The sequence below is a fragment of the Dipodomys merriami genome, unplaced genomic scaffold (assembly GCF_024711535.1).
Source record: "Dipodomys merriami isolate MVZ:Mamm:240054 unplaced genomic scaffold, mDipMer1.0.p SCAF_9, whole genome shotgun sequence".
Taxonomy (NCBI): Eukaryota; Metazoa; Chordata; class Mammalia; order Rodentia; family Heteromyidae; genus Dipodomys; species Dipodomys merriami.
The window spans coordinates 45,788,384-45,860,472 of record NW_027206512.1 but is presented as its reverse complement, the minus strand read 5'-3'; positions in this window follow the sequence as shown (position 1 = coordinate 45,860,472).

Sequence of the window (72,089 nt, the reverse complement as noted above, 5' to 3'; positions counted from 1 at the left end):
GATTTCGGCCTCCTCAGTATCTAGGATTACAGGCATAAGCCACTGGCACCCACTGGAGAAATACATATTTTTAATTAGGTGAATTAGTGATGCCAAAGATACTCCTCAAGCAATGGTGATATTAGCAGACTATAGCCACCTCCATAAAGATGGTATCACATGCTCTCTTCCATCATTGGATCTGAAAGTTCCTGTCAATTAGACAAATAGTTTGTTTTTAATGTATTATTTTAAGAGGAATAATTTATGAAAGATTAATTAGCCTTACCTTAAAAAGATTGTAAGCTTTGGTTTCTTTGGGTTCATGGAAGAAATTGTGGGAGTATTACAGCGCCTTTGTACTAATGGCTGCATAAATAAATAAATATCACATGCTTTTATTAAAGTCTGGTAGAGTTTTCAAAAGGATAGCCAACCCGCAACATTAAGTAAGGCATTTCTTTTTCTTCCTGAAATTTTACATGCATAGCCAGAAATGAGACAAACTAACTCTTAGAATAGCTGACAGGATTTTTATACCTAAGGGTCCTAAATCAATTTGGACTGAGGAGAAATGTGAGCTACAACTAACTCATGTAGTTCAACACCATTTTTGACATGAATTACTTGGCTGACAAGGGGTCAATTGAATTTATTCCAGCTGAATGAGTATGATTCAAGGATATTTACTAAAACTTTTCCTGGGATAAGTTGTAAAGTTTTTTTAATATAAACATATCTTTTGGTTAATTGTATCTCTTCAAAACATGTAATCTGATTATTGAAAATGGAGAATTAGAACTGATAGTAGCTAATTCACTTAGGATAATACACTGGAAGAAATGATTAAATAACAGAATTTGATGAACAGCAATGTAATAAAATGAATGCCCCAACATGACACTAAAGATAAGCAGAAAAAAATTAACCATGTTTCATGGTTAATAAGGAAATATTGCAATAAAGGACATTTTAATTAAAAATCAGTACTTTCTCCTTTGTCCCAGACAATTAGAATACTTTATAATGAGCTTTCCTATGTTTTTTTAAATTTTTATTTTCTTGTAAAGATGCTGTACAGAGAGGTTACAGTTAAATCAGAAGGTAATGAGTATGTTTCTTGTCGGGCATTGTTACCCCTTCCTTTGTTGTTTTAAATTGAAAAGAGATAAGTTATATTGTAAATAATCTGACATTAACTGTTATTTGAAAAAAAGTATTATTTGAAAAAATATATTTCAAAATACTAGAAGTAAATCACAATGAGAAACAAAGGTTTAAAAGTTTTAAGTGGAAACTTTGTACATAACACCACCTAGAATTCTCCAAAACTCTAAGCCTTTTCTCAAATATAAAAGAAATACTAAGGAAGGTCAAATATAGGCACACCAATTGAACTCCTTGGCAATTATCATATGGAATTAAGTTGATTGTCTAACTGACTCATTAAACATTTCTAATTATTCTGACAAATTTAAAAGTGTTAGACTAGCTAGTATCAGAAGACTGGAGGAAGTAAAGACATTTTCATAAATAGAAATGAATGATTAATTAAAACTGCAGAAAAATATAGAAGTGATACGCATATAAATGAGAAACTGAAAGAACTCCAGATCACCTGCAAGGTAAAAGTGGTCCTATAATATTCAACTTTCCATAGTAACATATGCACATTTTGCTATAAAGACAAAATATGACAAACAATGACACCTTTATAATATTGGATACCTTGCCCAAGTTAGGGTTAAGCAAATCTTTTATTTTATTTATTTTATTGTGAAGATGTTATGCAGAGGGGTTACAGTTACATGAGTAAGGCAATGAGTACATTCCTTGTTGATCATTGTTACCCCTTCCATTCCTGTTGTCCCACTATCCCTTCCCTCCCCCATCCTCCACGCTCCTATCCCCTCACCTCCCAACCACCCAAACTTGTAAAGTTCGTTTCCAATATATGCATACAGATTCACTCAAATTGTGAAATTGCTTAGAAAGGCAAAGTCAACGTTCAACAAAATAAGCACCAGAAAGCAGATACTTGAAGGGGATTCAGTGGGGTGAATGGGGTTAGGGTAGATGAGTGAAGAAGAGAAGAAGTTGAGAATGTAGTCAAGAATTCAATGTATATTCTACAAACTAAGAAAAGTGAGGGACGGTAATTGTATGGGAGAAGGATGGGTGAGAATGTTGAAACGAGTAAAATTGATCAAGATGCATTATATGCATAAACTGCTTTCTTAAATTGCAATACCTTTATACAAATACTTAATGATAACTTAAAAATAAGATAAAAGAAAAATACTTTGTACAAAGCTTTATATTTAGTATCAAAGAAAACATATTTAAACTCACTTATGTTTAAATCATAGTCTTTAAATGTCCTAGTGCCTAGTTTTTTAGCTATATTATTTCCAAATAAATTAAGACATTTGGAGAGTATTCAGAGCACAGAAATTTACATGATTAGTGAAGTCAACACAATGCCCACAGTTAAATTTGTATTCCTTGGAAAGAAAATTAGAAAAGAAAACATTTGCAAATATTTGAAGAGTGTGAAGGGAAAGAAGAAACAGTTGTTTAACATAGATAACAAGATTATAATAAGAAAGACAAAAATATCAAAAAGAAAAATGTTTTATTACCCAAAAATATAATTTCAAGAAGAGAGAGCAATAAGATATTTCTATTTAGTAGCTTTCATTTCATTAGTCTAATTGGTAAAATTACAATTGATTCATACTTTCAAGATTTATGAGAATTATAGTAATAACACAACTTGAACAGAAACAATTTGGCAAGTACTGTTTTAGCTCATTTAATTATATGGTTCTATGAGCTAATTTTATTGTCCTCCTTTTATACATGAAGAAACTGAGAGAAACAGAGGGTCAATGAGAATAACATTAACAATTCCTTTGTATTGTTTTGTTATAAATATGAGCAATATTGCATGATTTAGATATGTCTAATAATCAACCAAATAGACATAGTAATTCATGCAATACGTGGTTACTATTTGAGCTTTTATTAATACTTAGACAAGGTAATTAAACCACAGGATAATTTCAAAATTAATATTTTTATTTGATAGTTTTTTTATAATTAGATTATACACATGTGCTCATAACTAATTGGTTTTATAACTCACAAATTAATAATGAGTGCTATCATGTTTTGTTCTTTAAGTATCTATATAATTGACATTTATGAAACAAGTCATCAGTTAAAATAATCAATAATATTTACTCTATCTTAGGATCAGATTTGGGCTAGGCCTTGGCAATCAAAAAATCAAAATTCTTAATCTTACACTCTTATGTAACATGCAGAATGCCATATGCCACAGGATCTATGCAAGAGTGAAATATAAAACTGTTGATCTCGGGCTGGGAAGGTAGCTCAGTGGTAGAGCACTTGCCTTGCATGCTTGAGGCCCTGGGTTTGATTCCTTAGCACCACATAAGCAGAAAAAAAAAAGTCGGAAGTGGCGCTGTGCCTCCAGTGGTAGAGCTCTAGCCTTGAGCTGAGGGACAGTGCCCAGGCCCAGAGTTCAGGCCCCACGACCGGACCCAAAAAACAAAAACAAAAACAAAACTGTTGATCTCAGGGCTGGGAAGATAGCTCAGTGGTACAGTGCTTGCCTTGCATGCATGAAACCCTGGGTTCAATTCCTCAGCACCACATAAACAGAAAAAGCCGGAAGTGGTGCTGTGGCTCAAGTGGTAGAGCGCCTTGAGCTGAAGAGCTCAGGGACAGCGCCCAAGCCTAGAGTTGAGGCCCTACCACTGACAAAAAACAAAATAAAAAAAATTGTTGATCTCATAGAAGTTAAGAATAGAGTAGTGCTGACAAAAAACAGGGTGGAGGAAAACTGAAGCGGTCAAAGAATACAATGTGCTTTTTTTTAAGAGGAGGAATAAGTTCTTTCTGTGACATAGCAGGTGGTGATCATTAACAATATTTCATTTTATATGTAGGAAGCAACAGGGAGTTTGAATATACTCTAAGTAAGAAATGATCAAAGGAAATGATGAATGTTTGAGATGATTGACATGGAAGAGCTCTAATTCTCATCAGGAAATACAAAAAGTTGTTATCTTGAACAATAGAGTATACCAATAGATATTAGATGAACTATACTAAAAGAATTCAAGTGAATTCAAGTATGGAGGTGGACAAGACCCATATCTGCAGGATAGGCTGGCAATGTTGCAATTTTATTCCAGACTCCTATGTAGAAGCCCCAGGAGGAGTTGATGTTTGAATCCACAGACCAAAGGCTATCAGTACTGAACTCAAGGATGAGCTTAACTTTCAACCCAAGCATGAATAAACTCTGCTGCATATTTCTTCTAGTGGAACATCACACAGTGCTATCATGGCCTTTAATCTGACTGGAGGACATGATCCCATTTTTTTAAGACAAAAATGCTTTTCTCAATGACCCAACTTAAGTTTTAAGTTCATTGGAAAACACCCTTACAGAAATATCCAGAATAATTTTTCTATCAAGTATCCACAGGCCCCAGACACTTGAAAATTAACCTTTCATAAAGCCCACGGATTGGGAGAAGATCTTACAAGAAGCCATACAATGCATAAGGGTCGCATATCTAAAATCTACTTGGAACCCAAAATATTAAATCCCCCGACAACAAATCCTCAAAGAAACAACTGCCCAATAAATAAGTGGGCTAACAACTTAAAGAGAAACTTCTCTGAAGGGGAAATAAGAATGGTCAATAGACACATGAAGAAATGCTCAACCTCTCTAGCCTTAAAAGAAATACAAATCAAAACAACAGCTAAATTCCACCTCACCCCAGTTAGAATGGCTATAATCAAGAACTCTAATAACAACAGATACTGGAGGGGATGCGGTCAGAAGGGAACCCTACTGCATTGTTGGTGAGAGTGTAAACTTGTTCAACCACTTTGGAAAGCAGTATGGAGGTTCCTCAAAAGACTCCACATAGAGTTTCCTTATGACCCATCAATCCAAATTTTGGGCATTTATCCAAACAAACACAAACAAGGTCATACTAAGGCTACCAGCCCAACTACGTTTATCTATCGCAGCATTATTTACCATAGCTAAGATATGGAACCAACACAGATGCCCCTCATAGATGAATGGATCAAGAAAATGTGATACACACACACACACACACACACACAAACACACACACACACACACACACACACAATGGAATTCTATGCCTCCATTAGAAAGAATGGCATTGCCCCATTTGTTAGGAAATGCAAACAATTGGAAAAAATTATATTAAATGAAGTAAGCCAGGCCCAAAGAAACATAGGTCCCATAGTTTCCCTTATTTGCAATAACTAGTACATGTGTAGGACAAGCAGAAAAGGCCAAAAGCTATGTACATATGACCAGATAAGATGATGTTAAGCAAAATGAACCCCAAGATAGGGACACAAATATCTTTTTTTTTCTTTCTATTGTTTCTAACATATTTATAATGTACCATGTGATTTTGTTTGTTTCTTTTTATGTTCTTCCCCGTAGTATAACCCGTTTTCACTGTATTTGATGTCAGTGCCCTGAATCTTGTGTATATATATATACACTTCTCTAATTCGGGCAGGATAAGGGGAAAAACAAAATGCTTAAATAAGGATACAGTTTGACCCATTGTAACAATGAGATGTACAAAACACTAGGTTGAAAATGAACTTTACAACTTCAGCATTGGGGGGGGTAGTTGGGGAGGTAGGGTAGGAAGGGATGATAGGGGGAAAACAAAGGAGGAGGCAACAATGCTCAATAGGAAATGTACTCATTATCTTGCTCATGTAACTATACAGCATTTTTACAATAAAAAAACATACAAAAAAAGAGAAACTTAACCTTTCATAAGACAATGCAAATTTGAGAAGAGGTTAGGAATTTTTCTTTTAAAGTGATGTTTAGAGGCCAGGCACCAGTGGCTTATGCCGGTAATTCTACTTACTCAGGAAGCTGAGATCTAAGGATCACTGTTGAAAGCCAGCCCAAGAAGGTACAGTGAGACTCTTCACTTAAAAAAAAATAGCTGTGGCTCAAGTGCTAGAACACAGGTCTTGGGTTAAAAAGTTTAGGAACAGCTTTTAGGTGCTGAATTCAAGAACCAGGTTCACACACAAAAAAATTTAAAGTGGTATTTAGGCTTCTATGTTATGATAAGAACTGAACAAAGCATAGGGCTGTAAGAGAAATTGATGGTGAAGGGGATGAAAGGGTAATCAAGGAAGAGAACAAAAGTTCTCCAGAACTAGAGTTCTGGAGATGAGGAATGAAACACAGAGTACCAGATAGTAGCAAGACTAAGGTCACATTGACCAGGGAACACAGTTTAAATTTAGTGTTGAACAAGCTTCTATATGGTTTTTACTTGTTGACAAGTGAAAAACTGACAAAACACGAAATAAGTGCCCCAAGATTTTCCCCAACTAGTGGCATTATAATGTTTCACCAAATATATACATATGTAGATATGCATATATTGATGTATCAGTAACTGGAAGCCTATAGATATTTGTTGATTATGTAAGACATACCAAGGCCTTCTCAATCCCTGGGAATCCAAGAATGACACACCAACTTTACTGCCAGTAGATCTGAATTCAACTCTAAATACAGAATAAAAGGGAAAAAATAAAAACATAATTTTATTTTATTTGTGTCCCCGAGAGTTTAAACTATCCTATTTGAGATTGTCCTGGGTGATGCATAAGGCTACTAATTCTAGAGAACTGTTAGTGAATTTACTTACTCATGGAGATAAAATGAAGATAGAATTATTAGGAGCTTAAATATATTTTTGCATTTATTATGAGACTTAATGTGCACTGTGTAAAGCAATGACTTTTATGTTGAGACTATGAATAGCTCAATGAGAGAATAGAACATCCTCCAGTGTAAGCCGGAATAAATTTCTATGTAATTTAAACTGTATTACCCCCATAATGAAACGAAACTAATATACCAACAGACTATGAAACTTTAAATACAAAAATTCTAGATTTAAAATGAAGTAGAACCTTACTTTTAATGAAAATGGAATCTGAGTTTAAGAAGATTGTATGTATATACACCCACGTATAATCTTTAGTAGTACAACTAGGGTTTTGAACTCAGGGCCTCATGCTTGCTGGGCATATGCTCTACCATTTGAGTTATACATCCTGACAATTTTTTTGCTTTCAGTTAATTTTGATAAGGTCATAGATTTTTGCTTCTTTTTTTTTTTCTTTTCATCAAGGCTAGCTTTCAGTCATTATGCTCCAACCCATGCCTCTAGCTTGGATTATAGGTATTTATCATTCTCCTCCACCATTTATTGGTTGAAACTTAACAAGTGGGCTGGCCTTGACCCATAATCTGCCTGATCACCACACTGCACGTAGCTGGGATTATAGGGGTGGTTACCAACACCTGCTCTCAAGTTCTTGAAGAACCTGTTTCATACAATTTTTACTCTATTAAAAGAACCTTTCCAAATAACATACAAGCATATAGCTAGAGCTATAGATGTTAATATTTTGTTCTGGCCTCTATACAACATAAATGCTTTCTTTTTGTTTATGGTTACTGTGTCAGCACTTACCTATTTCAATATATCACATATTCACACTTTAAGTTCTTATAAGATCCGAGCTCCAACTTCACATTCATGCTGTCTCCTGAATATTCATACAAATTACCTCTGAAAATACTCTCATTAAAAAAGACCTGAGTAATAGTCCTTGTAAAGCGCTTTAAAAATAGGAACCGTGCATAAATGCTAAGTAGCATTTTTATTAGTGTTAAACGTTAAACAATAGCAGAGGGAGCAATAAATTTAGATTTATGTTGTGGCGGAGGAAGAAAAATATTTTCATAAAGCTCATCAAAGGATAGTAAAAGGAGATTTAAGGAAACAAAGCAAAAAGATGCTACAGCACAGAAAAAAAGTATCAAAGAATATGTCAGAGTGTGTTCTAAGACTAGGCTTTGGTGCCAATCGTAATGATTAAAGTAATGGGGTCCTGAGGAGAAACATTTAAGTCATTTGAAACTAGTGGTCCGATCATGGGAGACCCCAATCAGATCCCTAGTCACCACGTGTTGATAAAGAGAACAATCCAGTATTTCAGATTTGCCCCCAGGAAACAAGGAAACATTTAGCGTTTTTTAAAAATTTATTGTCAAGATGATGTACAGAGGGGTTACAGTTACGTACAGAAGGTAATGAGTACATTTCTTGTCAAATATTGTTACCCTCTCCCTCCTTTTCTCTCTTGTCTCCCTCCCCCCGCCCCCGCCCAGCCCCGTGTTCCCCCTACAGCAGTTGTAAAGTTAATTTGCAACTTGTGTTCATTGGAACATAAGAGCAAGTAAGCAATTTCACTTACCTTACAGAATAACCTTCTCGTAATCTAATAAAAACGGCTTAGGGTTATCATTCTTCTGCCCCAACTCAAAATCAACAACAAACAAACAAACAAAAACATAAAGTGGAACTTAAGGGGATGGGGAGAGATGATGGAAGAGTCGACATGGATCAAGACGCATTGCAATCATGAGGAGACCTGATGAATTGAACTGAAACTCTTTGTACAACTATTTAAAGAGTATTACAATAGATTGAACAAAAACATTTTAAAAAAATGTTGATCTCAAGCAGTTCAACTTTTTAAGTGGACACACTTATACTCAGAGAAGGAGTTTTTTCGGTCCTCACTTTATCCTGAGACAGTACCCTGTAGTGCTGGCCAAGCTCTATGAACTTTGGGAAAGAATCTCCCCTGTAAGTGCAAAGTTGCTGAAATACAACACTGTAGTCAGGACTTCTGATTGTCTCTGGGCCACTGGCCTACCTTGCTCCTAACAGAATGCCAATTGCTTTAGTCACCCAAGAGTTAAGGCAGGTTGATCCCAACCCCGTTGCTGTGGATAATATTTGTGTCTACATTCAAACTTATTGACTATGTCATTAGAAACCAAATACAATACACTCTATCGAACATTTTCAACAACAGTCAGAGCTGCTGTGCTTTGACCTTGAGACCCTTTGCAGGAATAATGAGAAATGATATTCATCACTTACATGTGTTTTTGAAGTTTCAGCAGCTTTTTTAACCTGCTTTCTCACAGGGCCTTTGTCAGGAGGTAAAGGAGAATTTTTCACACGCCAAGGCCTACATATAAAATTTAAATTTTATTTCAGAAGAAAAATGGTCCATATTTTTAGTAAATCAGGATTTTATTTGGGAGGATTCTTTTATTTTTTTTTATTGTAAAGATACTGTACAGTGGGGTTACAGTTACATGAGTAACGTAATGGGTACATTTCCTATCGAGAGTTGTTACCCCCTGCTTTGTTTTTCCCCTACCATCCATTCCCTCAATCAGAATTTTAGAACAAGAATTTACCATGTAAGAAAAATAAATGACTCCTTTGTGATACAGAAAGCACATGATGGAGAACAGGTTTGTTTGGGGAATATTTGTGGGTTTTGCCTTTATTTTTGGCTTCTATTCATAGTTCCCTATTCCCCACAATTTTAGGTCATCATGATCCTCCTCCATTCCCACACTCCCCCCCCCCATAGAAGTCTCTGCATCTTATTCTCATTCTCCAAAGTGTCTACATAAACTCTATTTCTGTCACCTCCAATCCACTCTTCAGATTACATGCTTAACTTTCTCAAGAAAGCCTTTCTTCACATTCCAACATAACAGTTTTAAGTCTCCCTGTTATAGACTTGAGAATCTCTACCGTCTTTCTTTTTCCGGTATCCATCTCTCTATGATTATTTGTAGCTTCATGAACTATATTCCATATTCCTTGCTCAACGGAATATTCCACACACCTACAACAAAACCTAGGACAGAAAACACCCTAGAAATATCTCTAAAATAAATAAAAGAGATTCATTATATCAGAAAAGGGTAGAGAAGTAGACAAATGTTTATAAAATTGAATGTAAAGTGGATGTATGTATGATAAAGGTTTACAAGTACGTGGGTTTTGTACAAGTATAAATAGGGACACTACCTCCAGGGAAGACTATGCCAATAATGCTATTTTTATCTAATAATCCCACCAGTGTAATCCTTCCATTCTTTATCCTGTGATTCCAGACTCTCCTTCAATGGAGATAGAGTTTATGCTATTGTTTTCTTAATTAACTAATTTACATGAGCACAACAGAGAAGTTCACTTATTTTGGTTTTGTTCTTCTATTCTTAATATTTCTTTGCAGTCTCTTGTTTCATGAAGACTCCATTCTGATAGCAGTCAGAAAAAATAAAATTCAAATAAAACTGTCAAATTTTATGTCAAAATTAAAAAATTAGAGGGGGGACCAAGATGGCGACGGGGCAGTAGGGAAACGCCACAGCTCTCTCCAACCAAAAAGAGAGTTCGAGTTCCAACGCTTAATCTCCCCAAGAGACCGACAACAACAAAAAGACGAACACTCAGAGAAAAACCAGAGACGGAGAATAACAAAAAAGAAAGAGGAAAAGAACTTCAAAACAGAAAAAAGCGAAGACCCCTCCCCCAACCTTTACTGGCCGCGCGGCAGCGCGCCAAGCCGCCGGCCAGCCGGCCCGGCGGGGGCTGTGGGAGCCCCAGAGAAACAGCAGAGACACAGGGGGCCACTTTCAGAACATCAGGTACTGGTTTGCAGAACAGCAGATCGCCAGGAACAGAGAAACCTACCAGCCGGGAGTCTCCACGAGGATCCCATCCCCACCCCTCACTCTCCACCCGAGCAGAGAGGCTCCATCCCGCCAAAGCCGCTCGGCATCAGCAGAGTGACAAAAGGACCAGCGGCAGACCACCCGGCCCGCCTGATCGCGATCGCAACGATCCAGCACTCTCCACCCGAGCAGAGAGGTTCCATCCCGCCAAAGCGGCTCGGCGCGACAAAGGGTCCTGTCTGCAGACCACCCGCCCGCCCGATCACGATCGCAACAACCCGGCGGGGTCACTTGGGCCCCAGAGGTACCGAGAAGAAGCTGCCTGAGCGTGGACACTCTTGACCCAACAGCTTCGACAGAGGCAGAGACAGAAAAGAATCACACAGAGCCACCACCGCCCAACCCAGCCCGGATTGCAACAACAACTGACGACCTACACCACACAGAAACAACCAGCTCCAGGGTGAGTACCCCACAGGGGAAGTGTATCCCTCAAGGGAGACCAGAGCTGGAGGGAATCCCCAGACCCTGACCTAGACTCCCTACCCCAGCACCCGGACCACAGGACCCACTAAAACTGGGAACTGTTTGAGAGCTCCACCAGCCCGTGGAGCACACTCAGCTGGCCAGGCTAGAGCAAGAGCAACCCTGGAAGGGAGCTTAAATGCCCAAGCCAGGAACAGCGCCCCTGGGTCAAGACTACCAACAGTAGAAAAAATTTGAACTTTGTCCCCCAGGCTGTATAACCTAGGGGGTATACACATCAGCACAGGCCTAACAAGCGCGCTCCAGGCTGGGGCCGGAACCAAGCCCGGGGATCCGGCGCCTGAACAACACAACCAACTCCTCCCAATTGAAGTAAAAAGCTGAGCATACGCCTCAACAGAGGGGAGAAAACAAGGAAACAACACTCCCCCGGGAAGCACGCCTGTGACAACAAAAGACCTGGAGGCCCAGGACAAGAGAAGCCCAAACCCCACCAAAACTCCACCCATATACCCTAGACTGGGAATTGGGCAACACAGGCTGCCAGCACCTGATAGTAAGCAGGAGCTCAGACTGTTAAGGTGGCTCAGCAATAGAGTGATAGTCTTGGATGTATGAGGCCCTGCATCTGATTCCTCAGCATCACAAAAGCAAAAAGGGTCAGAAGTGGTGCTGTGGCTCAAACGGTAGGGTGCCAGCCTTGAGCTGAAAAGCTGAGGGACAGCACCCAAACCTAGAGTTCAAGCCCACAACCAGCCCAAAACAAATAAACAAAAACACATCAGGAGCCCATAGCAGACTCCAGCATTTGGGAGAGTGCATCCAGAGCATCTGTTCTTCACAAGAGCACCCGTAGGAGCAAACACAAGCAGTCTAGGCTGCTCAACCCTTCCAAAGGCGGGAACTGTCAGCAATCTACAGCAGAGAGCTGAGAATCCTAAGTCAGAATAGCAGCTGGAAATAGGCTCCCAACAGAACCCAGATCAGGCACAGACTCTCTCTACCAATATAGAATCAGCAACCAAGCAAAGACAGACACACCAAAACAAAATTGAAGAGCAGTCTCCTGAACCTCCATGCGAAAATCACAGAGAAAAATCACAAGGTTTACTACCACCCAGGACAGCAAGCTCACCTCAAAAGCCAGCAGCCACACAGGGGAGAGCCCCAGTGGGAGCAAAGCAGGAATGGAAGACAAAGGCTACTTCCAAGGGTTGCTGGAGGCAATGACTCAAGAAATAAAGCGAGAAATTTATCAGAAATTGAAAGAGCACAAGGATGAACTATCCAAAGAGATACAGGGTATCAAACAAGAGATGCATGCAAAAATAGAAGCTGCACAAACCTCAATAAGAAGTGAGATAAACGCCAAATTAGAGGTAATGCATACCTCATTGAGAGGTGAGATCAGTACTCTGAGAACCAACATTGAATCCATAAAGGGATCCATTTCCTCCATGCAAACCACAATAGAAGCCACTGTCAACAGAGTGAATGAAATGGAAGGTCGAGTGTCAGATACAGAAGACAGAATACACCAACTGGACCAAAAAGTGACAGATATGGAAAAATTACTCAAATTAAACCAAAGGGATATTCAAGAACAAGCAGAGAATGCTAAAAAATTTAACCTTCGCATAATTGGAGTGGACGAAGGTGAGGAACTCCAGAGCAAGGGAATGCAACACCTATTTAACAAGATAATCAATGAAAATTTTCCCCACCTCAAAAACGACCATCTTAACTACATCACAAAAGCTTATCGAACACCCAACAAGCAAGACCCCAGGAGAAACACTTCTAGACACATTATAGTAAAAATGATAGATCTGAATAATAAGGAAACAATCCTGCATGCAGCAAAAATGAAGAAGGAGCTATACTACAATGGGAAAAAAATAAGAATTACTGCAGATCTCTCCACACAAACAATGAATGCAAGAAAAGCCTGGGAAAGCACCATACGAGCCCTGAGAGCCAATAACTGCCAACCCAGACTGATCTACCCGGCAAAGCTAGCATTCACATTTGATGGAGAACTGAAAACTTTTAATAGCAAAGAAAAACTAAATGAATACATAAACATTAAGCCAGCATTACAAAGAATTCTAAGAGGGGGGACACAACCTGAAGAAAGCAGCCAGGAACTGGGGCCTGCCCCAAACAGGCATTACTCAAAGTCTAGCTGAGCAAGCACAGGAGGAAAGGAAAAAAGAAAAACTTAGGAAAACGGAATGGCAGGGACAACAATGCATCTCTCTATACTTTCTCTTAATATAAATGGGCTGAATTCGCCAATTAAAAGAAAACGAACTGAGGACTGGATAAGAAAACAAGACCCATCCATCTGTTGCCTTCAGGAGACCCACCTCTCAGCCAAACATACAAACAAACTCAGAGTGAAGGGGTGGAAAAGGATCTACCAATCAAACGCCCCCAGTAAGAAAGCAGGTGTAGCTATCCTGATATCTGACAAAATAAACTTTTCATTAAAATCAGTACAGAAAGACAAGGACGGACACTACATATTAATAAAGGGAACAATCCAAGAGGAGGATATAACCATCATCAACTTATATGCCCCAAATATTGGTGCACCCAGATATGTCAAACAAATGCTCTCAAACTTACAGAATAAAATAGATCCCAATACGATAATACTAGGAGACTTTAACACACCACTCTCACCAAAGGACAGGTCTACCAACCAGAGGATTGGCAAAGAAGCTACCGAATTAAGAGAGGCCATACTGCAAGCGGAATTAACTGACATCTACCGAGTATTTCACCCTAAAACAACACAGTACACATTCTTCTCAGGAGCTCATGGAACTTTCTCCAAAATAGACCATATCATAGTTCATGCAAGGAACTTAAGCAAATACAAAGGGATCGACATAATCCCCTGTATCCTATCTGACCACAGTGGAATCAAGCTAGCTCTCAATAACAAAGCATACCGCAGAAATTTCTCCAATACATGGAAATTGAACAGCACACTCCTTAACAATGCCTGGATAACAGAAGAGATCAGAGAAGAAATAAAGCATTTCCTACAACTCAATGAAAATGAAAACACCTCACAAAGAAACTTGTGGGACACAGCAAAAGCAGTCCTGAGGGGCAAATTTATTGCCCTCAGTGCCCACATCAAGAGAATGGAGACAGACCAAGTAAATAATCTCATGTTGCAATTAAAACAGCTAGAAAAACAGGAAAAAATGGAACCTAAAGCTACTAGACGAAGCCAGATAACCAAATTAAAAGCAGAGATTAACCAATTAGAAAATCAGAAAACCATAACCAAAATAAACCAAACAAAAAGCTGGTTCTTTGAAAAAATAAACAAAATTGATGGCCCATTGGCTAGATTAATTAAAAAAAGAAGAGAGGAAACCCATATTAATAGGATTAGGGATGCCACGGGAAACATCACCACACGTACCCAAGATATCCAAACAATTCTAACAGACTACTTTCAAAAGCTATACTCTCTAAAGGAAGAAAATCGGGCAGAAATGGATGCATTTTTAGAGAAATACAAGTTGCCCAAACTGAGCAAAGAAGAAGTTAACCAATTAAATAAGCCAATATCCTATAATGAGATACAGGAAGCTATCAAAAGTCTTCCAACAAAAAAAAGCCCAGGACCAGATGGATTCACAGCAGAATTCTATAAGACCTTTAAACAAGAACTAATACCCATACTCCTCAAGCTCTTCAGAGAAACAGAGAAGGAAGGAGCTATCCCAAACTCATTCTACGAAGCCAATATCACGCTCATCCCCAAACCAGGCAAAGACCCAACCAAAAAGGAGAATTACAGGCCAATCTCCTTGATGAACACAGATGCAAAGATCCTTAACAAGATTCTAGCTAACAGAATCCAGAAACACATAAAAAAAATAATTCACTATGACCAGGTAGGCTTCATCCCAGAGACACAGGGATGGTTTAACATACGTAAGTCAATAAATGTAATCCAACATATCAACAGAGCCAAGGTCAAGAATCACATGATTATCGCTACAGATGCAGAAAAGGCCTTTGACAAAATTCAACATTCATTCATGCTAAAAGCTCTGGAGAAAATAGGAATAGAAGGAACATTTCTAAAAACAATAAAAGCCATTTATGACAGACCAATAGCCAATATTATACTTAATGGGGAAAAGCTACAACCAATTCTCCTAAAATCAGGAACAAGGCAAGGATGCCCACTGTCTCCACTCCTCTTCAATATAGTCCTAGAACCCTTAGCCAGGGCAATAAGGCAAGAAAAAGACATTAAAGGGATCCGCATAGGGAAAGAAGAAGTTAAACTATCCCTTTTTGCAGACGACATGATACTATACCTCCACGATCCCAAAAACTCCATCCCCAAACTCTTAGAAATCATAAATCACTTTGGCAAAATAGCAGGATACAAAATAAACCCACAAAAATCAGTTGCCTTCCTATACACTGATAATGTACAGGAAGAGAGGGAAATAAAGGGAGCAACCCCATTCACAATAACCTCCCGAAAAATAAAATATTTAGGAATTAACCTAACCAAAGATGTAAAAGAACTATTTAATGAGAACTATAAAAAGTTAAAGAAAGAAATTGCAGAAGACACTAGGAAATGGAAAGACCTCCCATGCTCCTGGATAGGCCGACTTAATATAGTAAAGATGGTAATACTTCCAAAACTAATATACAAATTCAACGCAATTCCTATTAAAATCCCAATGACGTACATCACTGAAATACAGAAAACAGTCCAAAAATTCATATGGAACAACAAAAGACCTAGAATAGCCAAAACAATTCTAGGGGATAAAGACAATATGGGAGGGCTATCCATGCCGAACTTCAAACTCTACTACAGAGCTATAATAACAAAGACAGCATGGTACTGGCACAAAAACAGACCCGAAGACCAATGGAACAGAATAGAAGATCCAGAAATAAATCCACAGGCCTACAGCCAGCTGATATTCGACAAAGGAGCCAAAGACATACAATGGAAGAAACACAGCCTCTTCAACCGCTGGTGCTGGGAAAACTGGGCAGCCACATGCAGAAAACTAAAAGTGGACCCCAGCCTATCACCATGCACCAACATCAACTCAAAATGGATTAAAGACCTTAACATTAAACCTGAATCTCTGAAACTACTGCAGGACAGAGTAGGAGAGACACTTGAACTAATAGGCACAGGAAGGAACTTCCTGAACAGAGTCCCAGGGTCACAACAAATTGGAGAGAGACTCGACAAATGGGACTACCTTAAAATAAAAAGCTTCTGCACAGATAAAGCTATCGCAACCAAGCTAGAAAGACAACCAACTAATTGGGAAAAAATATTTACCAGCAATATATCAGACAAGGGGTTAACATCCTGTATATACAGGGAACTCAAGAAACTAATCCCTCCCAAACCCAACACACCAATTACTAAATGGGCAAGGGAACTAAAGAGGGACTTCTCAAATGAAGAAATAAAAATGGCAAAGAAACACATGAGGAAATGTTCATCATCCCTGGTGGTGAAGGAAATGCAAATAAAGACAACCCTGAGATACCACCTTACCCCAGTCAGAATGTCCCACATCCACAAATCAGCCAACGACAAATGCTGGAGGGGATGTGGAGAACGAGGAACGCTATTACACTGCTGGTGGGAATGTACACTCATACAACCACTTTGGAAAGCAGTCTGGAGGGTCCTTAGAAAGCTAAAGATTGACCTCCCTTACGACCCAGTCATACCACTTCTAGGCATCTACCCTGAACAACAGGAACCAATATACAAGGACACGTGCACCTCCATGTTTATTGCAGCACTGTTCGCAATAGCTAGGATATGGAAACAACCTAGATGCCCCACCACAGATGAATGGATCCAAAAATTGTGGTATCTATACACAATGGAATATTATGCAGCCATTAGAAATGACAAAATAATGGCATTTGCAGGGAAATGGATGGAGCTAGAAGGAATCATGTTGAGCGAGGTAAGCCAAGAACGAAGAGACAAACAGTACATGGTCTCCCTGATAAGTGGATGATGAATCCAAAATGTTAGGTGATATGACAAAACTAACAGGACTTAAGAAACAAAGAACTCCCACTCATCTGGTTGAACCACTACTAAATATCCCCATGCTGCTGATCACATATATGGTATATAACATATGAGCACCGTTATATATTACAGACTGTGATAGACAATTTGCTCCAGGAAAGTTAGAATGAACTTGTGACTTTAAATGAGCATCATTATTCCACAATACTGTGAATTTCCAGAAATTAAGTAATCACTTAATCACGATCAAAAAAAAAAAAAAAAAAAGAACCTTGGGGAAGGGAGGGAGGGAGGGGATGGTAGGGGGAAAACAATGGAGGGGGTAACAATGTTCAAGAGGAAGTGGAAGTGTACTCATTACCTCACTCATGTAACTGTAACCCTCTGTATAGTATCTCTACAATAAAAAAAATTAAAAAAAAAATTAAAAAATTATCTGAATAATAAATTAAAATAAGCCAGAGGATATTGTTCTTGAGACTGGACTGCATTAGAGTCCAGACATGAGACACTGCAGAACACTGAAGCTGATATTTTAACATGTATCTCTAAACTCTTAATGTATTGTGGTCATTTCTAATGTTAGTAGCTGCTCCATAATTTTGTGTTGGATTTAATTGAATATTTATGCAATCACTTTAAATCCTGATAGCTCTTTGTAGCTTTCTGCTACTAAACTAGGTCAAGAAATAAAAAAGTTATCTCCAGAATAGTTAAATGACTTTTTCACTAGTCATTAAAACTGCAATCAAAGGGAGCTAAATGCCATCCTTGACCTACCTTTTGGTTGTCTATATCATGAAATATAAGCGGGAGCCTCATTTGCAATGCCAAGCATTTTTTTCAAAATATGCTTTAACTGCAGTTATCATTAAGTTAAAAAAATGAGTAATTTACTTTCTGCCTTTGCTGTAAAGACCTACACCTGGTTACATTTGTTGAATTTTGTACATTTCTATCCAATATACTAATAGATTTTTTTCTAGGGTTAACAATTGTGACTGACAGGCTGAAATATTAATTTCTTGCTCTGTGTAGAAATACCATTATGGTTACCTCTGTTAGTTTCCTACATTATTGATCAAATTACCTTGAACCTAATGGTTTGAAACAACACATAACATGTGTATTCTCTCGGGTTTTGTGAGTAGGGAAAGCATAGCTTACCTGGGTTGTCTGCAAGATTGTAAAGGTTCTATGGCCATGGCTGGTGCTTACCTTGAAGTCTCAACTTGGCGTGAGTACAGTTCTGGATTCATTCTGGTTGTCAGCAGAATGTATCTGCTGGTGGCTAGAAGTGAACTCTGCCAACAACTGACTGAACCTGGAACCCATCCACTTCCAGTTGAAAAAAATGGTCATTTCCTGCTTTACAGCTAGCAATGGAGCCAGACACTCCGCAATCTGTTGGCTGGACAGACTTTTTAACAAGTTACTCACAGAAGTGGCATCTCACCATTGTCATATTCTATTGGTTAGACAGTTGCAGGGCCCGCTCAGCCTTCAAGGTGGAAGATTATGGCAAAATATGCCTTTGGAATGTGATTATCTGGAGATCTACTTAAAGTCTGTCCACCATGGTATATTTTTTCCATGTCCTCTCAATTGAAATGTTTATTTTATGCACCACAAGTATTGGGCTAATGATCTTCATTATATATTACCCTAAATGATTACAGCAATTATAGTAAGATAGATAATATTTTGTAAATGCTATTCTCCTAGTTTATCTGTTATTTTCTGAACAACATTCAAGGGAAGCAGTAGCAACAGTAGTACACTCTAATTTATGCCTGAGAATATAGCATCTATACTCACAATCCCATGTATGTACTCTGTACATAGTAGAGCTGGTTTTGTAATAATCAATCCATTGCTCAGATTTACCAACATCTTGCTCCTTCAAGAAATGCATTTGAAAGGCTGGCTTTCTTATGCAAAGGCTTAATATGAAAAGATACAGAGGGCCATTTTTAGCACCTAAATTTGAGTTTACCATTTGATGATTGGGAGAAATTAATAGCACTTTACTACAGAAAAAATAAAATGTAATTAAGGTGTACAAGACGTTAGATCATAATATATCTGTTCTCTTAGCTGCATCCATTTTTTTGCCTTCCTTCAGGCCTATCTTAGACAGTTAAATTTTCTGTCTGTCCCACAGGGACCACATGAATTCTCTGCCATGACAAAACAAAATGGTTGTGACTCATGTATTTAGTTCTAGTTACACAGGAATTGGAGGACAAGAAGACTCATAGTTCAAGGCCGGTTTAGATGCTTTATCCAAAAACTGACCAGAAAAAAGATGGACTGAAGGTATGACTCAAGTGATAGAGCACCAGCCTAGCTTGAGTAAAACCTTACTAATACCACCAAAAGAGAAAAGGAAAAGAAAATCTATATGTTCTGTGTTGTCCTTGATGTCTTATAACTTTATAGCCAATGATTCTATTTCCCTCTTTCTATTATGTAACCTCTTGTTTTTAAAGTGAATAAATACTTTTTCTTTTGAAAATTTGCATCTGGTATAGAAATACGTATTTTTAAAACCATCTACACATTCTCTGTGTCAAAAAAAATCTCACAACCTCTGTGAAAATAAGTTAACTGAACTCTACTAGCAGTAGACTACACACCTTTCTTATTTGATATTAAGGGCCACTTTCTAAGCCTATAACTTCACAGGTGTACACTTTGGTGCAATGTGAAGTTTCTGGAACTAGTGCATGTTTGTTTAATATACTATGGTTAGAACATTTGTCACCTTACCTTGTGTTACTTTCACTGCAGTCATGCACAGGTCAAAGTTTTAACTTGGAGATCAGAGAGGAGAGGGAAGGGGTGGAAGATTTGACTTCATGAATCCCTATAGAGACTATTTGAAGATGCGGGCTGTTATAGAGTGTAAGGAATTGGGTATTTATGTTTTCTCACTTCATATATTAAAGCCACATAACCAAGGCATATGAAAAAAACATCACTCAATATAGAAACTGAGTTTTATTTAATACATAATGTTAATAGATTTGGCTATAATAGAATAACATTGGATCTAACTATCATACACTATATGAAACAAGAACTAGATAGATTGTAAACTCAGCTAGTAAATGAATAAATTTAAAAAAAATTATAGGCAGTAAGCACAACTAAAGATAGGCATGAGTCAAATCATAAACAGTTTACTCTGAAGTTATAGTATATCATAAACATGCTATCATATATCATAAACAAATCAAATATGTCTAAGAGACTAGGGAAATATTTAGCAAAGTGAATAAAGAGATTATGTCTGATAGCAAATATAGTAAGTATGATGTTATTTTAAGAATGTCAAACAAACTAAAATTAAAAGAAATTAAAAACATATGCCATACAAGATCTAAACTCATGGTTAATGAATATATGAAATAGATATAAACTTGATATGCATTAAATGGACTTCAAAGAAAAATGACCTAGCCCTCATCTAAGAAAAAAAATAAAAGCAGTAATGGTAACCATTGATGCTTATAGTTAAACCAAGTATAATATGTCCTAGATGATTTCTGGAAATTAATCTAATTTTTATCAAAATCACATTGGCATTTTACATTAATAAAAAAATTCCATACTTCTCCAATAGACTTATAAACACCTATATGATTCTATGCCTTTAGATATTAACTACAGAAATTTTATTGCAACATCATTTGCTGTTACAAAACATTACAAAGTGAGCATACGCCTGTCAATAGTGTTCTGGTAGCATAAACTGGGATTTATCCATATTATGACATGGAACTATTTTCTTTTCACACCAGTAATTTGAATTAGCAGAGACTTTAAAAAAGGTGGACAAGGGCCAGCCGTGTGTACAATGTGACCTCACAGACTGAAAGATAGCCCAAATTTTCTGCATGTTGAATGTTTTCATATCATAGGAGCCTAGGAAAGAAATGCAAAGACTTACAAGAGATTGTTCAATGATGGCATCGATCTTTGAAATCCACAAAATGAATTATATTCTTAGTATAGATGATAATAACACACAGTATATACAGAAAAGGCCTCCATTTAAGGAGAAATGCTAAATAGGAAAAAAAATAAAAGCAAAGTCCAAGTGTAGTATGGGCAAGCCAAGCATGCCAGGTAAGCTGAGGAGGTTGATCAAGCTACCAAGTGGTCCAAGTGGAATGCAGATATAAAAACAATTGCCCAAAACAATTGCATGCAAAATTTGAGCCATGGTTCAAATAGAAACAATCAATAGTTTCTACAAAAGAGGGAAACAGACAATCAAAGGTAGCCTAACCAGTCCCACCAACAATGCAGTAAGGTTGCATTTTGGCCACATCCCCTCCATCTGTTGTTACTAGATTTCTTGGTTATAGCCATTTTAACTGGGGTGAGGTGGAATCTCAATGTTGTTTTGAGTTACACTTCTTTTATGGCTAGGGAGGTTGAGCATTTCTTCATGTGTCTATTGGCCATCCTTCTTTCCTCTTCAGAGAAGTTTCTCTTCAAGACTTTAGCCCACTTATTTAACAGGCAGTTGTTTCTTGGAGGATTTGTTGTTGGGGGATTTAATTTTTTTAATTCCAAGTATATTTTAGATATGAGACCCTTATCTGTTATATGGATAATAAAGATCTTCTTCCAATCCGTGGGCTTTCTATTGATCTTGTTAGCTTTATCATTTGGCATGCAGAAGCTCTGTAATTTCATGCAATCGCATTTGTCCAACCTTTCTTTGATTTGTTGTGTTTCTGGGTCTCTATTAAGAAAATTTCAACCTGTGCCAAGGAGACCTAGGGATTCTCTTATTCCATCCTGTAGTTTTCAGAGTGTCTGCTTTGACTCTGAGGTCTTTGGTCTATTTGGAGTTGATTCTGGTGCAGGGTGATATATAAGGATCTAGCTTTAGTTTTCTACAAGTGATTAACCAAATTTTCCAGCACCATTTACTGAAGAGGCTGTCTTTCTTCCATTCTATTTTTTAGCTCCCCTATCAAAGATTAGTCGGTATGATTTGGAGAGGGGAAGGTAGAAAACAAAATGTTTAAATAGAGATATAGGTTGACCCATTGTAACAATGAGATATAGAAGACACTATGTTGAAAAAGGAACTTTACAGTTTAGCCAAGGCTGGGGATGTAGTTGTGGAGGTGGGAGGGAAGGGATGGTAGGGGAAAAACAAAGGAGGAGGCAACAATGCTTGATAAGAAATGTACTCATTACTTTGCTCATGTAACTGTAACCCCTCTGTACAGAATTTTCATAATAAAAAACTTATTAAAAACAAGTAGTCTAACCAGAAGTGAGAAGCCCACTCCCATGCTTGTCTTCCAACTATGCACCCTTTGTTTTTCTTTTTTTTTTTTAAATTGTGAAAATACTGTACAGAGGAGTTACAATTACATGGACAAGATAATGAGTACATTTCTTATCAAGCATTGTTGCCTCCTCATTTGTTCCCCCTTCCCATCCCTTCCCATCTCCCCCCTCCGCCCCCGCTCCTGTCCCCCTCCCCATGCCCGCCACAGTCAAAGTTGTAAAGTTTGTTTCTCAACATAAAGACTTGTACATCTCATTGTTGTAATGGGTTCACCTGTATCCCTAGTTAAACGATTTGTTTTTTTCCTTCCCCTCCACAAATTATACCAACATCAAATACAATGAGAATAGGGGTTATATCATGGGGGAGGGACATACAAAGCAACAAAGAAATCATCTTATAAATACGTTAGAAACAATCACATGAAAGAAAAAACATTTGAATACTTATCTTGGGGTTCATTTCGCCTAACATCAACTTATCTGACCATTTCTGGTTGTCTCAGACATATACTAGTTATTGCAAATAATGGAAACCATGGGACCTATGTTTCTTTTTGCCTGGCTTACTTCACTTAATATAAATTTTTTCCAAATCTTTCCATTTCCTAACAAATGGGGCAATGTCATTCTTTATAATGGAGGCATAAAATTCCATTGTGTATATATACATTGTGTGTATATACACATTGTGTATATATACCAACATTTATCTAGTGAGGGACGTCTGGGTTGGTTCCTATAATCAAGAACTCTAATAACAACAGATGCTAAAGGGGATGTGGACAGAAGGGAACCTTACTGCATTGTTGGTGGCAGTGTAAACTTGTTCAGCCACTTTGGAAATCAGTATGGAAGTTCTTCAAAAGACTTCACATAGAGCTCCCCTATGACCCAGCAACACCACTTTTGGGCATTTATCCAAATAATCACAAACAAGACCACACTAAAGCTACCAGAACAACTATGTTTATTGCAGCATTATTTACCCTTTTTTTTCTGTCAACCATATCTCTCTTGAACCAGCATTCTAATAACCCTTTGTTTCTCTATTAGCCTGTGGCAATGAATTCCTTTTATCTAGCCAGAGTTCAGAAAATATCCATGAAAAGAAATATCTGCATAACATATTTCTAAAATGGTACATATAATATATATCATATGTGGTTAGATTTTTATATTTCCTCTTATTATTTTGCATATTATATGGATGTTCATAATGATGGCAAGGAGGAAGAAAAATATGACTAAGTAAGCAAGGAAAACAAATAGAGTTCTTGTAATACACATTTATAGTTCAGAGAACTGTACACACTCTCTACATCAGAGTCAGACAGTCTTATGAGGTACTTAACTTTTAATGTAGCATTTTCTCTTACAAGTAAAAATACTTTAAAGTGCCATGTCTTTATTTTTTTTATACAAACTGCTTGCTTTGGGAGATTTTAAAAAATCATCTGTTACAGGATAGGGAGGAATCTTGGGTTCTTTTGGTTTTGGTTGTGGTGGTTGTTATTTTGTTTGCGTTTGCTGTTTTTTATGGATTTTTTTAGGCTGTAAGTTACCACATCAGCAGGAAACCTGTAGTCATGTATGCTTCTATAGATTATTTTTGAGCTTACACCTCAGTTTACACTTCTGAGACCAAATGCTCATGGATGAGAGAGTTTTCTATTTTTCATGAATTATTAATTTCTTTTTCAGAGAAGTCTGACAGCTCAAACTGATAAACCCTCTTGTAGACACATATTTTCCTTTTGTTATAAGTTCAGAATTAATGCACTGAAGAACAAAGTTAAAATCTTTTCTTCACCTGATAATTACAAGAAATAAAGGAAGCGAATTAAAAAGAAAATATATCTGAGGGACCAAGACATGCATTCCCAGTATTGCTTTCATTTGTCTCATGAGCTTATTAATATTTTATTAAAAATGAGTAACCAGCATGTACATTATGAAATTAGGAGACAATAACTTCTTGTGCCTTATTGTAAAAATTAAATTCTTTTGGGGGCTGGGAAGGTGGCTCAGTGGTAGAGTGCTTGCCTTGCATGCATGAGGCCCTGGGTTCAACTCTTCAGTACCACATAAGCAGAAAAACCAGAAGTGGTGCTATGGCTCAACTGGTAGAGCTCTAGCCTTGAGCTGAAGAGCTGAGTGACAGGGCCCAGACCCAGAGTTCAGGCCCCACGACCCACAAAAAAAAAGTAAAAATTAAACTCTTTTTAATTTAAATTGGTGAATGGAGGCCAAAAATAACATTTTGGTGTTTTTGTTTTACTTCACTATTAGGTTATTCTCAGGTTACTTATTTGCTTTTTTTTTTTGCAAGCATAAATCTTTTCCTTTTCTCTTTCTCTCTTTCTCTCTCTTTCTCTCTCTCTCTCTTTTCCCTTAAAAAGTCAAACTCTAGGAAAAGAAACAATAACAACTTTTAATGCATTTTAAAATTAGATATTATCATCCAGCTCTACCATCAATGTAATTAATGGTAACAACTGTGCATAATAGTCAGCTAATAAATGTTATGCCTTGTAAATCACAAAGGAGTAAAGGCTAACGTGGTCCAAGGTTAAATTCAACAAGGGAGAAAGGACCTAACTGGGGAAATTTACTACTGCACTTGAACCAAGTGCCATAGACATCAATCCTGTTCGCCCTCCCTACTTCAAACATAAAGTAATTGCCAGTGGTGTGCAGTTCTTTCATTCTGTCATGCTCCCTTTTATAGGAAATGTAAATATAATCAAGGGAGATAAGTGTACATGTCAAAATTAGTTTGGAGTTCTCATTGAGTGTCTCACTTGTACATTTAAAAGCATATAAATGAGGGAGACTTTTCAACCCTGTTGATTATTTTAAAACCTAAGAGTCATACACTAAAACAGCTCTTCTACTGCTGCTGTGTAAGTCTGACTTAGAGTCATCAAAAGTGTGAATCAAACTTTACAAGTTTTAAGTTCATTAGTAAATGTAAGTAGGGCTCTTTCGCATAAGAGTCTTTAGATTAGATCTTCTATCTTCCTCGCCCTAACACATACCCATAAGTATGGGTACATGCACGCATTCACCCAAAGTCTTCTGCTCTACAAACATGGCTGTTCTCACCCAGCTCAACCTCCAGGTTTCTAAAGACAGTGAAGCTCTCAAATTGGGGATTGTCTGGTTAGAATTATGTCCTATGATTACTCATCACCTGTCTAAACAATAAAGGCAAATTCCCTGAGCCACAGGAGCTACACAGAAAAAGAAAGGTGATAGACATTGAACCATGGATGTCCATTTTAGCTTGTACATTATTACCCTGGGTTATACTTAAAGGTTGAAAACATATCAAGAATGAGCTGCTCCCGTCCCTAACATGACAGGTAAATGAAGACCAGGCATACTATTTGTAACACTTGATGAAAAGCTATTAGAAGAACAGGGGGAAAGTAAGGAGGGACAGATGAATGGAAAAGGAAAGAGTAGGCAAAAAAAAAACCCAGACATAATGTTCAATGAACATATATAGAAATGAAGCCAGGCAAGCTGGGAGGATGGATGAAGTTAGAAGAAACGGGAGGAAATGAAGGGGATGACATTGATCAAGATGGATTATACTCACACACTGACTGGTTAAATTGAAACCTCTTTATGTAACCACTTAAGGATAATAAGAAAATAAAGCAATATTATAGACATTTAGACCTGAAAAGAACTTGAACACGAAAGCCCAATACATGTGTCCTCTACTGTATAACATTTCATAAGATGGTATCGGTAGTCCTTGAAGCCTACCGGCAAACCACATAGCATGGTAGCAGAGACTACACATGGAAGAACTGAGAGTGTATCTCAATGGCTACTTTTGCAGGCCAAGACAATCTGGGATTTTGTAAAACTAGAAGACAATTTCCTACGTGCCACTCAAACTCAGGAAGGACCATTTCAAATTAAATGATTTTGTTTTGTTTCCTTGTGTACATTGAATTTCCACCATCCCAAACTGAGTTTCACAGAACTTCAACTTCCATTCAGATGGCTGGTCATGTGAAATCCCCTAGTGCTTTCATTTTATTTCTAGTGTTTATATGACATTTAAAGCACCTTTGCTTTGTTGATGGATATTGAACGCCCGTAATTGTACTACCTGAGCTAATTAGGCAACTAGAACATGTTGACTGAGCCTATCAATTTTCTGTCCAGGAGAATATCTCAAAACTAGTTAACAAGAAATAACAGTGTGAGATGCGTGCTTAATACAGTGTACCTTAAAGCTAACCAATGACCTCAATTAACAATCAAGGTTAGCATTGTTCATTTCACTATTGTTTAGGGTCCTTCTGCAATCACTTTGCAAAAAGCCAGCCTCTCTCTTGTAGAAAAAGCTTTATTTGGTTGGCACTAGGCAGACAGACAATTGTCAGATCATGGAGGAAATTAAGCAAGCTTGGTTTAACTTAAAACTGAATAGTGCAACAAAAGGAAAAAAAATGAAAAGCAATTTCAGCAGGTTATTTTTCTTTCAGTGCTTTAAGAATATATGAATGGAGAGTGCAGGGTTTTATGTCTTCATTACGAGAAACTCTTTAGGGTATATACCACAATGTTAATAAAATGCTAGATACTATCTGTGTAATTTTCTAAGGACAGAAATGTACTCTTCTTCGGAGCACTATATAAGATATGCTGTTACCTTGCATATTAGAGCCATAATTTAAAATAGAACTTGAACAAAGCTCAGATAGTACTAGTGTTTGGAATCTATCATTAAAGAGGGAAAGGAAGGAGATGGGCAACTTTCATCATTGGTATGGGCTTTTGTTTGTGGAAAGTTAACCAGACACACGAAAGGAATTTTTGTTGTTGTTTTGTTGGATTATTTTTCACTATTTTTGTAAAACTTGCCTTTTAAGACAAAACACAGAGGACAAATTAAAGGATGGATAAAAATAGTCAGCTCTTAACTATGCCTAATAAATAACAAAGTATATTATTTTAAAACTTGAGTGTAGAATGGCCTTAACATTCACAACCAAACATGCTATATTCTCCTCACAAAATATTTCACAAATCTATGCAAAAATATTCAGCATTTCTCTATAGAACAAGCTCCTTCTAACTCTGGTGATAAATGAGGAGAGATGATAGAACCTGGTATGCACTCTAGAGAGAAAGATGAAACTATTCTGCTATCATTACAGTGCTATTTGAATAGGCCTGGTTTCATTTTTATTACTTCTTTCAATGTGTTAGAAAGTTCAAAAGAAACATTATAGCTTAAATGATGGTGCAATTCTTCCACTCCTTTACAAAGGAACAAAATATTCTATAGAAAATTTTAAGAGATATAAATGGTAAAAAGAATAAAATGAAGAGATTTTATTTCTGTCTCTGGTGAAAAAGCCAAGAGAAGACACTTTTCTAAGTAGTTTCCCTCATTATTTTAAATATTTTCTGGCAATTTGAAAGTGGAAGCCAAAAATATTAACCTTTATCAACCTCCACAAAACACCTATTCTCTCCTAAGTCTGCTAGTATTTAGTAAAATCTTACTTTACCTGCTTTGTTTTCCCAATAACTGTAATAGCCTTTGTTTGTTGCACTTCATACATATCAGCTTAAAATTAGTAATGTGAGAATAATTATACCTAACATTTACAAAAATTCCCCATCCCACCTGATTCCTAATGAGAAAAATTATTAAAAAAGTAAATTGAAACATATATTCTAGATTCAAATACATGAACTGAATTCAATATTGTCCTACTGTCAGCTATATAATTTTATTTGACTTTGCAAAGCTTCAATTTTTTTCATACATCAAATTTAAATAATAAAGTTTTACCTTAGTGTTTTATGTCATGAGGTAGTATTCCTTAGAACTGTGTTTATGGTGTTAGATATTAAAGCCAATTATTAATGAGCATGCTGTTTTTCATTGCTATTAGCATTATACGGATTAAAAATGAATACTGAATTCACTACAGTATTCTTAGCAGTACTCTAAAACATAAGAAACAAATGAGTAACTAATGACGATTAATAACCTGTAAAATATAGCATTATAGATGTATTTGTATTTATTATTTATTTATTTTTGCCAGTCCTGGGGCTTAAACTCAGGGCCTGAACACTGTTCCTGAGTTCTTTTGCTCAAGGCTAGCTTTCTACCACTTGGGCCATAGTGCCACTTCACGCTTTTCCTGTTTCTGTGGTACTGAGGAACGGAAGCCAGGGCTTCATGAATGCAAGGCAAGCATTTTTTCTAACACTAAGCCATTTTCCTGGCCCTCAATATGTTTATAATTACAGAGGAGCAGGGCAAATGGTCTTATCCTCTCAGTCTTGAACTGCTCTAGAAAATTAGAATGTAGAAAGTTCAGTGTCCAGATTAAAAAGTTGTTTATTGTATCCACTATAAATTACACTGAAAGTTTAGTAAATAGTCCTGCCTACCTCTTTTTAGCATGCTGCTCTCATTCACTAAGTCTGCAGATTAGCACTGTTTACCAATAGAATGAATCTAATATAAGTCTGTTAAACATATTATTAAGTATGATTTCCCACATTGCCTCCTGGCCCCATATTTGTCCTTGCCAGGTTATTTCTTTGACTTTGTACCAGAGGGTTGAATGTGTTGTCACGTGCCTACAATCCAGTTCCTCAGGAGACAGAAATCAGGATGATTGTGATTCAAGACCAGTTTGGATAACAAAGCTAGCAAGACTCTCCAGGTTGCTCCCCCACCAAACAAACAAACAATACACCTGGACATTGTGGTGCATAACTGTAATCCCAGCCACATAAAAGTCATATGCTGAGAATGAGAAAGCTTTTTTTTTTTTTTTTAATGAGGGTGGTGGGGCTTGAACTCTGGGCTTGGGCACTGTCCTTGCCTCTTCAGCTCAAGGCAAGTGCTCTACCGCTTGAGCCACAGCGCCATTTTCGGTTTTCTAGTGGTTTATTGGAGATGAGTCTCACAGACTTTCCTGCCTGGGCTGGCTTTGGCTTTGAGTCGGGATGGTCAGATCTCAGCCTCCTAAGAATCTAGGATTACAGGCGTGAGCCACTGGCGCCCGGCTATGCTGAGAATCTTTTTTTTTTTTAGAATCTTGATCCAAAGTTAGCACCAGACTTTATTAGGAAAAGAGCTGGAACAAAAACAAAACAAAACAAAAAGACTGGGCATGTGGCTCAAGTAGTTGATCACCTACCTAGTTGGTGTTCAACTCCCAGTAAAACCAGAACAATTTTTATTGTATTGGAGGCAGAGTAATTGCTTTAATGAAAAGTATAATAATTCAGCAATAAAACCCATGCAACTTTGTCGGGATTATCTTAATTTCTATTACAAATATCAAATTGTTTACTGTATGCTTTGAATTGCAATGTGTTTTGAATTTTAGCTTGTTTTACCTATTAAACTCTATGTTCTTTTTTCCAAAATGCTGGCACCTTCCTCCATGAGTTTCTCATTCCGATCTCTTTGCATTCAGATCTCATGGTCTTTCTTAATCCCCCTTATTAGTACAGATATGCCTTCTTCACATTCTCATAATCCTGACTCACCTTGACTGTAATTTTTTTGAGGATTGGACTTAGCATTTTTGAATACATTAATTTCATTCATTCTTACCCCTTATACAAGTTCATTGTCAGAAAGTATTTTGAATTACCTCTTATTTAGTAAAATACCTGAATATAGTATAGATAATGTATTCATTAATAAAGAAACAAGGGAGTTAGAAACCATATTTTTTATATTTGTATGTTTTAGGTTTTCAACTTGGTTTATAACACCTATGAAGAAATAGAAGGGATCTAGATTAAGGGAACTTGCCTATAAATTCTAAGACTTGGATGATACAGGATCTAGTTACACACACACACAAACACACACACACACAAAAAAACACAGTCTTTATTAAGATTTAAGTCTTTGATTTTTGCCTAACACTTGAAACCCAAAAATTGGTGAATAAACATTGTTTAATAACCATAAATAAATCAGACAATACTGGTAAAATGATTAAACTCAAAATATAAATAGTACTGACATGACTATCATTTTAACTTACATTATTAATTAGCTCCTTGACTCATAAACTCTTATTCAACAGTAAAACATATTATTCAATATGTGTGGAAAATTTAGTATGCAATAACTTGCTGTTTTCTTTAAATAAGTACATTTAAACATTTTGTTGATGTTTCTAAAAATAACAAATCTTAAGCTTTAAATCATATTTTCTATCACATTAAGCCAAGCTTACAATCTTAATAATTGCACCAAAAAATACAATCTATAATTTCACTTAGTATGAAGAAAATAATAACTATTACAAAGTTCTCACAAGCCAGGTGCTAGTGACTCATGCCTGTAATCCTAGCTAATCAGGAGGCTGAAATCTGAGGATTATAGTTCAAAGACAGCCTGGGCAGGGAAGTCCATGAGACTCTTATTTCCAATTAGCCACCAGAAAACCAGAAGTGGTGCTGTGGCTCAAGAGGCAGAGCACTTGCCTTGAGCTAAAGTGCTCAGAGATAGCACCCAGGCCCAGAGTTCAAGCCCCACAAATGGAAAAAAAATGTTCTCACAAAAATATACTTTCTTATAAACTGAGAAGACAAATGTCTAAATTTATTTTAGGCATAAACTTCTAACATAAAATTTTCATACTGCCTAAATAGCATTAGAAAATAAATCCAAAAATCCATGAACTGTATAATTACATAATATTTTCAAGACACCCACAGTAATGAATACTGTGGTGGAATAATAAAAAAATCAAGTACATTATCTTTAGGAGGAGGTAAAGTGGATAGTCTTAAAAATTTAGACAAAAGAATTAAGAATAGAAGCAAGAATCTAAATGAGGTCTAAGTAACTTTGGTATTATGCAATGATGCATATAGAAATTGGCTTAGAATACTTGAGGGAAAAACCACACTCGCAATTGATACAATTAAAATCTACTTATTTTACAAAATCTTATTTCTTATAGTTTTGCTTGATCAACTTTTCTGTCTACCTTTTATCCCTTAAGAAATAAACTGCTCAGTTCAAACATGGGGCTAGTCAAACAATTCAACACCAACATTAATACAGTAAAATAAATTATTTCCTGCAATTTCTTTTTTGGGTTACTTTTCTGAGTATAGTCATTATTAGATGAGTATTTGTAATAGTTCCAATAGTTTACTCATGGCTATTCTAAGATCATGCTCTTTTACAGGTTACTACAGAGAAAATTGGAAAGCTAGGAATAGCTCTTGATTATTCATTGCTACTTGACATATGAGAAATTATCACCTAAGTAAGGCTGTGATGAACTTTCACATTAGCCATGTTGTAGAAAAAGCTCAAATGCCCTACAAGTGATCATTGATTATGAAAATATTATATATAATTTTCATATTATTCACACAATGGAGTATTATTCTGCCATCAAGAAGAATAAAATTGTGTTGTTTAATGGAACCAGAGATCAACATGTCAAGCAAAATAGCCTAGACTCAGAAGAACAAAGATCGTCTGTTTTTTTTATAGAGAGATCAAATCTAGAAGATAAACATACACAGAAAAACATACACAGAAAATTATAGATATGAGAATATTTGAGAAGATTAGAGGGTGAGAAGCAAAAAAGATTATTAGAGGATGAACAATGTAGAAATTTCATCGTTATATTTGTTAATGAAGATGAAGAAACAACACTAAAACAGATGAAGAGTGGGAGAGACTAGTGGGGATGGGGAAAGAATGAGTGTAAGCTAAGGATGGATCTGGTTAAAGGACTGTGCATTGTATGAAATTTCACTCATATACCCTTAAAAACGGAATGAGAGGAGTGTGAAATAGGTCCGACTAAGAGGTAAGGAGAGCAGTGGGATGAGGGAAGGTAAACGGAGAGGGTAAAGAAGACTGAGCCTGGAACAAAAAACAATACATCCCGAACATGTGTGAACTTAGAACAATGAAATTTGTTTGAGAAGGCGAGGGGGAATGACATAGAAGTGAGCCTGTCCAAGGTACAGTGTATACATATGGACATGTAAAAATGATGCTGTCTTCTTCACCTGATTGAGGCTAATTAAAGATATGAGAGGAAAGCACGATGCTAAAACATGATTGCTATAGGACCCAAACTAAGCATTCCTCCTTTATGACACAAAGAAGACACCTAAAATACATCTCCCGGGCATACATTTTATGTGTGATGCTCTGATAGCCCTAATTGAGTGAAAACTTTCAGACTACATTCAGGAAACAAAATTAAATAGTACTCATATGTAAAATAACAAAGAAGAAAATGACAGGAAGACAATCACCATCTCCACAATTGCCTTTTCTGTGTGTAGAACCCGACGGCGCCTCTAGTGGACACGTTGTACAGCTTTTCTCAGCCCAGACTTACAAGTTGGAATATGATGGCTGAATAAGAAATATATTCAGCACAATGGGAGCAACAGACAGTTCTTGATAAAATTCAACTTGCCTGCTACCACTTGAATTTATAGAGGACTAATGAAAACTTGTGTTCCAGTGGACTAACTGCTGAGGATTCACAGGTGTAAATTCTGTTCCAGTTATGACTATCTCTCTCAGCATCAAACCCAACACCCTGTGTTCACTGAATTACCATGCTGGAGGTTCGACCTGCTGCTGCTACTTCGGCTATGTTCAGCTGGTTGCTGCAAGTCTCTGCCATGCAATGTAAGGACAGCACTTGAAACCATGAGGGCAGGGAGATACCCTTGTTTCCTGTTCTTGATTTTTTTTTTTTTTTTTTGCTTCCTTCTGCACTCAGCTTCACCACAGCAACACTTCTTCACCTGTGGTGACATCTCATTTCAGCAGCAGCCGTTGATTTCAGCTTGCGCTTTCCCCAACACTTTCAGAACCAGCCTTATCACATGCCCTCAGAGGTATTGGCATCAATGGAGCAAGCAGCAACTAACTCCTGTTAGACATCAGAGACACTGTGCAGAGATCCAGTGTTTTTAAAAGAGCAAGCTTCCCTTGTCCCAGCCTTAAGGGGAGCCACTCTCCAGCAGCGATTAGCCTCTGCTACCTTAGTCTGCCCTGTCTGACCCCGCAGATTGCCACCAAGTGTCAGCAAATATTCAAAGGTCTTCATTACAAACAAAAAAGGAACAAACAGAAATGACACCAAAAACAAATTTTATTGAAAAGGCTGTCTGACGTTCATCTCCTAACTGGATCAGTAAAGATGCACATGTTGTTATTAAAGATACTTATAAGGTTGCTTCAATCCTTTTGCCAAAATGTTTTTGTTCATCTATATTTAAAATCAAATATATAATATACGATGATGCTTTGGGCTCTAATTCCACCTCGAGAGGCCACTGATGATGAAAAAGAGAAAAGTTAATGTAGATATTAACTTTTGAGATAAAATATGTCATTCCTGGTAGTGCTAAGCCAGTGAAAACTGATCTTCAACACCATTTCAGTCATCTCCAAAAGTTGTGCAAGAAGGATTTGCCTCTTATGTATGCACAAAGGCCTAAGACTGTCTCCTGCATTTGTTTACTAGAGTACATTCACCTATTTGCCTCCACATTAAATATGCTGTATATATCTTACATATACAGCACTAAGAAATCCCAAGACTATAAATTTAAGAGACTCTAGTTATGCACTGGTGGCACCCTCAGTAATCCTAGCTGTTCAGGAGACTGAGATCTGAGGACTGAGGTTTATGACCAGCCCAGCCAGTAAAGTCCCTGACACTCTTACCATTAAAATGCCTGAAGTGGAGCTGTGGCTCAAGTGGTAGCACGCTTGCTTTTAGCAAAAGTAAAAGCTCAGGGATAGTGCCCAGGCTCTGATTTCAAGCCCCAGGAGTAGCACATAGATAGATAGATAGATAGATAGATAGATAGATAGATAGATAGATAGATAGATAGATAGATAGATAGATAGATAGATAGATAAAAGTGAACCTCACTCAAGTTCAGATCTAAAATTTCTCTTCTTTTTAGAATTATTTTTTATTTGAAAGTGCCAAAAACAGAAGGGTTACAGTCACATAAGTCAGGCAGAGTACATTTCATTTTGGACAGGATCATCCTTTCCCTTACATTCTCCCAGTTTTTTCCTTTCTCAAGTTGTATAGTTCATTTTCAGCCAACTGTCTAGTGAATATCACTGAAACATTTGTTTACCCTTTGCTCCTGCATTTCTATGCCTCCTCTTATACTCCCAAAGATATATAGACAAAAAAAACCTCTTGTTTCCACTTCCTGGATCTTATTTTAATAAATATTATTCTTTTTTTGTTTTTGTTTTGGTTTGTCATGGGGCTTGAACTCTGGGCCTGGGCGCTATCCCTCAGCTCTTCAGCTCAAGGCGAGCGCTCTACCACTTGAGCTACAGCGCCACTTCCGGTTTTCTGGTGGTTTAATGGAGATAGGAGTCTCATGGTCTCTCCTGCCAGGGCTGGCTTTGAACCACAATCCTCAGATCTCAGCCTCCTGAGTAGCTAGGATTATAGGCGTGAGCCACCAGCGCCTGTCATAAATATTATTTTGTATGACCGGATATACACAAGCATTTTTCCCTTTCTACCCCTAAAATTTCTGTTCCTAAAATTTCTCTTCTTGTGTTTCAATTTAATTTTTAAAAATGCTCCTATCTTTGCCTTCTCTGCTAACAGAATGCTTTTTGTTAGCTCCCTGAAGTCACAACATTTGTTAATACATTACTGTTCATTACAACTCAGTTCATACAATGCCAATATCACTACATATTGTCAACAAATGTGAGGTGAATAGATGATTTGTCACAGTTCATCTTATTGTAATATACAACAACCACTTTTCAGACCCATTCATTTCTCTAAGTTGAACTTTAGTATTGTTAGTCCACCTCAAATTAGAATCTAATCAATAACCTGCTCCTTATATTTGTGTCACATTCTCTAGCTGTTGAATCTCATTGACTTATGGAAAGTACTTCTAGTGAACTTTGGAGTCTTTTAAATGATTAAATGGTGCTGGATTTAATGTAGTGATAAGTACATTCTATTACTCTCTAATTCTTTGGTCATCTGGCCACCCTCGTGTTATAGGGCATGTGATAATGCATTATTAATTAAAATGTGTTTAACAAGGAAAACAAATCCCCTATTCATCCTAGTTGTGTTGTTGTGATTGTTGTTTTCTGAGTTGGTCTGTTTATGTGGAGTTAGAAAACCAAAATCTCATTGTTCTCTATATTTATGATGTCACTTCTCTACATAAAAATACATTTCATCTTATTTGACTACAAATATAGTTTGTTACAGTACCCAGCATATCTCTTGCAAATGTTTGTTTTCCCTTTCTTTATTTTATCTACGCATGGTTGTACAAGGGAGTTACAATTTGACATGTCCACGATGTATACATTGTGATCAGTCAGCACTTCTACAGTTCTTTGTCCTTTACCCCATTGACCCCTTTACTTTACCAGTCCCAGAAAGCTTCTCAATTCATTTTTTACATACATACATGGAGTGTTATGATGGCATTCATCTAACAGTCCCTTTTCTTTTCTTTTCTTTTATTGTGAAAATACCGTACAGAGGGGTTACAATTACATGGGCAAGGTAATGAGTACATTTCTTATCAAGCATTGTTGCCTCCTCCCTTTGTTTCCCCTTCCCATCCCTTCCCATCCCTTCCCATACCGACCGCCCCCCCGTTCCCCCTCCCCCCACAAAGTTGTAAAGTTTGTTTTTTGACATAATGTCTTGGACATCTCATGGTTGCAATGAGTCCACCTGTATCCCTGTTTAAACAATTTGTTCTTTCCCTTCCCCTCCACAAAGTATATCAACATCAAATACAGTGAAACAGGGGTCATACCGTGGGTCCTATGCTTTCCCTTATTTGCAATAACTAGTATGTGTCTGAGACAAGCAGAAACTCTCAGATAAGTTGATATTAGGTGAAATGAACCCCAAGATAAGGATTCAAATTTTTTTTTCTTTCTTGGGATTGTTTCTAACATTTTTATAAGATGATTTCTTTGTTGCTTTGTAACATTCCTTTTTCTATATTCGTCCACTCCACTTCCTCTAATCCCCTTTGCATTCAAAACATACTTCACTTTCCTGATTTTCTTGTTGTAATGCTGTAAATTATTCAAAAGGTTTACTCCAAGCAGTTTCACTCTTGTATATCCATACTTTAATCCATTTGATCATGTACATATATATTCTCACCTATGTGTGTTTAGATGGTGGTAGTACTTGGGTCTAAAACACACATATTTTATATTTTAAATGACTATTTTTTAATTAGTTATCTTTCTAAACTCTGTATCTTTAAAGTGCAAAGCTAATGACTTCTGTGCAAAAGTGCAAAGCTGTGGTATTAGTGACCAGTATGGAAATAAAACTTGCTGGAGAGGTTAAGAAAGACCCCCAAATTTAGAAACAACAGTTTCCTGCCTTCATATGAAAGTATAACAGTTTCCTTTATCATTGAGGCTGTTCAGAATATAAAACAAGGTGATACATAAACATGCTTTGAAAATGACTGTAAATTCAAAGTAGATGAAATCTTTCTAATCTTGAGATTCAAGCTTTGTAGGTTTAATGATATACAGTCTCCATTTCATCGGAGTACCATGTACTGATTTTCTACAATTATTGTTCTTTTTATGTTCTCTAGCTGACTCATAAGGATGAGATCTTATCCTCTGAATAACTTTCTAAATGATACTGAGATTACTATGCAATTCTCTTCTACAGATATAAACAGAACTGAAAATCCTTCTCATAGATGATCACACACAATATAATTTCTCCACTATTTAATAAATGTTCTTTTGCTACTATATCTGGTCTGTTTTATTAGCAATCACACCACTCATCAAAGGAGGTTTTGAAGCTTACTAGGTGTCATGACTTCTTCTGCATTTTATTGTTAACCAATTCTTGTCAGGCTTTCACCCAATGGTTAACTGAACTGCCTTCTCAAACTCACCAATATTTTCTACTTTCCTAGTCCTAATAACAAATTGTTATTAGTTGATTAGACTTACTTGAAATTTTTTTTTTACTACATTCTTCACCAGGTTCCCAGGAAAACCTTATATTCTCTCTGCAGCCCATTGCTGATGAGGCCATTTGTGTCTCCAAATATTAGATACTGGGAAAGACCGCAGAACTGCTTTCTTAGAGCTGTTTGTTTTGTTGCTTGCTTTTCTTTTTTTTTAATTGTGAAAATACTGTACCGAAGGGTTACAATTACATGGGCAAGGTAATGAGTACATTTCTTATCAAGCATTGTTGCCTCCTCCTTTGTTTCCCCTTCCATCCGTTCCATCTCCCACCCACTTCCCTCCCAACTCCCACCCCACTATTCACTCCCCTCCCCACGGCCAAAGTTGTAAAGTTCGTTTTCCCACATAACAACTTGTACATTTCATTGTTGCTTTTCTTTTACATGCTGGAACTAAGACTTCAACCCAAGTCTTCAACTTGCTCATTTTTCTTCCTCATGGCTGGCACTATACCACTTGAGCCAGGCCTTCAACCTAACCTTTTGCTGGTCAATTGAAGGTAGAATCTCAAGGAACTTTCTGCCTAGGCTGGTTTTGAATCTCAGTGTTCTACAAGTCAGCCTCCTAAGTATCTAGGACTGTAGGTATGCGTTACCAGCACCCTGCTTTCTGAACTTTTCTATCTGTCCTATTTCATTGGTGACTCATCCAGCTTCACTGTTTTGTCACTGAACTACCACCTCAACTATCATTATCACTACCCTCGTCCAGGCCACCAGTGGCTCAATAACATTTGATCCATTTTCCACTTCTAGATTCATCTTCTTCTAATCTTTTCTCAACACAACAACAAGAATAACTTTCCTAAAATGCGTGGTATCCACACTGTTAACCTACAGAAAACATTTACTATCCATACTGTTAGTCTACAGAAAACACTTACTACCCACACTGTTAGTCTACAGAAAACATGTATCACTTTTACAGTCAAAAGAAAACAATGGTGCTAGGATGGTCTGCAAAGCATTCTGTGGGGTGTCCAGCCTTTGCTTCTCCAAGCTCACTTCCTATCAGTCTTCAATAGTTCACTCTGTTTTAGCCGCACTCTCCCCTTTGTTACTCCACAAACACACCAAGTGCATTCCTTTATTTATCAACTGCTCTTAGTTTTTTCCTGAAATTTCATCTCTAGATGGAAAGCTTCCCTGTTGAAGCAAATGCTACCTATGAATCCTCTTGTTTTCTTTCCATAAAGTTTATCACTCAACTTTAATTTTTGTGGTTATTCCTTGAATTTCTCAACTAAAATAAAGGATGCTGGTGGGCTCATAATTCTCTTTCATTGTCTAATGCATTCTCAAGTCTTAGAAGCAGATAACAAACACATGTAGCACGTAATAGCAGCTCAAATAATGACAATTAATTATATAAAGTAGGATTTGAGAAGTTAAAATGTATCTAAAATAATACAAGCTGATCTGTCTCTTATGTATTTCTTGATAATTATTTACTGTATATCAGAACACTGTATTATTACTTTGATGTTAAGGAAATAGGTTAAATTGAGAAAGATTTTTCTTCAGAAGATATACTTGGCTCAGGGTTTCTTACTGTTATGCAAAAATTCAAAAATAGATACTTTAGGGAACCCAAAGAGAGAAGTAAACTAGATACTAGACTTAATGACTTTACTTAAAAGTGTGAAGTTTGATTTAGAAGGTAAGGAGACAATCACACTTGGAAAGGGATTTTCAAATGAAGAAGGATACTAGGATTGAAAGATGTGTGTGCGAAATTAGAAAAAAATGTATTTTCTTTAGTATCTGGTGCTATTTGTACACTTAGGAAATATTTATTCTACTCATTATTCATTTAATTTCAGTGATAAAATTCTATAAGGAGATCCAAGTATGTAATAATAGTAAATTGAAGAACAGTGATCTTTAAAGGAAAAACTATATACAACATAAAACTGTCTCTATTTATTTTGCCCAAAGAGTATTTTCTGAAATTTCAAAACTGTATGGCCAAGTTCATTCCTCTCATATTTTCAGTGTACTGAAGCCCGTGTGTATGATTAGATATGGGAAAGACATCAATGAAACAGCAATTTGAATATAACAGACAGTATGAGCTGAATTCATTACCCTTTAAAATACAGAAATTAATTCAACTCTACACCTCAGATTTCTGTACTGGTACATACATCAATGTTTATTTTCATAGAAAAATCTGACAGAGAATGAGGGAGTGGTCAACACTGTTCAAAAAGAAACATACTCATACCTGATTTATGTAACTATAACCCCTCTATATATCACCTTTACAATATGTTTATAAACACAGAAAATCTACATTTAAATTTTCCTGAGATTCTAATTTGACTTAAAACTTGTTTCCAGTCTCATAAAATCCTTATATGAAACAACACAACATCTCTTTTTTGTTAAGTTGGTGGAATTTTTTTCAATACTTTTTTGTTGTACAAATACTGTACAGAGGGGTTACAGTTACATGAGTAAAGTAATGAGTACATTTCCTATGGAATATTGTTGCCTTCTCCTTTGTTTTCCCCTACCATCCCTTCCTTCTCACCTCTACAACTCCCCCCACCCCCACCCCCCAATCCCAGTTGAAGTTGTAAAGTTCGTTTTCAACATAGTGTCTCATTGTTACAATGGGTCAGCCTGTTTCTCTAAGCATTTTGTTTTTTCCCTTCCCCTCCCCAAATTAGAGGAGTGTATATACAATATGCAGGGCACAGACATCAAATACAGTGAAAACAGTGGTTATATTGTGGGGGAGGAACATACCAAAGAAACAAAAAAATCACATAGAACATTATATGTACATTAAAAACAAAAGCAAGAAAGAAAAAAAAAACCACACTTGCAACACAACATCTTAATGTCAGTCGACTACCAAGAATTAGCAAATCATGCCACAAAAGACTTCAGCAACTGAAAATGTTGACGAAATCTACCATAACTTCCATTGGCCATCTCTCAAGAGTTAACTCAGATCTCCTGTAACAACAACCTGGGAAAACCAAATACAGTTGCAATAGTTACATTATTGGAACAATTTGCCTGAGCAAGATATATAGTCATTTACTATACTTGAAATATCTGTAAGAGTGTTATGAAATTAAGGTTTGAATGATAAATAGACTGCTTAAAGGAGAAAGTCTTCCCTAATATTACAATGATTCATTCAAACAGTTCAAGCCCTGAACAGAACAAAAATCACTGAACTTCCAACAAATAAGAGAGGTTTACCCCTGCCTAACTGTCTACAAGATTGTATATTTCCTCACCTTTTTATTAGAATCGGTTGTACAAGAGGTTATCATTTGGTACGTATATACAAACATATAATGAAACTTGATCAGATTTGCCTCCTCCATCGCTCTCCCTGATTCCCTCTGGACACTCTCCAAAACAATCTCAAGTTTCATGGATAGATTTTCCCCCATATGAACTATTTGGTCACAGTTATCCTCCCTCACCAACTTCTTTCACAACTCCCTCCCACTAGCACCTCAACCTCAGATAGAACCAGTTTTACTCTTATTGTTTATTTTTTTAAGTATATATTAATTGTTCAAAGGATTTTTTAACTTGACATTTCAAAGATTCATATACTAGACTTTAATCAGATTGTCAGTCCTCAGATTCAAACTGAAATATTTGCTTTACTTGAGTATCAAATCAGCTGCCACATTTCAGACTAGAAAAGACACAGTAAGATCTTCTTCCCCTTGATTTTGTACTCACCTCTGACTTGATCTCAGAACTCTCAAGATCCATAATGATGTCAACTAACTTTCCGAAATAAAGCTGTGTGTACACAAATCATGGATGTGTGTATGAAATCCCATGAGATATATGGGATCCATTTCTCAGAAAATAAACTAACACAGATACCAGAAAAATTCTATTTCATTCATTCACTTGTTTATTTTGTTGATTGTGGGTCTTGAACTTGAGCATTTTTGCTCAAGGCTATCACTTCAGTGAAGTACAGCCACAGCTCCACTTCTGGTTTACTGGTGGTTAATCAGCGATGAGTCTCATGGACTTTCTTGCTCTGAATGGCTTCAAATCACCATCCTCAGATCTCAGCCTCCTGATTAGTTCAGGTTATAGGTATGAGACAACAGCACCTAGAACAAGAATTCTATTCTTTCCAGCCAAAACCTGACTTTGGACTTCCCTTTACATAGTAAAGTTATTTTCTTAAAATAGTATGATTAGACAAAATCTTTATTCTGTTCTTTAGAGGTGTAAGTCTCTACAACCCAGAAATACCTCCTCAAAGACCTATGAATCATCTCTGAAATAAGTCATCCAAGGAGGCAGCTCCCCTCTCTTCCAGTCCTTTGAACTAGGAAGAGCATCACTTTAGTAGCTACCTGGTCACATTAGCAAAACAACAACTTATCCCAAATGAAGAAATGTTTGCTTCTCCTCCAGACAATCATCATCTGACAAATGCCAATGGTCAGTCACATGGAACACTTTCCCTCTAACACCTTTAGGACTTTTCTTTTTTTTTAATTTATTTTATTGTGAAAATACTGTACAGAGGGGTTACAATTACATGGGCAAGATAATGAGTACATTTCTTATCAAGATTTAGCACACTCCAACATTTAGAAAGGTTCCCACTATTGTTATGATGGTGCTGAGCCCAGATTACAATGTCTTCAATGTCTTCTTTCTCTCTGTTTTCATAGTCGGAATAAAAACCATCTTTAAACTGAATAAATAAATGTACTTATTACCTTACTTATGTAACTGTAACCCCTTAGTACATCACCTTGACAATATTTTTTATTGAATAAATATCCAGTAAAATTTTTTTCTGGTACTGAAAAACAGGAACTGCCTTTGCAAGTATGGATAGAAGCTTAAAAGGGAATACAAACAGATTTACAGATTTAAACATTTTTTTCCTGCTGGATGAGAAAAGGACAGTATATCCAGTATGCAATGGGCTCCACAAATTATTTAGGTGGTCTAGTAGCACAAAAAATTAGAAATAGAGGAGGAAAATAGGAGAAAGAGGAGGAGGAAGAGGAGGAGGAGGAAGGGAAAGAGGATGGGGTAATAGAGGGGAAGAAGGGAAAAGAGGAGGAAGAGAAGGAAGTGGAAGAGAAGAACAAATAGCAGCAAGGCTACTCTTGACTGAATAATTATTATAGGTCAGGCTCTAATTTGAATATTCAATTTGTATTATTCATATAATCTCATAAGAGTAGTAAAGTATAATACTCACACAAATACTTCCTTATAGTTAAAAAACTAAGAGCAAAGAAGTCTAACATTAGATACAAGAAGTAAAAATGTGAAAACAGAAGGAAAAAACAGAAGGAAAAAAAAAAAGGCAGAGTGGGAATAGAATGGAAAGAAATGTTGCCAGCTGGAGATGTAGCTCAATGAAACAAAGCTTGCCTAACACGTGCAAGGGTCAGGTTTGGATTCTTAGCCCTGCCTCTCCCACACCCAAATGCAGATAAGAATCTAATGTATATCCTACAGAATTAAAAAGACTGCGGCAAGGGGTGGGTAGGGGAAGGAGGGGTGAAAATGTTGAAAGGAAGCATTGATAAAGAGATATGTATTCATAAACTGCTCTGTTAAATAGAAACTCTTTTGTATATTTACCTATAGATAATAATAAAAAACAATTTCAGATCAAGGTTTTTCTAAATACTTTATCTAGGTAATCCAATGGACTGTGGAATAATCATTGAAATGCTGTTGAGGAATAAGATTATAATGTTAATGTAGCTTCCGTTAAACTCGGTTTATATAAAAATTCTAATAGATTAATTTCAAATATGAGCTCATTGTTTTAAAGAAAAGCAGACACTGAGGAAAGCAATTTGGCAGAACCAGTAACTTGTTTTTAGACTTTAGGAATTTGTGAGATTGTAGCATATAAGATTTGTGGCATATAAGACATACATATAGAGAAAGAAACTTTACAAGGCCTTATTTAAAGACAATAATCAGAAGTAGGGACTGAAAAGAAAAACACTCCTTCTTATGCTTGCAGAAATTATTTAAGTCCAGACTGGAGATAGTTTTAGGAGTGTTCAAGTCTTCCAAATGTTACCAAGAGCCCAAGGAGAGAAGAGGAATTATCAAGAACAAAATATTGGAGTTGGAGATAAACACTGGTGACTATCAAGAGAACAATTTCTATGTAGTGAGAGGCAAGAGCCAGATGGCAAATGTTTATAAGGGGAATTGCTGGTAAGAAAGTACAGGTTGTTTGTTCTTTTCAAATGTTTGGAGTTGAGAAGAGAAATGGATAGAATGGGGAAATAAAACCAGCGCCAAGGCATTGAATTTTAGGACTAGGAAAGTTGACCTTGTGTTTGTGTGTGTATATGTGTATGTGTGTGTGTGTTTGTGTGTGTGTGTGTGTGTGTGTGTGTGTGACAAAGTGTGAAAAGGATAAAAGGAAAGCATTAATTGCATAGAACTATTTCACATCCCTTATTTATTGCCATGCTTCGATTCCACTTTTTACCTTTAACTCTTCATGTAACACAGATCATGTGAACTTGGTACTGAGGCAGAGTAGATAGATTGAGAGCCAGGGGCATTCTATCCAAACTTGAGAGACTCTCCCTATCGCGAGACTCCCTGAAGTGGTTGTGTGTGTGTATGTGTTTATAGGATCTCAATGACCAATGATTTTGTGTGAAAACTGGGAAGCGGAAGGAAGCTCTCATCCATCATCCAGTAACAGTATTAATAGAAACATTGATTCTTCATAGTTTTAATTATATATTTTTGATCAATTGATTTCATAGCTGTATTTCATTTTCCATCCACAAAATTAGATAATCCAAATAGTCTTAGTCTGGATCACCTTGTATGTTTATTCACTAGGTGTCTATATAGGAATATTTGTGAAATAGATTAGAAAGTGTGTAAGGAAGGGTTAAATACTATGAAAAGGAATATTCAGGAAGTTTAATGAATTGTTTTCTTGTTACTGCTTGTTCTTTGCTCTCTAGAAGAATTCTCAAGAAAAGTGATGCAAATTCTCTTTGCTGCTCCCACATTTCTTTCCTGACACTCAAATCCAGATGTTGACTACAGATCCCAGATTTATTTTTCTACTCAATTCTGCTAAAAAAAAAAAAAAGTAGAAGCAAAAATGCTAGAGCAATGGCTTTGCGTCAACTCTAATAAAAGTGACTTACTCACCAGGGTTCATTTATGTATACAGACTGACCTATTTGCATCTTTACTTCCATTTCTAAGAATCCCATTCTGACTCTTCAAGCTTGTATACTGTAGTTATCATATGATTATGCATGACATCAATTTCCCTTCCCATTCTATTCCCTTTTTATAAGCTACAAGAGCCATAAACTTAGAGGATTTTATTGGAAAGTCAAGGTGGCAGAGTTATGGAAATGACTGAGAAATGATGCTTTCCTGCTGCAACAATGTTGATTTACTTGTGCTGCTAAACACACTCCAGTAAGTCATACTCTGCTCTTGGGAGGAGGATGACTAATTAGCTCAGTGACTTATCCGCCCACATGCTCTGCTGATTCTGATACATGAAAACATTTTATTAGCCTGCAAGGTCAGGAAATCTTCCTGAGTGGGTAGTATTTCTAAAAATGTAATAGCAATAGCCTGATGTTAGTTCTTTTGCATCTATAGATTGGTAATAAATCTTCAAAGATGAATAAACTCATATACTTAGCGTCTCAAAACTTCTTTACACATGGAGGCTCCCAAAAGGACTAAAGTATTTACAACGGAATAATCATTGACAAAGTCATATAACTGTTATGGTTATGGTGTCAAATAAATTCAGTTGTATAAAAATTTAGAATTCCTTAATATGTTACATGGCCATTATACATTAAGCTGTAGAGTTCACAGCTATATAGGAAGCCTCCTCTTTCTGCAGTTTCTACCAACAAATCACCTTCAGTTTACAATTCTAACAAATTAATGGTATTTCTCAAGATGTCCAATGTGTATCTCTCAACAGTATGACTTCACACAGAACTGGAGTATTTGAAAATTGCATTATTTGATAACCACATGGGACATTAGTCTAGATTCATCCTTTAGCACGTAAGAGACACAAAGGGGACATTCAATTTCTAACTTCACCATCCGTGAGCACAGAAGTATTGCACTAAATCAGACTAATGTGGCCCATTTCAGTTCAGAGAATTACATTTATCTTTTGGCTTACTGGCATTGGCTAATTCTCATAGACAGCCCCTTGTCTTCTTTGCATACAAAAGAGGGAAATATCTGTTTGCTAGACAGATCATTGCCTTTTTTGCTAATTATTTAAATAAGCCATACATTTGATTCAATTGTTCTATAGCCAAAGGTACTGAAGCAAAAGCACTGTGAGGGGGAAAAAGGAGCTAGAAATGAAAATAAAATATCTAACTTTTACCATATGTATTTTTATTGTAAAAATACTGTACAGAGGGGTTGTTACATGAGTAGCGTAATGCGTATATTTCCTATCAAGCATTGTTACCTCCTCCTTTGTTTTTCCCCTACCACTCTTTCCCTTCCCACCTCCCCAACTCCTGCTCCACCCCCGAAATTGTAAAGTACATTTTCAATATAGTGTCTTTGACACAAAAAAAATCCATGGACTTAAATGATTAGTAAATCATTTTAGATCCCATGTGTCAGATTACTAATTCTACCAATAACCTTTGTTAATTCTTCAAAAACTAGGGGCACTATTATCCTATGACCACAATTCCCATTTCCCCCTCAATAGCCACTGTTCCTCCATTCGGATATCTTCCACTCACACAAGGTTCAAGTTACTTTATGTACATATTTATTCCTTGAATTAGTGCAGTCTGACAATCATGGATTCCAAGATACAGAACAAAAGAAAGATTACAAGTAAGTAAAATATCATTGATCTGATGTCAAGCATAATTTCTCATATTAAACTAGCTGTGTAACCTTGAGTGTATATCATACTTTCCCTCAGCTTCAAACTTTTAAGCTATGAAACAATGAGATTAAGTCAAATGAACACTCAAATTACATCTGTCTTGAAAGCTCTATGCTCTATCACCACTAAATTGTGACCAGAAGCTCAGCACATTTATTGATAAAATGTGAGGGAATTGGAGCTGTAAAGACAAATATGTTACGGAAAAGAACATTTAAACATTTTGACATCTGACTTAAAATGAGAAAATCATTCAAATGTAATATATAACCAAAAATGTATTGAAGCCTCCTTGTCCTACTTTGGTAGCATGTTTCAGGTTTGAAATTTAATTTCCAGTTAGAAGCAAGTCTTCCTTCTTTGGACAGGAGATATTTTACCTTCCAGTCCATCTGGTCATTAAAATAATAAATATACTGTCATGAGAATTTGTGTTGGAAAATAAGAACTCCATTTAACTTATCTATACTATATCTCCATGTGGCTCAGAGCTCTGTTCATCTCCATCTTTTTCATGTGCATTTTATCTACTATCCTGAAGTTATGTAACACTCTGTTAATATCCTTAAATCTATCTGAATAACTTAAGAGTCACAATAAAGAATTACTTTTAAGCATGCATGGAAGGGGGGAAAATTGCCCTGATCTAGACTTGTGAAACTAAAGAAATCATCTAGTGACACAATCATACCATAAGTAAAAGCAATATTAAGGTTTCAGAATATCTTCAAGCTGAGATCGCAAACAGTGTTGGGGCAAGAACAAAATGTCACTTTCTGTATGAGCAATTGAGACAATAAATGCCATCAAATGAAATGCAGTTAAGCAACCATGGGTCTGTTCTTTCACCTTATTAACACTTTCTGGGGGCCCTTGAAGCTGCCTCTCACCAGCATCTAATTTGTGGGCAAAGATCATGCTATTTTTGCCAAAAAGGAAACAAAGCTCGGAACTCCTATGCTTTATCCAAACCCAATTATCAGCAGAGAGGTCATTATAATGATTAGCTTCTAATTTTGTCCGTTGCAGAGAATGCATATGAAATCCTCTCATACAAAAAAAAAGGAATTTTTAAGTGTTTTGCTAATCCATGCCTTTTTAAAGTGTCATGCATGAAGGAGAGAATATGACTGAACTGCCCCAACTAGAGCAGTTACTTTTAGATCAGTTGGAATGGTGTAGGCACACAGGTCAGAGGATAGCACGCTGGTGAGCTATGTGACAATCCCTTGGAATCTTTAGAAATAGGTTAGAAGCAAATTAGTTTCTAGATTTCTATTGATATAGGTAACAAATGGAAATAGAGATGGTCTGTTACTATCAATAATGTGAATTTCCTCATGTGTAAGTTGGTTTGAACTGGTGAAACACAGATGATTCTTGGAGGAGAAGAAAAATAGAAAAGGCTAATCATTGACAGCCAAATTTCCTAATGTCTTTTTGTTTAAAAAATAGAGTAAAAATGAATTTGTGTCACTTGTTTAAACAGCAGCCATTCAAGCTTGGGAAATTACTTGGAAAATCAGTTTGCGTTTTTTTTTTTCACTAATATTTTCTCTAATACTTTTTCCTAATATTTTCCAAGAAAAATAGTAAGATACATATGCAGTCTCATGTGCTCTCTCTGTTTCTTTCTCACTCTCTCTCTCTCTCTCACACACATACACACACAACTACATCCTTCCTCCCATACCCACACAGACTTCTTTGGGTCACATTATGCATTCTGGTCACTGTGGAGCATGTACTCCAACTGTTTCGTTTTCTTGAGCTACAAAACAGGACATACAGTAATCAAACAATACTATTACAACTGTCATGATAGCCTGGATAATTTTAGGTTCATAAGGCTCTAAAGGAGGGGATATATGATCAATAAAACAATGGTGTTACATCACAGAACAGGATCCTTTGAGCTGCTTGTCCTTTGATTCAGAATTTAAACTATCTTCAAAAATAGGAAACAGGGACCATTAGAAAACTTAGGTCACCTATGGAAGTGTTACTTTAAATAAACAGTCAAAATTAAGATTCCTGCAAGCAAATAAATATGCAAAAATATAGTATTGAAAATGGGGACTCGACATTTCAAGGCCTGCGTTTTCTTTCTGGCACTGACCCACAGCCTTCCAGCATCCTCTGCCAAATTAACAGCATGAACTGAAGAAAACTACTACATTCTTATTTCTCATCATGGTGCCTTACTAATTTATGCTGTGATATCTGCCTACTTTGTTTCCCCTTTTCCCAAAGCATTTTCAGTCTTCATTTATATATATTTTAGGTATAATGAATTAAAAATTAATAATTCTTCTTAAGGACAAAACTGCTGGTAAGATGAAAAATAAGCTAAATAAAATTTCTAATGTATAATATGTAATTATTCACTCTTTGAATAATTATTTTGAACAGCATTAAGAAAATGGAAGAGAACGGAAAAGGAATACACCCAATTCAATTCTCAACAGGCTAGAACTATTTATTGCCAGCCAAGGGCACAGACCTTTCCATGGGTGTGGAGGTTGTGCAAGGGACTGGATTTGAGGTCCAGCTTATTTGGGTCTTCACAAGGAAATGAAGGAGTAAAACTCAGGCTGTAATAACTCAGGGGCTAGAGATGGCTACTTTCAGTTAAGCCCAGAGTGGAATGAACCACTGGCGGTGATGGGCCTAGAGGCCAGCCCCTGTCGGAGTGCCCTGCCTGCCCGCAAGCAGGTGAGCACCTATCTGGTGCTTTGCTTGACCTGGAGGAATAGGTGGGAGTTAACTCTCAAACAGAATTAGGGAATAAAAATTATGAATATTCTTGATTGGATCACAGAGATGTAGAGAATATAAGAGAGTCTTCTAGGGTCTACAAAGGAGAGGTAGAAAGTAGTAGTCAGAGGATGGAACATTGATAACAACACATGAGCAAGCAGTTCCATCACGCTATTGACCAATAGGGCAACATCATACCCACTAAACTGTAATAATAGCTGTCAAGCTATTCTAAGTTATACATTTCAGAATGACTAGGGAAGAGCTAGAGCCTCCGATCCCATAAACCTGATCATGCTAAAGAAGATGGAAATGCTAATTATTCTGATTTAATTGGTCCATGTTATATGCATATGGTACAATATATTATATATTGTAAATAAATGCACACATTGTATGCCAATTAAACATAAATAAATAAAATGAAAATTTCTTGTGCCTTCAAGGAGCTTAATGCCTCTTGGATTAGCCTTCTCCTTAGAGAGAGGAGAAGTCATAGAGAGGTAACTTATTTAAAAAAGAAACAGCAGCAGAAAAGAAGGCAAGGAACGCAATAGCCAGTTATGGTTCCCTTCACTGTCTGGTAAAACTGAAATCTGTTCCACTCAGGGTGTGAAGAAGAAACCTGTTCAGTTTATTATTTGAAAGCTTTGGTCCAGCTCTCAGGCCCTCTACGGAACTCCGGCTCCATAAGGAGCTAAAAGGATAATGAACTTTTTGCCTACCATTGGCAAACCTACAGAATGATAAGCTAGATTCATCTCTCTTTGAGCAGGAGAATACAAGCAGAAAAATACCAACACAACTCCCATTTCTACTTTCAAATCTCACTTGAATGCATCAACTAAAATTTAGGGATCCAGTTTGCATTCAGAATCCTAGCCGTTAAATAGATTATTTAACTAGTCCCTGGCTGTAGTCAAGAGAGAGTGTAATAGACATTGAGACAGAAATATGTTTGCTCTATGTCCATTAGAGCAAACATACTCAAAAGAACATGTCATGGGAAATTCAGAGCTTCTAACTTCTTCCTTCATTTTCAGTCTTTCAGTATATGGTCAAATTTGGATCTTGTTTTGGGTATATGCTTATCAGTCTATACCAAAATAAATTTTTATTTTCCATAAATAATGTATATAGAGATCCGGGGAAGGTATATGAAATCAGGAAAAAAACAGACTATCTCTCACTAGTGGTATCATTTCTGGTCTTTCTCTTATGCCCTTATCTCAGTTTGAAGGTCTCCCAAAGCTATTGTTTATTTGTCTTTCCAGTCTAAAGCTTAATATGCTTAGTTGACCTTTGTGAAGAAAGAATTGTCACTAATCCAGTTAAATAGAGGTACATTTACATTTTTGAATGTCCTTCTATTCTTTCATTTAAAGGGAGGGTTAAAATCCATTTAATAAAGGATGACTGGCAAAGTATGCCATTGTGACTGAATCTGGAGACCCAGTCAGCTAAGCCAGGAATGCTGAAGAAGCTGAATTTACCAGGTACATAGGAAGAAAAGACATTTCAAGACTCATTATTATTACTTTCAGCACTTGGTATATGTAACCTAAGCTAGTTGCTTCTCAGCTCCTAACAGTGTCGTCTACAATTATCATCTATTGAGCTAAATAAAATAATGGCTATATGAATAACTGAAGAATCCATACTTCCCAGGGCCAGTGGGACTTGAACCCACAATCAGTGAAAGGAGTCACCAACACTCAGTCCATCAGGCTAATAACTTTTGTTAGCCATGGCGACTAACCTCCACTATACCAAGACAGTGAAGACCAGCTATAAAGTCAAATATCTCAGGGTATTTAAAGGCAAGCTCTATTGGCGGGGGGGGGGGGGGGGGGGGGGGGGGGGGGGCCGGGTCTGGGGGGCATGAAGGGGAGGGAGGGGATGGGCGCAGCCACTCAGGTGGCCAGTGCTAGTTTCCTGATCTGCAGAAAAGCAAGTTATAGAAGCAGAGCTAGCAGTTAGTGATTACAAAATGGCGATTATAATTCCAGTCATTCCAATCACAAGACAGTAAGTCCAAAGCAAAGTCCTTTTCCTAAATCTTCCCAGCAAAGAAGTTAGTGAAATAGCAATTACAGTCTCAATAAGCAAAGCAGTGAGTCTTCAAAGCAAAAATCCCATTCCAAACTTATTTATCACTCCCCAAAATCAAATCACTTTCCAGGTTTTCTAGCTCTTTCTGAGTTTCACTGTTGTTTCCCGAATTCCAGTAACTTGGTGTTTACTTCAAGCCTTTATCTTTGGAATTTTTCCTTTTAATGGCGAGCCTGGAGTTTGTTTTGTTTTGTTTTTTTAATTTTTTTCTCTAAAGGGAGATCCTGCCTTTCAAATTTGGTACTATTCTTAATAATCAATATTTTTTTCTGTTTCTAATTCCACATTTTATATTCGTTTGGGGGAGATCATCACATAACCACTAACATCAGGAACCAGTTTGCTCTATTTGTTGGACTTAATTAAGTATTATGACTAATGCTTCTGTCTTTAAGTGCCTGCCACTTTGACATTAAGGTGTAATCATTTGTTCATGTCAACATTTTCAAAAATAATGAATGAAAAACAACTGTAAGCAACAATAAACCAAATGACTTACTCTGAAGTGAAAGTTGAACCAGCATTGGGAGTAGTTGGTGCTTTAAAATTGTTGTTGATTATTTACAGTAATCGGCAATTACGGAAAACAAATAAGATCTGAAGTCTATTAATTGTATCCTATAATATCTAATGTGGAGTGAATGAATGACAATTGAAAAGCAATAGCCAATTGAAGAAAATCCATTGCTATAAAAATTGTTAAAATATCTATTATTTTGGCCCTCCAAAATCAGAATGAACAGAACATCAGACAATTGAAAAAAAAAAAAGATAGATTAGCCTGACATAAATTTTCTGATTTTGTTTTTTTCTACAGATTAATTTCATCATTATTAAATGTTATATTTGCCCATGTTGAATATCTTTGACTATGGTGAGTACTATTGACATAAGGTTTTGTAACAAACATCTTCTATATCATTTTTTAAATTTCCCTTAGAGATCAGAAAACTAGAAGCAGAAGTCAAATATTGCCAATAAAAAAGAGGAAAATGTCACTCTACTATATGAAGGATTTTATAAATAAGCCAAGAACAAAATGAAAACAATAATGGAGCCAACAATTTCATTCTAAATGATGTAAAAGATCATGTGTCTTCTACATTTGAAAATATCTACATAAAATACCTTTTTCCTCATGATATTTCAAAGGTTTCGCCTATAAAAAAAGAGGAATTCTAAATGAGTAGAATCTCAAAATCTAAATTCTTTTATGTCCCTGAATTTTCTAATAGAAAGTTGTTATGGCTTTGGGTTTAGTCATGTCTTCTACTTATCAGATTCTTACTATTTCAACTACCTTCTTGGCTCTGAAAATTATTATTTTTAAATTTTTAATCCCTTCACTTTATCCCAATCTTGATCTGTGATTACTTTCTTCTCCAGTATAACACAGAACATAGCTACCCTTCATATATCTCTGATGAGTGTTTCTAAATGAACAGATTAATATTCACCCACTCAAAATCTGTTGTGATTTCTTAATTTCCTATGGCAGTTAGTCATGAGCCACCCGGTTTCACAAGATCAGAGTCAAATTATTCTTTGCTATATTTCTCTTTGCTGGTTTTATTAAACAAAATCTTTTTAATTTTGATAAATAAATGTGCCTTTGTTCTTCTCTCTCTCTTCATATTGTCAAAATCTAAACTTAAACTCTTGTCAAGATTTAAATAAGCAATTACAACTTCTTTCTGAGAATCCTAATGGCCAATGTCTAATTTAACTTTCCAGTGACTCATCTGCTGTAGTTCACAAACAATGCATAAATAGCACTATAGTTGAGATGGTTTTCTGTCAAAATGTCCTTCTCCTAGATTTATTGCTAGGATAAAATATGCTGAAGTGTAGATTATGCCTACCAATTACCTACAAGTCAAATGACTACTTCAAAAGTAAACTTTTCATAGAAATGATATAACACTTCTACAGGACTCATATCAATTTGATATTTCACCTTCTCCTTATGTGTCTACAGACTGTATACACAGAATTTCAAAGGCAACAAAGAAGAAGTCAATAAATATAAGAAATCGGAGTACCTGAAGCCAGTCTTTAAGGTGAGCTACTTTAATGCCAAAAACAAACAAACAAAACAAAACAATGGGGAACATGCATTAAGACATATTTGTTTAAGGGCCTTTAGCAGTAAGTTACCACACCAAGGTAAGTATGTAGTGAATAAAATTTTTTAAAGGATTAAATATAGCACTTTTGCTTACAACTCCATTTGTAATAGCCCCACAAAAAATAAAATACCTAGGAATTAACTTAACCAAAGAAGTGAAGGACCTCTATGATGAAAACTTTAAAATCTTGAAAAAGGAAATCAACACAGAACTTAAAAAATGGCAAAACCTCCCATGCTCCTGGATTGGCAAGATTAACATCGTGAAAATGGCAATACTTCCCAAGGCTATCTACAAATTCAACGCGATACCTATCAAAATTCCACCCTCATTCTTCAAGGAAATAGAGGAGGCAATCCAAAAATTCATATGGAACAATAAAAGACCCCGAATAGCAAAAACGCTCCTCAACGGAAAGAACACTGCTGGAGGAATATCAATACCAAATTTCAAACTCTACTATAAAGCCATAGTAATCAAAACAGCTTGGTATTGGCATAAGAACAGACCTCAGGACCAATGGAATAGAATTGAAAACCCAGAAATGAACCTACAGACCTATAGCCATCTAATCTTCGATAAGGAAGCTAAAACAATAGAATGGAAGAAAGACAGCCTCTTCAGTAAATGGTGCTGGCAAAATTGGTTAACTACATGTAGAAAACTAAAGCTAGATCCTTATATATCACCCTGCACCAGAATCAACTCCAAATGGATCAAAGACCTTGAACTCAAAGCAGACACTCTGAAAACATTACAGGATGGAATAGGAGAAACCCTAGGTCTCCTTGGCTCAGGTCGAAATTTTCTGAATAGAGACCCGGAAGCACAACAAATCAAAGAAAGGTTGGACAAATGGGATTGCATAAGATTGCAGAGCTTCTGCAGGGCAAATGACATAGCTGGCAAGATCAATAGAAAGCCCACCGATTGGGAGAAGATCTTTACTAGCCATACAACGGACAAGGGTCTCATATCTAAAATATACTTGGAACTCAAAAAATTAAACCACTCAACAACAAATCCTCAAAGAAACAACTGCCCAATAAATAAGTGGGCGAAAGACTTAAAGAGAAGCTTCTCTGAAGAAGAAAGAAGGATGGCCAATAGACACATGAAGAAATGTTCAACATCCCTAGCCATAAAAGAAATGCAAATCAAAACAACATTGAGATATCACCTCACTCCAGTTAGAACAGCAAAAATCAAGAACTCTAACAACAACAGATGCTGGAGGGGATGTGGACAGAAAGGAACCTTACTTCATTGTTGGTGGGAATGTAAACTTGATCAACCACTTTGGAAAGCAGTATGGAGGTTCCTCAAAAGACTTCACATAGATCTCCCCTATGATCCAGCAATCCCACTTTTGGGCATTTACCCAAATGTTTACAAACAAGACCACACTAAAGCTACCAACACAACTATGTTTATTGCAGCATTATTTACCATAGCTAAGACATGGAACCAACCCAGATGCCCCTCAGTAGATGAATGGATCAAGAAAATGTGGTATATATACACAATGGAATTCTATGCCTCCATCAGAAAGAATGACATTTCCCCATTTGTTAGGAAATGGAAAGGTTTGGAAAAAATTATATTAAGTGAAGTAAGCCAGGCCCAAAGAAGCATAGGTCCCATGGTTTCCCTTATTTGCAATATCTAGTATAGGTATGAGTCAAGCGGAAAAGGTCAGATAATGTGATGTTAGGAAAATGAACCCTTAAATATGTATTTTAATGTTTTCGTTTCTTTCATGCATGTGTTTCTAACGCATTTATAAGATTATTTCTTTGTTGCTTTGTATGTCCCTCCCCCACAGTGTAACCCCCGCTTTCACTATATTTGATGTCAGTATAACATGTGGAGGAGATGGGGACAAACAAGTGGTTTAAGGATTCAGGTGGACCTGTTGCAACAATGAGAAGTACAAAATGTCATGTCAAAACCAGCTTTACAATGGTGGTGTGGGGGGGGGAGGGGGGTATAATTGGGTGGGGGGAGGGGGGTAAAATTGGGTGGGGGGAGGGGGGAGGCGGGGAAGGGAAGTGAAGGGTAAACAAAGGAGGAGGCTGCAATGCTTGGTAAGAAATGTATGCATTATCCTGCCCATGTAATTGTAGCCCCTCTGTACAGTATGTTCTCAAATAAAATAAAATACAATTAAAAAAAATAAATGCACTTTCTTTAACTATAGAGGAAAAAACCATTTTATAATTCCCATTTGGAGCAAACATAATTTGTACATTCATAAAAATTGCTCCATTTTAATAGATGTGTCAGCATCACAAAATCCAAGGTACTATTCTGCTCAAAGGGAAAAAAAAATAAGAATAACCCCAAACTGAAAGAAAGTCTAGAATAAGTGGACAACTAATTGTGATAAGTTAACAACTAATTAGGTCAAGAAAAGCATTTACATGAGGGCCCAGTTAAAACTACCAGAGTAAAGTAGGCTAATCTCTTTAAGTGACTACATTATACACATTGCTTCTTCATGCAAATCTATGTATCTGGAGATCATTTTACCTAATTTATATATCAATAACTTTTCCCATTTTAAGGAGGGGGAGAAGATACAATCAAGAAGTTTTGCCTCTAGCACTCTATCTTTCCCATAATGTATTAGGAAAATGTGAGATGCATTTTTTAACAAATGAGGTTATAACAAGTGGGTAATATGGAAATCTGTTCAGAATTTGAATTCCATGGAAATATAGTCATTGTGCTACCAAGAATATAATGTAATGCATTGTCAGGGTCCAATAGTTACTCATAATTGTTTATCCTTACTATCTAAAGACAAGGTTATTGTCTCTTGGGTCTTGGAAATTCAAGGTGTGGTTGTGGATTAGTTCCATCAACATAATAGACCTTATTAAAAATAACTCAAAAGTCATACTTCATCCAATCTGTATGCATGTTAAAATATTTTATCCTTGTTTTAATAAAAATATTTCTTTAACCTAGGACTTTTGAGACTAACATAATAATATGTTCTAATTTGTCTTTGAGCATTCAGTTTCAAGCAATATAGGTAAGTATGGGATTTTTTAAATAAATATAAGCTCTGTATCACTTAAGATATTTCCAGCTGAAAGTAATAAAAAATCACAGCACCATTCTTCTTAAGTAGTAGAGTGCAGGCTGAGGCAAGTCTTTACTGACAGATTTCTTGGCTTTATCCTCTTTCCTGGGTAGTTGCTTCTACAAATTAGTCAAAGACAGAGTCAAACTGACAGATTTTCACCATGGTAAAATCATGTTCAGAGCAAAAGACATTCTCCTTTATTCACGACCAAGAGTTACAAGAGAAACTTTCCTCAGAATGCCCTCGGCAATTTCTTCTTGCATTTTGTTATTTGATTCTGATAACAATCTCCTTTCATCTCAGGAGCCACCATTTAGGGTAAAAAGTCCAGAAAACAATAATGCCAAGGGGATGAAAGACCTTGAATGTCTGGGAATAACACCACCAAGGGCTTCTCCGATGATTATCAATGCGTAGATAATTGTTGTAAAGGTGATGTGCTGAGGGTTACAGATACATAAATAAGGTAATGAGTACATTTCTTGTCAAACAGTGTTACTACCTCCCTCATTTTCTCTACTTTCCCTCCCCCCGACTCCATCCCCCCGCCAAGTTGTAAAGTTCATCTCCAACATAGTGTCTTGTGAGTATTACTATTGCACTGGTTCACCCTTTGTCCTTTGTCTCACCATGTTGTTATTCCTCTTCCTTTCCCCAAATCAGATAAACATATATACAAGACACAGGGTACCAAATTCAAAAACTGTGACAACAGTGGATAAACAACAAAAAAATTAAAACCAAACAAAAAGAAATAACTTCACACAGCATATTAAGAAAGAAAAACTCTTCTTTGTATATCTTTGGGTTCATTTCACTTAGCATCATCTTATACAGCCATATGTACATAGCTATTGAGTCATTCTACTCATCTGCTAGGATTACGCTAGACATATACTAATTATTACAAATGAGGGAAACCATGGAACTTTTGTTTCTTTGGGTCTGGCTTACTTATTACGATTTTTTCAAGTCTTTCCCTTTCCTTACATACGGGACAATGGCATTCTTTCTGATGGAAGGATGCTCTTGTGCTCACTCTCCTCCCTAGACAAAGACTCTACTCAGATCTCAAGGGCTTTTATTTGATCTCTTTATATTTGATATTGTTTCACATAGCACAATTACAAATGTAAAAGTCTTCTGAGGTCATGCAAACCCTATGGTCAGGGATTTTTACCATCTGTATTTCTTGCTACAGAAGCATACTACGATAGAGTGGATCCAGTTATTAAGTAAACTGAGGCCAGTGTTTCCTTACACAGCAAAATGAAAGTCTTCTGTTGCCTTTGTCAAGTTAGATGACTTTACCAAAATAGATGGCTGTAGTCTTTTCAGTGATTGAAAAATATGACACGTTGAAGGTTGCTAGAAGTACATAATAGTCTTAATTCAAGCAAAGGTCCATATTTTTCTTTAAAAATAGACCAATATAAAATAGAGAAGTCGGGGAGAAGCCAGGGACAATAATCTAGAATAACGATAGGAAAGATGGCTTGAGCACCACTCAAGAATTGGCCAAGCACTACCTATAATAATAAGCTGGTTATCCTCCTTCTCCTCCTTCTCTTCCTCCTCCTCCTCATCTTCCTCCTCTTTCTCCTTTCTTTTTTCCTTTAGTTTATTCCCTTCATGTTGTTTTTTTTTCTGTAACTTTTGCCTTGTATAAGTTTATCTGATTTGGGGAGGGGAATCACAAAATCAATAGAACAAAGAGTGAACTAATTCAGCAGTTAAACCCATTGGACACTCTGTTGGAAATGAACTATACAACTTTGGAGGGGAGGGAAGTCAGGAGGAGCAAAACTGAAAAAGAATGAGGGAAGATGTGACAGTATTCAAAAGAAAATGTACTCATCGCCTGAATCATGTAACTGTACATCATGTTTACAATAAATTTCTAAAATAGTATTAAATGAAAAATGTGTCTGACTTTTCCTTGAGAAAAGAACACTTCCAGAGCACATGGCTCTCAAAAGGCTGCTCAGAAGTTATCTCCACAGTATTTGTTTCACTGTCATCAGGAAACTGTACCCGTGATTCAAGAGGCCCTGACTACTAATTGAGCTAACAATAGATCTTGGCTTCATGCTTGAGATGGAGTTTTTGAGGTATTCATAAGGCACAACTTCTTAGATTCCATAACAGAGACTGTAGGCAGTTTGTAGATGGGTCAGTGCCCCTGAAGGGAAGCCCAGGGATGGCAGTGAGCTAGGTTGTGAAGTCATAGCCTAAGCTGCAGTGAAGAAGTCAGTACGTTCAAGGTGCCAGTTACATGAATCATCTGATGACAAAGACACAAGTCATGGGTCGGGAGCCCAGCCCAACAGAGAAGACAAATAGGCTTGCAAACTGTCTAAGCCTATTGGACATTACATGATAACACATATCTCGGCTTCTGAATGTGGCCCTGCAGGATTTAGTTAGTACACTTTAATTCAAGCCCTTTCTTGGTTTGTTTGGGGTTTTTTTGGATTTTTTGTCAGACATGAGGCTTGAACTCTGGGCCTTGGCACTGTCCCTGAACTCTTCAGCACAAGGAAAGCACTTTACCTCGTATGCCACAGTGCCACTTCCAGTTTTCTGGTGGTTAACTGGAGGTAAGAGTCACATGGGCTTTCTTGCCCGAGCTGGCTTTGAACTTCCATCCTCAGATCTCAGTCTCCTGAGTAGCTAGGATTACAGACAAGAGCCATTGGTGCCCTGCTCAAGTCTATTCTTTGTCCTCTATGTTTATTCTTTGCCACATTCCAGCTTGCAGGCTCCTATCATTCTCACGAGTTCACAGCTAGGAGTTTGCCTCTAGTCTTTAAGTTTGGATTATTGGCTATCATTAGTAATATCATGGTTATTGGGACTCTTAAAGATGGAATGAATGGTTTTGTGTCATGCGGTAGATAGGAGCCTTTTGGCAGCCAGAATTTAAATGTCACTGCTTAAGCAGATATATTTAGGTGTCAAGTTGACAAGTCTTGTATGGTTAATCTTTATTCCCAACTTGATTGAATTGAAATGTGCCCATTAGTAAAACACAACTCTGGATTTGTCTATGATCCAAATCACATTATCTAATGAGAGAATATACATAAGCAGGGGTCTTAGAGGGAATAAAAGAATAAAATAAAGAGAGATCTTACTAATACAGTCATCATCTTCTCTGCTCTAGCAACTGAAATAATGGGCATTACTTTATCCTCTCTCCATGATAGACTGAAGCCATTATCCAAATAGATCTTTCTCACAATCTCACAAAGTCAGTCACACACACAGACACGCCGCAAACGCACACACACACACACACACACACACACACACACACATACACACACAAAAGATAGGACATTATTAACTGGTTTTGTTCCCCCTACATCCTTAAGGAAATAAATTTATTTCACCCATGAGATTTTAGGACTTTCTGTCAGATTTTGGAGAGTGATTTACTAAATGCAGCTATCAATATCACATTAAATTTGTGCAAAGCACCTTATCTTTTATTTATTCACATGTGAAGATCATATATATGAAAAAACATGATATGTTTCAAAACATGTGAGCATTATGCAGCCTGGAAGTCAGAGGAAGCATTCTTATACCCTTAAGCATATCATTTCATTAGGATAAAAGCATTCAAAACATGTTCTTATAACTTTTGTGAAAGATGCAGTATGCTATTGTTAGCTGTATTTACCTAATCGGGCATTAGAATGCAAAGTTTTTCTATCCTTAGTATTTAGTTTGGAATTGAGAAATAGAAATGAGGCTGTACAAATTCATGGGCTATATTAGAACATATAATAAATATATAGTATATGTACACATTATATTTATATGTATATATGTATACACTTAGATATATGTGTACATCTCTTTACATATGCACATTCACACATACACTTTATATATACGTATATATACATATATATATATATATATATATATATATATATATATACTCAAATAAAGGAAAGTGTATCCATGTCCTCAGATATTTATCATCATTTCCAGCTTTTTTGAAATATATAGAATATTATTGTGACTGATCTTCACCCTCTTGTACAGTTGAAATATTGAAATATATAGAATATTATTGTGACTTATCTTCACCCTCTTGTACAGTAGAACACACTTCATTTAAAAAATTGTTTGTTTCCTGTCAGCCTGGATCCAAATGATCCCAATCAATTCTTTGTCATGGAAACCATTTTACTATTTGGTATGAATACTATTTACTCTATGATCCCTTTATGACTCAGTTCTGGTGTTTGCCAGTCTGAGACATTTATGTATACCTGAAAAGACTCTGGACTATAGCTACTCAATGGCACCTGTCAGAAAGCGACGCTAGAAGACCTTTGTATTCTATTCTATACTGCAGTGAATATAAACTATTTTCAACTCATTTTATTTATGTTAGCACTGGATTAGTATATGCCTTACCATGTTTATCCTAACAAGAGCAGTTTGTTGAAACACATTTGATGTTCAGCACTGTGTTCAGTTTAATAGGGTCAGGGAAGAAATGAAAATGCTATTTTCAAGGAGTCTGCACCATGCAGTGACAATGCTACAAAGTGAAAATATGGCAAACAATATAAACAGTAAAAATGCTAAATAGTGCAGTTTTGGAGAGCTACAAGTATATATGGCAATAACAGTCAGAAAAGCCTACATAAGAAAAAGAAGACCAACCTCACTAATATCATTAATATACACTTGCAGCCTGATGATTTCATTGCAGTTGGTTTTCCTTATTTCCCGGCTTCTTATCATTATTTTTATTGGCTACATAATTTTACAACATGGTAAGCACATAGAAGGTGCTCATTGAATGATGACAGTATCAATAGAGTATATGAGTATCTGATGTATGTGTCTCGTTGAGGGTTAGAAATGTTCTTGCCAACAATGCAATTGTTCATTTTCCCCTGTCACCAGTAGTCAATGAAATGTATTGGGAACAGTAATGTTCTCATTCTGGAGTCTTGATTGTTACATATTCTACCAATCTTCCCCACTCTGTGACAATGTCAGTAATAAACATCAACCACATTGATGATTAATTAGGAAGATAGAAGAAACATTATCTGCTTAGAAAAAAATCCATTTAACTTACAGATAGATCTATCTGGATTATGCTGATTTTCTTCAAGGAAATATTTCTTTATTTGGAAGAATTTGATCAACATTAACAAGAGGATCCTGTATCACTTTAGGCATGCTGAATACAGGGTAAGGAGGCTTTTTTCTTTCAGAAAAAAAAGATATGCATACTTTCTGTTGTTACACTGATGAAAATGTGTCTGGGATGCCTGTCTAGAAAGTATGCATAACATCTTTCAGTGTTTCCCAGAATGGTATGATCTTTCAATTCTATGTGATAAGCCCATCTTGTTTGTGCATGGAAGCAATGTTAAAGAAATGACTAATATAAATCAACAGAGAACGAATTACACAATAACACAACAAGTAAAATAGTCATTTAAATTCCCTGGCGTACTTCTCCATGAAGGGGCCATAATATGCTGCTCTGGGCAGTTCAAATGAAATGTTACATTAATTAGCCTAGTTTTCCTTTACAAGCATTTTATTACAAAAAGAGCAATGTTTCATAATATGTAAATAGTACAAATCCCTCTGTCTTTTCCACTCTGCCTTTAGTTATTCTTCCTCCTATGGATATGAAAATAGTTGTATGAAAATAAGACACTAAAATTATCAGGCATAATATTTAGTTCCAAAAGTATTAATCTGGTTATTGGATTTAGATTTAGCCCCAATAAAATAGGGTGTAGGTAGAAACCTACATGCAATTTTCTATACCTCTTTAGCAGATAAATACTATTATTTTTTATTGTTCACGTTTTTATTTTTTATATTGTAAAAATACCATACAGAGGGGTTACAATTGGGCAAGGTAATGAGTACATTTCTTATCAAGCATTGTTGCCTCCTCCTTTGTTTCCCTTTCCCCCTCCCTCCTTTCCACCCCCCCAAAGTTGTAAATTTCATTTTTCGACAAACATCTCATTGTTGCAATGCTATACTATTATTGAATTTGACATTTTTTGTCTTATTGGGATTCTAAAACCTCATTTAATGATTAAAACTATACTTCAAATTCTCAGTTGAAAAAGTTTGCTTTACATGATGACTGTGGTTTTTTGTGTTACTCCTTTTTAACAGAGTTTTCAGAACTGTCTCCATATCTAAATTCCACATGAGAAGGAATTATCAGGGTCCCTACCATGATTTGTTCTTACATTGCCTTTTCTGATAGTTCTAGGATTTGGGTTGCATTGCTTGAGAGTACTAAATGAATGTGAATATACATGTTGGGAACAAGAGGGTCACAACTAGCAATGTGAATGCTGAAGAAGATAGAGTCTACTTCTCAGTCTCTGTAAAGTTTAGGAAGCTAACTTGTTTAAGCACTAACTGTGAACAAACAAGCCATTGTCACTGAGAAACATATTTGCAAACTCAGAAGAAACTCACTGTACTCCATGTTTCAATTATATAATCTGGCTTGTTTTGCTTACCAGCAAATTTTGTATGGTACCCCAGCACAAAGGTGAGAAATGTAAATCTTCATTCTGTTTCCAGGACATTGTAATGTAAGGACAGTTGCAGGATAAGGAAGCAGGGTTAAAGAGGCTGGAGGTGAAGTCATCAATGGGGTCGACGCATGTGTAGTCCATCCTCATGGTTCCTCATGGGAATCATACAGAAAATGGCAGTGTTAGTGTGAACTGAAGGTGAAACTTTCAGCCATCCAAAGGTGACTCTGCAGATACATGTGTAGGACTAAGTGAAGAAGTGAAAGTTTGGCGAGAGTGACAATGACAATGTTATCATCATGACCTACAAAGACACTGGCAAGGATAGAGCCAAAAGAGAACCCAAATACATTGTATGAACTTGTTAAACCACTTTAGAAGCAGTATGGAGATTCCTCAAAAAATTAAACATCTAACTACCCTATGATACAGCAATTCTAGTCCTGGGCATTTAAAAGATTTAAAAGATTACAAACCAGGATAAGTCAAGCCACCAGCACAACTGTGTTTACTGCAACACTATTCACAATGCACAAGATATAGAATCAGCCCAGATGCCCCTCAAACAGATCAGGAAAATGTGGTAATATACACAATGGAATTTTACGGAATTTTACTCATCCTTTAGGAAGAATGTCATTCATAGATAGATAGATAAATAGATAGATAGATAGATAGATAGATAGGTAGATAGATAGATAGATAGATAGATAGATAGATAGATAGATAGATAGATAGATAGATAGATAGATAGATAGATAGATAGATAGATAGATAGATAGATAGAGAAAGATCTGGGAAAACTATGTTAATTGAAGTCAGGTTCAGAGACACATTATATGTGGAAGCTAAAATTAGCTTATAACCTTACAAGTAAATTAACTGAGCGATATACAAGTGTTTATAAGTATATTAACCAAAATGTAGTAGATTCAAGGGAGAACTCAAATATTTAATTCCTTAGAAAGGCAAATGCAAAGTTCAAGAAAATAAATATCAGGAACAGGTACTTGAAAGTTGTGGTGTGGAGTCAAGGGAGAGAGTATGGACATATGAAGGGGAGAGGAGGGGAAGAAATCAGTCAAGAATTCAAAAAACATTAAACAAAAGAATTCAATATTTGAGGAACTTCCATACTGTTTTCCAGAGTGGTTAAACAAGTTTACACTCCCACCAACAATGCAGTAGGGTTTCCTTTTGGCCACATCCCCTACAGCATCTGTTGTTACTAGATTTCTGATTATAGCCATTCTAACTGGGGTGAAATTGAATCTCAATGTTGTCTTGATTTGCATTTCTTTTATGGATAGAGAAGTTGAGCATTTCTTCATTTGTCTATTGGCCATTCTTCTTTCCTCTTCAGAGAAGTCTCTCTTTAAGTCTTTAGCCCACTTATTAATCAGGCAGTTGTTTCTTTGAGGATTTGATGTTGGAGGATTTAGTTTTTTGAGTTCTAAGTATATTTTAGATATGAGACCATTGTCTATTGTATGGCTAGTGAAGATCTTCTCCCAGTTCGTGGGCTTTCTATTGATCTTGCTAACTATGTCCTTTGCCTTGAAGACACTCTGCAGTTTCATGCATTCCCATTTTTCCAACCTTTCTTTGATTTGTTGTGTTTCAGGATGACCCAGTAATCCCACTTTGGGGCATTTATCCAAACAATTACAAACAAGGTCATACCAAAGCTACCAGCACAACCACGTTTATTGCATCATTATTTACCATAGCTAAGATATGGAACCAACTCAGATGCCCCTCAGTAGATGAATGGATCAAGAAAATGTGATATAGATATATATACATACAATGGAATGCTATGCCTCCATCAGAAAGAATGACATTGCCCCCATTTGCTATGGAAAGACTTGGAAAAAATATATTAAGGGAAGTAAGCCAGGCCCAAAGAAACATAGGTCCCAAGATTTCCTTTCTTTGCAATGACTAGTACATGTCTGGGACAAGCAGAGAAGGTCAAAGGCTATGTACATGTGACCACATGAAACAATGTTAAGCAAAATGTACCCCAAGACAAGTACACAAGTAATTTTTTTCTTTCTTACCATTGTTTTTAATGTGTTTATAGTTCACTATGTGATTCTTTTGTTTCTTTTGTATGTTCTTCCCCCACAGTTAAACCCCTGTCTTCACTGTATTTGATTCTGGTGTTCTGCATCTTGTACATAATTTTTGTAATCTGAGAAGGACAAGGGGTATAGCAGAATGCTTAAATGGGGATGCAGGCTGACCCATTGTGACGATGAGATGTACAGGACACTAGGTTAAAAATGAACTTTACAATGTTGGGGGGGTTGACAGGAGGAGTTAGAGAGGTGGGAAGGGAAATGATGGTGGGGAAAAACAAATGAGGAGTAACAATATTCACTACGAAATAATTCATAACCCTACTCATATAACTGTAACCCCTCTGTACAGTATTTTGACAATAAAAATATGTATTAAAAAAGAACTCAACGTTTACTCTACAAAAGTAAGAAGAGTGAGAGTGAGGTGGTATGTTGAGGTACAATGGGTGAGAATGTTGAAAGGGTGACATTGATCAAAATGTACTATATTAAAAGAACTGCCTTGTTAAATGGCAACTCCCTTGTACAGCTACTTAGAGATAATAAAACCTTAAACATTACAATTAATGGAGAAATATATTTGTTCCTTCTGTGAAGACAGCAAATATGAAAGCATCACTGCTTTCTAAGTTTTTCTTTTATGAAAGTAATAGCTCAGTGCTCTCTCAAGGTTATGTTATTTTAAAAATATACTCTATATGCAAGCAGGAAGTTGCTGAATCTTTTCAAAGCCTGTGTGTGAAGCAGACTGTTGGGTTTGACAGAGCTTCAAATGCGGATACAGTGTTGAATGCAGAATTCAAAGCCAGAAAGTGGAGAATAGAAGTGTAGCTGGATGGGCTGAAATCTTGAGAGAGTTCGGTACTTCCTTGTCTCCAGATAACAATCAACACATCCTACAATGCTCTCAAGGATTTTTAAGTGGTTTCTTGGGACTTGCCTCTGAAAACCTACTTGGTCCAGTACTTACTTCTGAGTGATAGACTCTTGTCTGTCTTTAATTGTATGAACTTGCCATCATGTTGTTTACTACATAGATGGAATAAAGAAATGTTCAAATTCAAGAAGATAGGAGACATGTCAAACAATTTCTTTTTCTTAAATACCTTAATACCTTATTGTAAAAATACCCACAGATATACTTCTTGGTAGAGGCTGAATGGAACATATGGGAATACAGCAAGGTTATAATCCAGCAATATTTTAAATGGAGTTCAGAAAAAAACAATGACCATTCTTATAGTTTTTCTCCTATATTCCAGGAAGGGCTAGGAAAATAGTTATATCATTCGTGGTAAAGCATATATTTGTAAAAGATAAAGGAAACAATAAACTAAAGCACAGAATTATAATTAAAGATTAAATATGAATGTATAAGAAATCAAGGAGCTTAATGCAAATATGCTTCCAAAGTAAAAGAGATAATTTGTCAAAACAAAGTTGAATCTGACTCTAGGGATATGAGGACGGCTCAAACCCACATCTCCAGATTCAATGCCTCTCGTTCTCATTCTGATTTTCAAAACACAGTCAAGAAGGAGAGATTAAGATGTCAATATTATTTTATATTTCAACCTTAAATGTCTCTTGGTAGCTGAAATTATGGTCATAAAATTTTCAAATGAACACTGATCATAAAATCTTGTCAGACGGTTCGACTTACAGATGCCTAAATTTTACTCCATTATCTGAACTTTCCTTTTCTCCCATCAGGTCTTCTATTCCTACAATCAATGAGATGTGATTTTCTGTCTTACCTGTTTTATCCAGAGCTCATGCTCCTAAAACTCATCTGTGAGCAACGGATACCTCCTGAAACACTAGTCATGCTCAGAAAATTGTACATTCATGGATCATCTTCCCTGAAACTGGAGCATGACCTGGGTCATTGAGGTGCACAATAAATTTGTGTTGGAAAGAAAGGAGAGAGTAAAAAAGAAAGAAAATGGGCAGAGGAGGAAAAAAATGAATAGGGAAATATTTAGGGAAAGGAACAGATCATATTTCTCTAAATTGGTTGAGTAAATCAATGTAATGTACATTTGTATAACTATTCGGTGGTAATGTATATAGTAAGGTATTTAATTTGTTATATGAAGTGATATGTTATCATTTATAAACATACTTGGATATATGCTTGGATATATTAAATATTACAAACATATAGTCACATACACATTCACACACATCTTGCTTGGTACCTGTAAGAATTTGGACTAAGTATCTCTGAGTGATAGCATGCTCACAAACTTGTTAAATATAAGCCATACTTATCTCAATGCATTGCTGAGGGATTAAGGGAACTCATTTATCTGCATGAAAAAGATGATCTGATCTATGATTCCCATTTCTCCATAAATTTACTTCCATAAATTTTCCACTTATGACTTTCTTTTACACAAATGTGTATTTCTGGTATCTGAAGCTCAGTTACAGAGGGATGGGAGCAAAAGGGGTAGACTTGATAAGTGACCAAATTGCTGTATTTCAAATGGAAAAAAAAAATCCACACAAGAGCAAAACACACCCACTCTAACCACAAGCATCTAATCATCCTTGAAAGACAATGAGATTTACCAGTGAAGTTTATCTGGTCCAATAAACCAAATTTTCAGTGGCTAAATGTTGCCAGTTAAGTCCATTAGTAAGTAATATGTGAAAAGAAAAACAATTTGGGTTGAAATATCTGATTGTTGCAGCTGTAGTAGTCTTTCATTTCCCCCAAGTACTATCTACTTGGCCATGCTACATCTTTTTGTTTTTTTTGCTAACTCTATTTCCCAGTGAATGAAGGGCAACAATGTTATTTTCAATCACACACACACGCACGCGCGCGCGCGCACACACACACACACACACACACACACACACACACACACACACACACACACACACACACACACACACACACACACACACACAGAGACCAGAGAAAAGATGTAAACACTAACAGAAAAAAGCTGCCTAAATTGAACAACTTTCAAGCAGAGTTAATTATAGGAAAGAGTACTCTGACCTATAGAAATTTCCTGAAGCCAACTAGAAACCAGAGAGAAAACAGGTCCAGATTACGAATGCAGTCTTCCATGGTCAGTCTTCTAGGGACTAAAGAAGTCATGGAAGTTCAGGAAGTTCTCCTAATGGTAAGGGGAGAATAAGAAGAACCATGTTCATTATGAGATGTTCAACTATAACAGCAGATTGCCAAGCTAAAAGTGGCTTTACCAAATGCATTTAGTTTTGTTATTTTTTTTAAATCTGACTATAAGAAATTTTAGAGACAGTTTAACTGTTTAGTAATATTCAGAGATTAAAACTTCTTCAACAATAGTTGCATTTTCTCTCATCATCTAAGAAGACCTACACTTCCAAACAATGCATCCTTATATAAGCGAATATAATGCCAAAAAGACTAGCATGAAGAAACTTTGTCTTGGTATTTCTCTCTCTTTGGTTGGGTATGGTCATTTTTCCTAGAAAATACTCTTAGTAGCATGATTGGGGTTACATAATTACTGTTAATCTCATCAGTGGTAAAGGGAATGGAAATATCATGATTATCCTAATTATTTATCTTTTGCTAAGTTAACTCTATCTCTTAGAGAGAAGTTGCCTGTGATAACAGAATAAAATTGATCTCAATAAAACACAAAGATCCATGATAAAATGTGTTCACTTATTCCAAGTCATAAATCTCAAAATGTACCAGTACTCTTAGTGCTGACAATACCTCAATACCTCTTAATTCTGTTCTCTTTCCATATCTCAGATTCAGTCATGGTTTGATCCTAGCTTGTAAATGTGGGATGTGGGGAGGTATAAGTGGTGTGTGTGTGTGTGTGTGTGTGTGTGTGTGTGTGTGTGTGTGTGTGTGTGTGTGTGTGTGTGTGTGTGTGTGTGTGTGTGTGTGTGTGTGTGTGTGTGTGTGTGTGTGTGTGTGTGCTGTTCCTGTGACTGGTCCTAGGGCTTGAACTGGGGCCCTGGCCACTGTCCCTGAGCATTTTTGTTCAAACTTGGCACACTACCACTTGATCTACAACTCCACTTCCTGTTTTTTGGTGGTTAATTTGGAACAAGAGTCTCACAGACTTTCCTGTCTTTACTGGCTTTGAGCCATGATCCTCAAGTTTTTATCTCATGAGTGGGTAGGATTACAGGCATGAGCCATTTACACCCAGGCAATCCTAACTTTTATCATCATCTTTGTCAACAAGAACAGCCGAAATCCTCCCTTCCAGGTGACATGAAAAGGCTCTTTCCACCTTTCTCTGTTCATTACTGAGTTGAGACACAACCTGACTTGGAAATATCACTGATGCTTTGGGCATTATTGTAATGTAATGTATGATACATGGAACATAGAGAGTAGTGAGGTTTGGACAAACGAGGCCAGAGATTTAGCTCAAGAATTAATATTTTTAAAAAATCAATAGCAGAATTAATATGAAAATTGTCCCAAAATAATGCAAAAATTCTTATATTAATTTCACTTATTTTTTATTTCCAGTATGCCCTTAAGAAAGAAAAGATTCCTGACCTCTATTTCCTTACCTACTATTGAAGATACTATGCAAGCTTATTAATTTTATAACTATCTCACAGGATGACTTGTGAAGTTTCTGATGAAGGAAACACTTTAGACCTTACAGTTTAAGTAATAGTAAATAATGTCTGCTTGGGATTTTACCATATAAAATATTTTAAAAGAAAATAAAATTAGAATTATTGAATCAGTTTACTCATACCTTCAGATTTTCTGCAAGTTTAATAAGTATGAATGTTACATACTCTAGCTTCATAAGATATAAGCTTATTTAGATGGGTCATGCATATTTTCATAAATTACTCTCCTTATAATAGTTATTGTCAGTTTGTGTAAGCAAAGACCATGTAACATTCTGAAGAAACAAGTTTCCTGACCCTAGAAAGCCCTGGATTCCTAGTTATTATCATTTACCTATACATCCCTCAAATTCGACAGACTCAAAACACTCAAGTTTAAATCTTCAGTTTCATGAAACTGCCTGAACATTTTCATATTGGAGAAAATCTGACCTTAGAATAGTTTAAATAACTGACATCTGAGCACATTTTGTATTTTAAAAGCTTATGCAAGTTCAAAATGTTCTCAATTACATGATCTTAAAGTGCCTTGGATAAATACACCTGCACTTCTGCAGTGTTTCTAATGCATTTAGACTATTAAGTTGCCAGAGTCCCAAAATGGCACATGGAAAATATTTCCTTCTTAGAACAATTCTTAAGTTAATCAAGCAGGACTTACTCTGGCTGTTGAAATGACAACCAGTCCCTTATTTTCTCATGAAACATGTTTAAGTTTAAAGAAGTAGGCTAGACGCTGTAATGTTTTCTCATAGGGAATCTGCTCTGAAAATAAGGATGGAGATAGATTTAAACATCATTTGGTATTTAGAGGAGACAGTTAAGCCTCTGCATTTTTTCACAATAACACAGAAATATGTACTGTATTAGTAAAGTAAATGATAGAGTTTTACAAGGCCAGAAAAAAATTTACTCCTTACATGTTTCTGAGAATCTAGAAATTAGCACTTAACAAGACAGCCTTTGCAATGGTAATTTTAAGATATAAATTATGTACATTATTTTGTTACTGCTGTGGAACACATTTAAAATATACTATACACTCAACCTATAAACAGGTTTTCTTGATACTTTGTACTTCAGAGATATTTTCCAAACCTATAGATTAGATAGATAGAGATATGAATGATTAGAACTCAGTCTCTTGATTCTCATATCAGAAACTTTTTTACATTACTACCAATAGATTTCTGTCCCCACCTGGAATTGCATGTGTCTTCTTTTCTCTACTTTACCTGAAAAAAATCAACTCATTAACACAATAGCTTCTTGTCCAATTACAGTAGTATCAGCACCTTCTCACTGTTTTGATAGACTGAAATAAACAATTACAGTAAATGTACTAGACTCATTCTTTTCCTGACTCCTGAAATCTCACCACAACTTCAGAATTCATGGAGAGACTCATAATTAAATAATTTACTAAGCCATTTGTCTGATTAAAATATTCCTCAAAGGAAGATGCTATTTGACACATTGTTCACACAAATAATACTACCAGAAATCTTTGCCTGATAATTTCTATGAAAGAAGTAGAAATGATCAATTTTTCATTTATCCCAGTTGCTTTCTCACTTATCCAAATAATGGCAGAAAATGCTTTCAGCACCCGAAGAAGTTACTTCCAGTCAGTTCTCTACTTACTAGTAAGAGAGCAAGGAATAAGAGAAGAGAATCAGACCATGGGCCCTCCATCAACCAATCACATTGATGAAAACCTGCTCAATGGAAAGTGAACAGGATAAAGGATGGACCATTCCTTTAGGGGGTGGTTTATACAACTGTCCTAAATTCTGTATATGCTTAACTTTCCTTTCCTCACTTTCCATAATCCTTTCATTTTTAATATTTTTGCTTTTGATATCCCCCAAGCAAAATGGAACACTCCATGCTTGTCCTTTCAAATGTTTTACAAATTTTTTAATCATTGCTTGTTCTTGGCGGTTTCCTTTAGCTGACATCTTCAGAACTGCCTAAAGGTATTAAGTCTATTCTTGTCACTATTTGCAAAAGGCCTGAGTTAGCTGAAAGAGCTGGTTGTCTAGAGTTCTAAGAAGGGTAGAAGACATAAATCAATAGAGGGATAATCAAGGGTCTTACTCTTGACTATATTGCTCTTCCTACAAATTCTTCATATAAAATTCATTTTACACCAAGAGAAATGTCTCTTCCAAACCCCTTTCTGTAG